This window comes from Amblyomma americanum, chromosome 9, assembly GCF_052857255.1.
Source record: "Amblyomma americanum isolate KBUSLIRL-KWMA chromosome 9, ASM5285725v1, whole genome shotgun sequence".
Taxonomy (NCBI): domain Eukaryota; kingdom Metazoa; phylum Arthropoda; class Arachnida; order Ixodida; family Ixodidae; genus Amblyomma; species Amblyomma americanum.
In genome coordinates, this window is record NC_135505.1 from 103,409,494 (window position 1) to 103,481,582 (window position 72,089).

At 46.1% G+C, this 72,089-nt stretch overlaps 2 protein-coding genes and 1 pseudogene across 2 annotated transcripts; all 3 read left to right on the forward strand.

Annotated features, from left to right (window-relative positions):
- The first annotated feature begins 20,028 nt into the window (after positions 1–20,028).
- LOC144103557 (uncharacterized) lies at positions 20,029–27,140 on the forward strand. Its single transcript, XM_077636245.1, has 3 exons — positions 20,029–20,373; positions 26,683–27,016; positions 27,103–27,140. The coding sequence occupies exons 1-3, from the start codon at positions 20,029–20,031 to the stop codon at positions 27,138–27,140; spliced, it is 717 nt and encodes a 238-aa protein (XP_077492371.1).
- Positions 27,119–33,828, forward strand: LOC144105248 (uncharacterized). The gene is made up of 2 exons (XM_077638390.1): positions 27,119–27,959; positions 33,162–33,828. The coding sequence occupies exons 1-2, from the start codon at positions 27,154–27,156 to the stop codon at positions 33,535–33,537; spliced, it is 1,182 nt and encodes a 393-aa protein (XP_077494516.1). The 5' UTR covers positions 27,119–27,153; the 3' UTR covers positions 33,538–33,828.
- A 4,702-nt stretch (positions 33,829–38,530) lies between these two features.
- On the forward strand, positions 38,531–41,359 carry LOC144103813 (uncharacterized; annotated as a pseudogene).
- The last annotated feature ends 30,730 nt before the right edge of the window (positions 41,360–72,089 follow it).

Consider the following 72,089-nt stretch of genomic DNA (forward strand, 5'->3'; position numbering starts at 1 on the left):
GTGCGGGGACTATTGTTTCTTTGTGAGTCCGCTGTTATTGTTTTGTGCGGTACGGTGGGCATGCAAAGTACTGTTGCATACGCTTGGGCTGGCATAATCGTTTCATTAATCGTAACCTGAACAAGGTTTGATTTCAGTGCTCTGTTTCTGGTTTCCAACTTTACAAGTTTATGACCTAATTCTTTACTTCGGACATGTCAGGAAACAGTACAGCAGCACAAGTTCTTCGTGTTACTGAAAGCCATTTTTGCTCGTGGTAAATTGTATTGCAATTTGACTATTTCTTCTAATAGCACTCACGATATGTTTGAGGAAATGGTCCTTTCGGTCTATTGTATAAAGCATCTCACACCACTGCAATGTTTCCTCAGCTGGATATGGCAAACTCTCTGGCATACATTTTCAGTTGTGTTTGGTACTTTACAAGGAAAATTTTTCTAAGATGTAAACGCATCACTGTTGTGTACATCACTATTTTATTGTCGCCAATGTGCCGGCATACTCGTTTTATTGTTTGTACCTTTAGCCACCTACTTTTCGTCCCTTGACCTCTGCAGTGGGTGTTGGCAAATAGAGGTTCAAGAAGGCGACCGATAGAAGACTGCCTTTATTACTGCCGGTGGTTTGTACGAGTTTAAGGTGCACCCTTTTTGCTTCTGCTCGGCCCCTCCCATATTCCAACCAATGATGGACACCGTGCTTTATGGCCTGAAGTGGAAGTCGTGCCTCATATATCTCCACGACCTCGTGATCTTCTGTGACACGTTCGATAAGCACAAACAACGTTTAAGAGCTGTTTTTTAGGCCATACGTTCCACTGATCTCTCCCTCTCAAGACAGAAATATCGTTTACGTTTCATGAGATGAAGTTTCTTGGTCACATTGTCAACGCTCGGAATGTTTACCCAGACCCCGTAAATACGGAAGCCGTAGCTGCCTTCCCTAAACCAAAAAACAAACGGAGCCTGCGTCGTTTCTTGGGCCGCTGTGCCTACTATCGCTCGTTTGTTCACAATTTCTCCAAGATAACTGGGCCTCTGACCTGCCTGACGAAAGACGCTGAACCCTTCTTCTGGGGCCAGGACCAGAAAATAGCCTTCAAGGAACTCAAGTCCCGTCTCCAATTTAGGCCTGTACTTGGCCACTTCGACGAAGAGGCCGACACACTGAGAGGCACACTGATGCCAGTAACATTGGTCTCCTTGCGGTGCTTGTTCAACGGCAGGATGGTCTAGAACGCGTGATTGCGTACGCCAGTCGCACTTTATTCCGTTGCGAAGTCAATTATTCCTCCACGGAAAAGGAATGACGGGCTGGGGTGTGGGCAGCAACAAAATTTCGTGCGTTGTTGTAAGGCCACCCGTTTCGGGTCGTCAGCGATCATCATTCACTGCGTTGGCTGGTGAACCTGGAAGATCCCTCTCGGCGGCTTTCACAGTGGGGCCTTTGGTTAGAAGAATTTGATGTCACCATCGTCTGCAAGTCCAGCCAGAAACACATCAATGCTGACTGTCTTTCCTGCGCTCCTATTCCCTGCCCCATGGACGAGTCCGACGACGATTACGCATTTCTCGGAGCTGTCACCACGACCACCCTTGCCCACGAACAGATGGACGACTCCGAACTTTTGCCCCTCATCGAGTACGTCGATGGAGACGCTCCATCTTCACCTCGACTCTTCAAGCGCGGTATGTCATCGTTTTCCTTGCGCGATGGTGTCCTCTACAAAAAGAGCTACGGCCCAGCGGACAGAATCTATCTGCTTGCTCTGCCTACAACGCTTGGTGACCAAGTTCTCCTTGCTTGCCACGACGACCTTCCTTCGGGCCACCTCGTGTTTTACCGCACGTTGGCGCGCATACGCCACAAGTACTACTGGTCCAGGCTTGCCGCGGTTGTCCACCGCTATGTGCGAACCTGTCGTGAGTGTCAGCGCCGGAAGACGGCGCCGACTAAACCAGCCGGGCTCCTGCAGCCTATCGATCCCACGCACTTTCCATTTCAACTGCTCAGCGTGCACTTACTCGGTCCATTTCCAGCGTCGTCCAAGGGTAACCGGTATATGCTGTTGCCACCGACTACCTTAGCCGCAACTGTGAAACTGTGAGACCAAGGCTGTTCCCCGTGGTATCTCCGCTGAAGTTGCTCATTTTTTCATTCGCAACACTGTGCCTCGTTATGGAGCCCCAACGGTCGCATTAACTGACTGGAGAACCGCGTTTACATCGGCACTTACGAGCGAGGTATTTCGACTCAGTGGCACCAGCCATTGAAAGACTACAGCTTACCAACCGCAAACAACCGGACTGCCTTAGTGGCTTAACAAGACTATTGTTGACATGATTTCTATGTATGTCGACGATGACCATGCGAACTGGGACCGGATACTGTCTTACATCACGTTCGCGTGAAACACTGCGCTCCACGAAACGACGCGCTTACTTCCATTCCATTTTGTGCAGTCGCGAAGCGTTGCCCATGCTGAACGCCATACTTCTTCCAGATCCTACTCCCACTTCTCTCGTGGACGCTGACCAATGTGTTCGTGACGCCGAAGCCGCTCGCCAAGTTGCTCCACAGCGAAACCGGTGCCAGCAACAACGCGACGCCGAGCGTCACAAACTCCGCCGCAGGGAGGGGTTATTCGCACACCTGGTGACCAATTCCGGGCGTGGAGCCCGATCTATTTACGAGGGCGATTTGAGAAGCTTCTTCGCCGTTTCTTGGGTCCATATCAGGTGTTACGCCACCTCAGCGCGGTGATCTACGAGGTGCTTCCTCAACGAACTGTCCGGCTGCCTTGACAACCGCCGTCCGAAGTAGTCCACGTGGTCTGAATGAATCCGTGTTACTCCCCTTAGCCCCTTTCCACGAAGCCGCTCTCGCCGTTAACGTTCCGCCTTACGTATGTTTTTCCGCTAGCGTGATGCATCGAGTCGATGCGTCTTGTAATGCAGGGGGGCAATGCCACACTGCTGACTTACTGCTGACACTCTGCCGGCGCCACCTGGTGGCTAAACCTGTCTCCCAGCGGGTGACCGAACGTCTTCATTGGCTCGAATGAGCGCGGCTGTTCGGCAAGCGTCGCCCCTGTAAACGGCTTTGCTTCCCGCTTCCTGCTACGTTTGTCGGTGACAATATTGAATAGTGGCTCAAAAGTTATTACTCCGGAAAAAATAAACGCAGTGTGTGCTGTTAAAAATATATTGGCTTTATGGTTCTGATTTTCTTGACGAAAAATGTATTTCAGTGATCACTACAGTACTCACGTTGTTCATATTTTCGTCTTGAAGTTGTGGAACAGGTGTTAAGACTTCACAATGAAAGAGACACAATGTTAGGAGGCCTATGTATTCACATCCGCAAACCCTTATAAACCTTACTGTTCACTCTCTAAAGGATTTGAATAGACAACCGTTGAAATAAATTCCTTTACCGCTCACGGGTAAAAAACAAAAGAATGTATTCTTAATTAGCACGGTTTTTAATTGTTGTAGCCTCAATTTATTTGTTGTAGCCTCAATTTATTTCAGTGATCACTACAGTACTCACGTGTTCATATTTTCGTCTTGAAGTTGTGGAACAGGTGTTAAGACTTCACAATGAAAGAGACACAATGTTAGGAGGCCTATGTATTCACATCCGCAAACCCTGATAAACCTTACTGTTCAGTCTCTAAAGGATTTGAATAGACAACCGTTGAAATAAATTCCTTTACCGCACACGGGTAAAAAACAAAAGAATGTATTCTTATGAGCACGGTTTTTAATTGTTGTAGCCTCAATTACGATGGCACATACCCAGAGTGGGAAAATAAGTATTGGTTTTTAATGTTGTTCCCCACTCATCATCTTCAGTCATTCCTTTTTTCAGTAGCGGCCTCCATGGCAGGATTCCTTTCTTAGTTCTTCAAAGACCTGGCAGTTCTTTCCACGAAAACATATTTTTTAGAAGAAAGGAAAGAGGAGGAGACAGCAAATAAAACGTCAGTTCAAAGAAGAACATTTCCCAAAGGGGGAAAACAAAACGTCATAAAACGAGCACATCTTGACATTGGGGTCTTTTATTTCATTACAGGTAAAAAACGTTTCCTCTATTATTTACGAAAATATATATCTTGCTAGAAAGGGATAAAAAAAGCATTAGTGTAAAGATCAAATATCGATGACAGGCAATTGCTACAGGCGCGTGAAAGATGAGACACTAAAGAGCAAATCGCAATACAGGGCCTGAAATTAAGGCTCATTCTTGAGTGAACGTCTTTTCTTATCCATTTCCCAATCCTTTTAAATAACTTTACGTAGGCGAGCACCAAACTACCGAGGGATAACTGCAAAATCTGTGGCACTAGGAAAACGTATACAAGAAAGAATACCACGGTATCTGGCTTGGTCACTTCACAGCGGGTCGTAACGAATTGTATTCAGCATCCCATGGAATTCCTCCCCCTATTGACAAGACCAATGTGCTATTGCCACTCCGCCAGCAGCCGGAAACAATTAGTGATTGCTGTTAAGCCCTCTCCCCCATATGTTTTGTGAACATATAGATGTGCGTGAACTTAACGATGCTGAAGGAAGCCAAACTTGGAAGAAGTAAAATAGTGCATGAATCCTATTTCATGACATGCTTTCTCTGCAGTCCGCTTTGTGTGCCCCCGAAACCATGCTTGGTACCTCTGGTTCGCAATAATGAGATATCACCTTTATCGCAGGAGCACCTGACGTGGACCCGACTATTTCCGGTTAGCAATCTCAATTTGAAATCACGCTCACGTGGTTGTATGGTACAATAGAGCAAGAGCTGCGTACGTGCCCATCGGCAGGTGCGGTGGATGCCCATCTTTAATGCATTTGAGAGTATAGTACTTCTGAAAAGCAACTTTAATCTATTCCACCCACACCTTTTATCCGGTTGTTCTTGATGCAACACGTGTAATAGGGACAGGTAAAGACTGCGAGAAATATGAGAAAAAAGAAGACCTCTAGCTTTGATTCTATAACACGGGAGTTCGCACATATTTCTGAGCATATCTTGCACAAATGGGCATGAAAGGTTCTCGAAGCTGTGTTACAGACGGAGCGTTATGAAAGCTCAATGGCGCGACCCAACTAAAGAGCGAGACGGAAATATACGTAATTTTATTCGGCTCTTTAATTTGTTTGGTTTTTCTAAAGTAAATGCCAGAAGAGCTCTTTTTTTGAGTTCCTACATTTTTATAAAAGTGATGCTGCTGAGATAGACACTACAAAAATTTTTAGGCACGTGAATCTAAGGCGTCCCTTTTGCATGCACGTAGAATATTTTGTCCAAAGGAAGTGGTCCATCGAGATGTCGCACTTTTCACTTTTTTTAATTTTTGATTTTTTAGACGACATTGAGACAGTAGCTTGAAAAAAATGCAGGTAAAGCAGAAAAACGAACCATCGTTGTAATCCAATTTGTAGGTAATGATGAGCAGGAATACGCAATGAAACAAAAACGAGCTGCAATATTAAACTCAAATAAGAGCGTTCATAAAGAGAGCCAACCTCATGGCTCCCTTGGTGCTCCAGCGGGTGAATGAAGAGCGCTCGGAAAAAGGAAGGTTTTAAACCCTTTTTCCCAGTGAAACGAATGCGCTGTAAACCACCCTCCAGTACACGCACTATGTGATTTGACTTGGACGGACAACGACACTGATCTTCAACACACCCCATCAGCATCCAAGTGTTGCTTTTAAAACTCGTTGGAACTAATAACGGAAGGAGTAGAGGCACTACATGTGCTATGGTCATGCATTATAGGTAGATAGTCTGGCTGCATCTATTGAAAAAAGCCTCTCTGCCACAAGAAATTGACATTCTCTGGTTTATTATTGTAATTCCAGTTGAGTTATGGCCGTTTAAAGGCAGTTTTATATTTTACCAAAAATTACCCCCAACTGCAAAATGTACGATGTGTGATACGGAAGAATATTTTGCTGCAATGCAGCAATCAGATGGCTTTTACGAAATCTGAAGTTAGACAAGTTCTTTTGGGCCATATAGACTTAGTGTAAATTTTAAACGAAAAATAAAACTAAGCGGTAAGGAGTTGATGAAAAACACTTCCGGGAACAAGAAATTATGATTTTTATCGTGGACAGTATACGTTTTTACATGCAGATCTCCTCAGCCTATTATGAACCAGCAATATAGAAATTAGGAATAATAAGGATACTCCTAGAACTCCGAAACATGGTAAACTGAATATTGTTGAATGCGCATTACAAATGGTTTGGCTCATGGGAGTTAAACGTCCCAAAGCGACTCAGGCTATGAGAGATGCCGTAGTGAAGGGCTCCGGAGATGTTGACCACCTGGGGTTCATTGAGGTGCACTGACATCGCACAGTACACGGGCCTCTAGAATTTTTCCGTCACAGAAATTCCGCCGCCGCGGCCGGGATCGAACTCGCGTCTTTCAGGCCAGCAGCCCACCGCCATAACCACTCAGCCGCCGCGGTGGCTGCGCATTACAAATGTACATGAGCCAAATGTATATGTGCGAAAACCAGTAAGATATTGTCAAGACGTTGTTTTATTTCTCGAATCATAGATTTTAAAATGCGTAAAGTTGTCAACGCATGGACTACAAAGGCTGTTACTCTCTTAATCTTAGCCTTTTATGATGAGCTCTTTCAATCTATGGATCGACTGTATAAGCTAGTTAGCGAATAATAATAGAGCCAAAGAAATTTTATTCTCCTTTGCAATCACTGAAGTAATCACTACACAGCGATATTCAAGTCGTATCCAATTACCTCCGATTCCATGCTTCAGAGATCTGATACATTGCATTCTATAGCGCGTTGCGTTCAAATGAATATTTATTTATTAAGGCACATACAAGCGTGATTTGCGGCCGATATAGGAGGGGAAAAACGTAAAACAGAACGAATTGTAAGGAAGCACTACAGGACCATCACATTATGCACAACTGAAATATAGAGAAAGAAAACATGTCAGTATAAAAGGTACATATATAGGCCGTCTTAAGTATTCCACTATTATTATTTGGTTCTGAAGTGATTTTCAGTCTTCCATAGTAGACGAATTAAGCTCTAAATTAAAGCATTATTGTTGCGAAAACTTCCTGCATGGAGAGTGTAATGTACAGTCTTTGTCAAAAGTATGCAGCCCAAAGGGTCTCCTTCTGAGCCAAGCAGCGCGGTTCCGCGTATATGCTCAGGGACCCCAATCTCACGAAATCGGGAGGAACTTGAGTTCTCAACACTCCCAAACGTAGGACTGTCAAATGTGCTCAAGAGCCCGGCTACGCGGCTTGGAAGCAAACCGCTTGGATTGTACATTTTTGACAAAAACTGTACATGCCTTCAATCGCTTTATGTACAGAAGTTCTTCTATATTGCCATTTTTCAAATTGTTGTATGAGTGCAGTGTGTGGTCCAATTATCTGTGTAGTGCGTATTTCAGAATGCTATCTGCCTTAAACAACTTGATGACGAGTCGAGTCCTTTTACTTATATATGGGAAATAGGTTTTGTTTGGTTTAAGGGTGTTTAGCGTGCCAAAGCGACTCAGCCTATGGGGGACACTGTAGTGAAGGGCTCCGGAAATTTCGACCACCTGTGGATCTTTAACGTCCACTTACATCGCACAGTACACGGGCCTTTACAATTTCGCCTCCAAGGAAATTTAGCCTCCACGGCGGGGATCGAACCTGCGTCTTTAGGGTAAGCAGCCGGGCGCCATAACCATTAAGACACTGCGGCGTGATATTTGGAAAATAAAAAATGAATGCCTGTATATATATATTTTTCCAAACAATTGCTAACCTTCATTACAAGGTGGTTTCATGTAATTGGCAAACATTTTTGCTTTGACCAAATAAAACTATTATAAGCTAGATGTTTGATGTTCTGCTCTCTGTAGTTTATATTTCTCCTCTTAAAGAACAGCCTCCTCAATGCCGAGGAGTGTCTCTCTTTAATTCACCCTCCCTAAGAAATGCCATTGCTAAGAATACCTCCCAGTAACGCATGGTTAATTCTACTTTTCTGCATGCATGTAGGTCTTCGTCAGACACATACTGAAATAAGCTATAATTCTCTTTATATGAGCCTTAAGTACAAGTTTATCAATCTCTAGGTTCAAGATCATCATATCGCACCATTCTTCAACTCTTATTATAGTGCTTTGAAGGTATTTCTAGTATCTACCATAGTTCTATTCCTAATACTATATAGTTAGGAAAAAGATATTAAAATTATTCCTGGGACTTTTCAGGCAACTATTTTTATGCTTATAATAAACAGCGATTGAACACAGACACGTCCCTTGGGAACAACAGATCTTACAGTGAGTATGTCAGAAGCCCCGTCGCTAATCTCTACAGATTTTTCTATCACGTAACTGTGCTCCAAGCCACTGGACAATATAATATAAAAGGCTTATTTGTTATAATTTCTTTAGGAGTTTGTCAAGCAGTACACTACGGAGTCTTTACAGAAATTCAAAAAGATCACATCCATCTGTCAACGGTCTTCAGTATTATGTAGGTGTAATTTTTTTCCGCTTCTTTATAGAAGAAGAAAGCATTACTAATAAAACAGTTCCAGGGCATCGTACCACGCCAAGTTCCTAGTTCCGATTGGCCAGATTCTGCACTTCAGGACTGATTTTGTTGCCACCCGAGGCAACGATTCGAAAGAGATTTCATTCCACCAGTAGACCACCATTCATAGGCAGCTATCTGTTGCCCCAAGGATCGATATGCACCGGCTATGCCCTTCATAATTATGTTCGCCGACGACCTTACCTCTCATGTTCTCGGTGATTTCTAACCTCTCAGGAAACCCCAAAAGCTCAGCGGATCATCTGCAGCCATACATAGCGCGCTCAATGTGCTTGAGAAAAAATTCCAGCTTTATCCTCACTTCTACCAGGTTTGTTCCTGTGGGTACCGTATATTTCTGAAATGTCTCTATGGCATCTTTTCTTTTTTTGTTCTAGGAACCACTTACTAAACATGAGCTTCCCTTTCCTCTAGCAGACTCATACAGTATCCCAGCAGCCGTATAATGTTCGCTAACATGTGACGCGTTGAGCGAGATAATTATAAGCTTTAGAAGGGCAAAACCCTGCCAGAGTGGCCGCCATTTATTTTCAAAGCACGTATAGCTTCAGGTGTCTTGAAAGTGTAAGAAAGAAACAAAGAGGAGAGAAATCACGGGACAAATAACGAGGGGAGAGTAGAGGTGATAATTACAATACACTGGAGCTGTACAGAACGTTACACAAAAAAATGCCATGAACAGACAGCGCCAATTAGCTTGAAAGTGAAAGAACACATTACGCTACTAACTTTAGGCAGAACGTGACATCGGCGTTCTACATGTTCTTTCTGCTGGAACTGTAATACGAAGATTCCTAATGTGGATGGAAGGAAATTCGCAGAAAGAGGTATACCAGCACGAGCCGTATCAAGATCTAGGTAAGAGCCATATCGAGGTCTTGCCCGCAGCAAGAGGAAATAAAAAGTATCTCAATACTCAAGTATTTGCAGTGTTCCGTATAGTGCATGTTCCAGTCACCACTCTGGCGTTCTCCGTCTTCAAGTGGACGATATCATGACGTTATGCATAGATGGCGGCAATATGAAGCCTATTCTTCAGGCACGTTCATCCTCTATAGTTTATTTTCGGATTTTCCGAAAACTAGGAGCCTAAGAATTATGTTCGAGCCGCATTTCGACTGCCTGAATCTGGCACATTTTATTCCTTTGCTTACTGACAGTCGGAAAGGCTAATAAGGCGTTCGAACGAATCTTAACTGACATCCGGGTATGAGTACGACTTGTGACACCTGCTTTCACGACTGCCTTCCATAAGATATTGTGGTGCTTCTCTCATTTTTATCCAGACCTCCATCGCCTGGCATGTATTTCGGTCATAAAAAAAATGCACGGGTTTGCATGCATGCCTTTGTGCACGCGTTCGCGAATTGCATATTTTCCTTCTGAGTGCCTCGTATCGGCTTTGGATGTGATATTGGTAGAGTTTTTGTTTCACTTCCTCCTTCTGTGGAGCGTCCATCTTAAAGTGAAAAGATGAACGAAGACTATGAAATTAATAAAATGAATGGTAGTTAACTCATGGTGACATAAAATATAATGTGTGTGCGGCACCCATGTGAATTTGCATTACATTTTGCTTCTCAGTGTTACGCAATGGTGGCGACAATTTCCAGTCTAAAAATTGTGCAACCGAAAAGTAAGAACGCACTAGAGAGTCCCGGAACGAATTAAAGGAAAAAAAAACAATAGGCCGCAAAAGGCGAACGACCGGAAAACGAAAAAAGGCATGCTCTTTCGGATATTGGAAACAGAAAACGCTCCTCTTCGCACGATAATGTTGGTCAGTTCTATTTGAAGAAGTACTGCGTGCGCACATTCACAGTAGATAACTTAGCGGCATTCATAGTACTGACTGAGAAAGCAAGACGGTGATTGCGTGTGAAAGATTCAAACATTTTTGCACACGCTTCGACAACTAAACAAAACTCACTGAGACGCCATACATTTCGTGTAGCCACCTTGTCGCTCGCTTGTTTTACACACACTGTCTGCAATACCTCTTATACCCCGCATTAGGCTCGAAGGAAAAGCACTGACAAGAAACGTATTCTTTCTGTACTTTCAAACAAAAAGGTCGGGATAACGCCGCTGCTTGAAAACATTTTCGAGTCTTAGCTTAGGGCAAGTTATATTGGGCTTTATGAGCTTCCCTAGATAGCGATCCCAAGACTGCGCCACATTTTGGAAAATAAACGACAGCCAAAGCGCAGCAATCGTAGTTCTACTCTAGGTGCGGGACTGGTGTGTTTTGCAGACACGACCGTTTTCTTCTGCCCTTCCTCCCACGTCACTGCGTTTGCATGCATTTGTTCGCACTCCTCGCCCGCGTGGAATGCTTTTCGTTTCCTTTTACCTTATTCCCCTTCGCTCGGTGTACACCAATCGCGTGCGTTCGATTACGCCCCGCGGCTGTTTTGTGCATAGCGCGAAATTCGTGGTCCTTAGCACTTTTAAAGCTTACAGCTGCACTCCGAGTAATGAGCTTTTCTCCTTGCTCATTTTTGATGCTCAACGTTTGCCGTTGTAGAGATACGGTTGAACGTTGAAAATCGAGTAATAAATTACGTAGAGTTTCCCGCCCACGGAAGTTTTTGTTTTCCACGATGTACAAGTATCAATTATGTAAGCGTGGAATTAGTAGGGGTGTCTAGTTTTAACCAAAAAAAAAACAGAACGTGGGAAACCCTAACAAGAAGTGATGAAGGACTAACCACAACTCTAGCGCCTCCTTGGAGCCACGCGAGCACGTATCGGCGATGACACGACGCGCTTTTTTCCTTCTTTGTCACTATTTCGCTTGCATATCAATTACATTCAGCAGCTGCAGAGCTCAGTAGAATGTAAATATCGTCCCTCTGTAGTTTCAGCTTAACATGTGCATGTCCAAGCCTGTACATGTCTTTTTTAGCATGAAGCAAACATGCATCCTTTTAGAGATGTGTCCATAGACACCTAAATCAAATCTTAAGCTCTGGGGAGTTCCAGTTGCTCTAACGCCGAATGGTGCTGAAAGGCGGTCTTAGTCCAGGTTTAAGGAAGTACGTGAAAACTACGTACAGAGAAAATGGCGTCGATTTATAGCAAAAGTAGCAAGACTGTAGAAGGGCACGCCGAAGTTGGTTTAGTTTAGCCTTTGAAAGAAGACAGCGTCTTGTTCATTATGTTCCTCCTGGTTGTTCTGACTTCAAGCTTTTAAGGAAATCGGGACCGAAAGTAGGTGTGCAAGCAACACAGCCCATTGATGCGCAAATTAGCAACCGAATGTTATTACGGCGAAAACTCGTAAGACAAGCATTAATGCTTGAACAAGAAAACAAATGCCCCAACAGAAAGGCGCTACTAGATTCCGCTTAATCACATCCTCAATCTGGTTTTCGCACCTAAGTGTTAAAAAAGGTGTTCTTTGGAGTAAGCTTTCGATCAATTGTTTTCACATCAATTCTGTGCGCCATTTTTGCCCGTAAGTTTTTTCAATATCTCTTTAAAACAGAGACAGTTCAAGAAACTGTAAGAAACAAGCTTGCCAAGATTCTAATGTCATATATTTACTCCATTGTGTAGGTTACATGAGTACAATGAATTCGGTCGAAGTAGTGCTCCATATATGTTAGGTACCGAAATCTTCCTTTCTTGCATGTTTTTAATACACTGCGCAGTTATTTTCTCTTTTGTGGAAAAGAAATTTCCAAACCTCATTGGTTTAGATTTAGATCTGTTGATACTTAGCTTGCTGAGGTTGCAGCGTCGTCAGCTTTGCCCTCTGAGGCATGCGAGGAAGCGACAAAAAAGAAGTGTAAGCTGTTGTGGAAAGGCTGCTCATTGATCGGCACTAGGGACCTGCGAATACGACTTTTTTCGTGCGCCAAATCTGCGCAGAGCCGAAGCTACGGTCCATTCATCGCCGGCTGTGCACTCAAGCCGCCTTTCTTTTTTTTCAGAGGAGGAGGAGAAAGAACATTTATTAATAGCATAAATACGGGGTGGGTCAGTAGGAGAACCCATTGGTCGCCATTATAATCCGGGCCCTCTCAAGCATGCAGCCGATTTCAGTCACACTCTGCGATGCGATAATATGCATTGCTAGAGAGAAGTAAACGCTTTAGCCATACTAAACTGTAGTTTGTAACGCTCAGTGCCTCAGAGGTCATGAATATTCAGCACACGGCCTATAGTGAAGCTTTTGGACCAGACAGAATTCACGTACGGAAGCGCTGAGTTCTGCTCTATGGAGGATCTCATCTAGCCGAGGACGAATTCTGGGGAAGACGAAAAGAAGTTGAAATTTATATGCCATAGCATCGATTTTAAAGGCACGTCTCTGTCCGTCACTCCAACCAGCGTTGCATGTGGTGGAACTCCTGTGTATAATTTTCTCCTTTTTGTTTCGCCCAGAGAAACCTTCTATCGACATTTTGAAGTGAAAACCTGTTGTCTTCAGAACGGTGCGCTTTTTGCAGCTGTTGTCGGCAAGCCTAGGCCAGCATCATCCTAAGAAGAAGCTGCGCATAAGTCAGGACTTGACGCCGAACATAAGTGCTGGTTTCCCACTTGCACGCGTTCTCGGGACCCTCTCGGCTATACATGCGCAATTGGGGCTGTGGCAACTCCTCTAATACTTAGTCGTCCCCCTGTTGGGAATAAGTGACAAAGTTGAAAGCCGGCTTGCCTCCGTCCATCGTGCATGGGCCCTCATGCATTGCAGGAGATATCTAAGCTCAATTTCTCACATCCAATCTCATCCGCTGCGGGGCAGAAATCTACGAAAAGATGTGAACTCTGTGCTGAAAAACAGCGGCAATCAGAAACCGGGCTACCCAATCGAAGTCGCTGTATGTCCCACATCGACCATTCCGAAGCTGATAAATGGCCATACACGTATGGCGCCCACATCGGTGTCTTATGGGCTTCTTAACGACCAATGCAACATAAACGTGCGCATGGGCAAAAGAAAACCTAGTCAAGCCCAGTTATACCTGCCTGCACTAGACTTAGGTAGGTATCACATTTGCAGTGGCGGAGCTGCAAAATGGCCAAGCGCACATTCTGACAGCATCTGTACCTTGTAAGCTAAATGATGGCAGGGGAAGCATAAATAAAAAGTCTGTGAAGGGAAAAAACTTCTCAAGCCCATTTGGTGCTGCAGGTTCAATGACATATACTGATATCACGAGCAAGGCGTTTCAGAATTTGCACTTTGTGTACTAGCATGCACTCGAATTTTTTGCTAACGAAAGAGCGAACTCGTTGCACTGTAAAGTAAAAAAATTCTACTTTTAATATTTCTCTCGTGAATTGCTGTAGATCATACCCCAGCTCTTTTTCCCAACCGGCGAAAGCAGCGTCACCGCATCCTGCTTACGGCACAACTCAGTGTTTGTAACTATTATTCGCGTAAAAGTAGACCCACGCTATCCTTAACGCTGCGGCTGTCATACTGCAGGTTACAGCGAAAGGGGTCTGTACGTGTGAAACTTCCTCGCAGGTCGACCTCTTATTCTCATTAAAGCATGTTTCTGACCTTTCGACTCGGTATGTTCCTAGTTAGAGTTTCGCTTTCCGGACAGTAGACTACTCAGTCGCCGAACTCCTTCAGCAGTAATTTCACTGCTGCCATCAAGTAAACGCAGTAGAGTTTTAGTAAAGCGTTATCACATGGCGATGCGGCCTCCACCGTCTCTATCAGGCGTGCACTGATCACGTCTCTGGGATTCTGCGCATTTGTTGTACGATCCTATTTCTAGCCAGCTATAAGGTAGCAATATAACGTCATGCTAAAATCCCGTAATAACTACAGGGGGACACAGAAAATAATACACCTTTCAAACAAACCTCACACAGAGAGGATATTAAGCATTTATCACGCATTTGCCCGGCCGTGTCTAAATGAAGAGATTCCGGCTTTTACTCTAGGCTGGCCTAAACTTTCAGCGCACTGACGTGAGAAATAAAGCAATCACATTGTTGCAGCTGGCACATCGTCTCCGCGGCCTTTCGCAGTTACAGTGAAAATAGAAAAATCAGAAAAGCAGTTTAGCGCTTAAGGATGGAAAACGCGACACAGAGAGCGAGCTAGGAGCGCAGGACGCCGCAGCGTATTAAAGCAATTCACGTGCCTCCTTCGCCTCTATAAAGCACGCGTTAAGTCGGTGACCTTTTAAACCAATACGCTTTGGCATTTATGCTTTCAGACCCTAGGTACTATTTCACAATGGCTAAGAGAGGCAGTCTTTGAACACTTGCTTGTTTCGTGACATTTTTTTTTCTGTTTGCGGTTGGAAAACTAGGACCCTTGGCATAATGTACAATTTTTCGTTCTCAAATTTCTGGTTTCGGTTTTGAAATCTCCAGAAAAGTACTTTCTGGGGAAGTTCCTTTTCAGGGAATCAAAAAATTCTAGAAGGAGAGACGGACAAAAATAGAAACCTTTTACTGGGAGGAAACATTCTCATTGCAGAGCTTCACACGTGAGATTTAAGCACCGGTTTTTCACCAGTACACACGGGGGTGGTATATTCCTAACAAGTCAGTGAAGTGAAAAATGGTTTTCTCTTTGTTATTTCTTTCAAACCGATTCGAAGAAAAGGAGAACGACTGAAAGTGACTATTCGCTCTTTTCTTAAAAGTTAAACCGGGCGATTACTAATAAAAACCTGGACACCACAGTAAACAAGCTTTCGGATACAACAGTTACTCTCTTGTGCATTTTTTATTTCTTATTTTTCTTCGAATATCATTGAACTCTTTTTTTATTCCCCACTAGTGCATCTTGTTCGGCTAAAGTTCAGGCTTACAGCACTCCTTCCTAAGCGGTTATAAATGTATTTCTTGGTCAAATAAATTGTGTTCTGTATTTTTACCGACTTAAATCGTTATTTTTAGCTTCCAAAGAGCGAGATTTCCTACTTGGAAAAGTTTGCAACGTACTTTATCTGCTTGTGTCTACACATCCTATTTCTGGGAAAGGTTTTCTCTGGCGGCTCTCTTGCGGGTTTATCACTTTATTGTTCTTGTTTATGCGAAGTTAATTTTCATACTGTTTTACTCACGACGTTTATTTATTTTATTTCAGAGGTACTGCCAGCCTTCGCAGAAGGCCTTTGGCGGGAGTGAGCATACATGGTGAAGAAAGTACAAAAAAGCGCTACAAGATATAATAATGATAACAGTGGTGTCATCCGCCTGCTTGAGCAGATTAACACCGAGAAGAAAAGAAAAAAGAAAAAGAAAAAATAAGAAAGAAAAATGCTTTGTACAAGCTCGCGCTGTTCAGGCATATAGAAACAACACTGGCACATAACACAAGAACACTGGCATCAATAGCACGCTTTAGTAAATAAACACTAACGGTAGACATACGCTGATCCATCAGCAATGACAATAATCACAACCACAAAGCAATATCAATAGCGGGAACCAAAAACGCTTAGGTTGAGTTAACTTATGCACTTCAATTTTGATAAGAAAGATTCGACAGTAGGGCATTCCACAGCGTCACAAGGCAAAGCTTTCCACTGACGGACGGTTCTCGGAAAAAAGGAATTTTTAAAGGTATCAATCTGTTCGGCACATATATTCTTTTAATTTTTTGGAATGGTTTGATCGTGTACATCGCCGTATAACATGTTCGATATAAATGCTACTATCTATACCTAGCTTACTATTGTAGAGTAGATGTATGTATTTCATTCGTTCAAAATACCGTCGCAATTGTAATGGTTCTAAATTAGCTTTTTCCCCAAGTGCAGTTGCAGAGGTACGCCAACTATATGAGTTATAGATGAATCGAGCTGACTTTTTTGGATGCTTTCGAGTTTGGCAATATTTAATTGAGTGCACGGATCCCAGACTACAGAAGCGTATTCAAGAACGGGTCTGATAAAAGTTTTGAAGGCAAGGAGTTTTATCTCTTGTGTAGAATTGCGCAGGGTTCTTCTCATGTAACCTAGTTTCTGCATAGCCTTTTTTGTAATGTATGAAACATGTTCATTCCATCTGAGATCTGAGGTGAGGATTACACCTAAGTATTTACAGCTTTTAACGGAAGATAAAGGGTGTCCATTGACGGAATAGAGAAATAGGAGGGGCTTTCTTTTGCGTGTTACTGTCATTGTTACCGTTTTCCTCCTGTTTATTTTCATTTGCCACGTTGAGCACCAGTTTTCTATTTGAGCTAGCGAAACATTTAGTTGAGATTGGTCTTTCGAGTTTTTAATCTCTTCATAAATAATACAATCATCAGCAAAAAGTTTTATTTTCACGGCTACTACACTAACAATATCATTAATAAAAACTAGGAAGAAAAAGGGCCCAAGAACAGATCCCTGCGGAACACCCGACTGGACACACATATAGCTCGAGCACACTCCATCAATTCCCACACATTGGCCTCTACAGAAGAGATAAACTGCTATCCATGCAAGCAATGAGTCGTTCTTGAGTATGGTTCACAGTTTTAATAGCAGCTTTGGGTGGGACACACAGTCGAAAGCTTTTTCAAAATCTAAAAAAATAATATCGATCTGGCTTTGTTTATCGAGTGCTGCTGCAAAATCATGCACTGCCTCTATAAGTTGCGTGACCGTAGATACGCCCCTGCGGAAGCCGTGCGGTCGGGAATCGACTAAGTTGTGCTCCTCCAGGAAAGAAGATATGTGTTTGAAAATAATATGTTCCATTATTTTAGCGCTTGTGCTCAATAGAGAAATTGGTCTATAGGATGCTAGAAGTGATTTGTTTTCCGCTTTCGGTATGGGCGTAATTTTCGCATACTTCCAGTCAAGTGGAAGCGCTGCTTGAGATAGGGATATTATAAAAATAACAGATAAGTATTTGGAGCACCACTCTGCGTACCTGTACAGGAAGGCGTTTGGGATCCCGTCAGTTCCGTGTGCCTTTTTTGTATCGATGTTCAGTAAAAGCGATAAGACGCCTTGTTCTGATATGGATACATCACTGATAGCGGGTTTGAAATCCAACAATATTAAATATTCCAGAAGTGTTTCACAGAAAGAAAAACTAGATGCTCTTCACAGCATAAACCTTTTCTTCGAATTTTCGCCGGAATTCATTAAGAATCTATACGTCCCCCCCCCCTCAATTAAGAACGTATAATCGACGAGAGCATATAAAACTCGTAGCGTTTTAAAGGACATGCTCGTATTTTCCGACCGCCGCGTGACTGAGGTCGCTAAGCTTTCATAACAATATCAGCAGCAACTCGGTACCAATATCTTTAAGAAAATGGTTTGCCTCTATTCGTTGAAAATAACATAGAAGTCACTTGCGCTTTTTTTATTTGTATCCCAAATTTGTATGCATACTTATGTAACTGTATTTTGCGGGACGATTGCATCATTCTAGTACCTCTATATTTTATAATTACATTGTATTGTTGGCAAGCTTCTGACAACAATTTCAGAACTTTCTTATGACTGACTCTTAGTATAATCAATGATGCATTTGGATTTGCTCGCACCTCCTGTTTATTTTATGTTACACTTTCATTTCTGAACTTATATGCTAATCACTTTCGCTTTGAATGCTGTGCAGCTTCCTCTCAGTTTTTTTTTCCTGAACCTGCTATTGTGAACAATTCTTACGCAAATTGTTGTTAAATTTCTTTTCCACCAAACTGCCTAAGGGACAGGAGGCACCTTAAGATAATTCAATGTTTTCTGTTTCTCCATTTTAAGTCTTAAAAACGAGCCAATCAATCAGATGAAAGAAAAAATCCTCCTCTCGGTTGGCTGGATGAATAAAAAACGCACGGAATGAATTATTGAAAACAAATTGAAGAGCGTTTGAGGTATATCAATTATTTACTAATAAATGTAACAAAATTGTCCGTTTACTTCTTCGAAGAGTGTTTCCAAAACACCGTACTCTGAAGTCGTGCTACAAGCTGCTGCTGCTGCTGCGACCAGTCAACGGGGGTAGAAAACTCAGTGAGGTGATGGTTTCCCTTCATGGGGCAGTCTTCTTACTTCTTATATGGCCTCAAAAATTAAAGGTGAAAAACAGTCTCGAGCCAAGGCTAGCTAAACGTTGCTGGATGCTCCATGTGTGACGCCATAACTGTTATTTTGTTGCCCACTCAGATGTCGTACTAGTTCATTCACTGCCACCAGCAGTACCAGAAAATAATTCTCTCGCCTCTTCTGATGTTGGTCACAGTGTGCAATCAGCTTACCAGCTCCAGGGTTCGACCCCGACCTCGGCGGCTGCGTTTTTATGAAGGCAAAACGCTAAGGCGCCCGCTTGCTGTGCGATGTCAGTGCATGGTAAAGATCCGCAGGTGGTCGAAATTATTGCGGAGCCCTCCACTACAGCACCTCTTTCGTCCTTTCTTCTTTCACTCTCTCCTTTATCCCTTCTGTTACGGCGCGGTTCAAGTGTCTGACGATATATGAGACAGATACTTCGCCATTTAATTTCCCCAAAAACTTATTATAATATTATTATTATTATTAACATTTTTATTATTATTACTACTGTTACCAGATTGCACGGAATCGCACTGTCTTTTCTTTTGGTCCTTTTTGATTGTCTGTGGAAATAAGCCCCACAAATTGCTGCATCAATGCACCACAAAACTGACCGATCGTTTCTGGTTGGCCGCAGAGGCGAGAGTTCCCCGACCGTGGCCCAAAAGTCCCCTTGGCGCGAAGCCAAGCCTTGACGGGTTGAGTTGAAAGGTTGAGTTAAAAAAGGTTTTTGCTGCTGATTGACTATACATCCTCTGCATTTGCTTCAATACACTAGAATCTACACAGCCAAAGTAAGATTGCCGATACAGGAGTAGATAGACTAGAGTCTATTCATACTTTTGTCTTTGCCGCGGCGCTCCAAATTCTATGGAGACAAACTTCTAGAGGCCCGTGTAATGTGCGATGTTAGAACACCTTAACAACACCAGGTGGTCAAATTACCCAAGCCCTTCACTCTGGCGTCCCTCGTAGCCCTAGGTCGCTTTGGGACGTTACACTCTCATACACCATAAACTAGTACTTGTGTCGTCGGCCTTTAAGCAAAGCCAAGCACGTCTTGTGTTAGACTCCACCGCACACTCGTTGTAGTTTTCCTCACTGCACTCTTGCGCTGTGCATTGCAGAGCTTCGTCTTCATCAACTTCCATCTGCTCCGTCTGGCAGCACTGGCCGCTCATCGTAGTGTTCTGCAGCGCACAAATCCGTGCACTCGCACTAATTCTAATCTAGTGAACATAAAGTTCATGAAATATACCGCATGTTTAACTCCGTGCTAACCGCGGGAGGGCAGCACTCGAGCGAGCCCTACCCGCGCCGTAGGCATCTGTTGCAAAGAGAGGGCGCTGGCCTCGCATAAGGTGCACGTACTCCTCTAGGCCTGCTTTCTGAAGAAGAGGAGGACAGACAAGAAGGAGCCTCGCGTCATGGCAGAAGACATCCATTCGACCCTTGGCAGCGGCCGCCAGGTTTCTCGAACTTCTCTCTTGCGAAGCAAGGAGGTACAGTCGGCAGGCGGCTTCATTGGCTGCGCCTGCGGGGTGTCCTTGGTCGCGGCCACCGCAGCTCTGGTCTGGCTGACCGGTAACTGGGCTGCCAAGCGGGACAACGCGAGCCACGCAGAGACACCGTTCTGCTGCCCAAACGAGGCAGCCAGGCTCTTTGCCGTCATCGACAGTAGCCAGGAACCCTGCACAGATTTCTTCGCGTACGTCTGCAAGAACGCCATCGAGCACGATTTCGTCCGTCACGACGTGGCCAGCGACATGGTGGTGAGCATTCTTTTCGCGAACAACGTGCAGGCTTTACACTCAGTAAACCTCCAAGGGTTCGTCTGGCGGGTGCACCAGCGAAAAATTACAACACAGTGAGTGATGAAATGGATGGCGCAAACGCTGGAATGGCAAATGCTTCCTCTTTCCATTGTCATTTTCTACGCTGCTGTACACTTTTGCAGGGACGTGCCCTCAGGCACACCTCAAAATTTTCCCATTCCGTCGTCGACGCCAATGGCATTAAGGGTTTCGCATACATGAGTGCAGCTTCTGCCCTTCCTCGCACATTCATACATGGCACCTCTGAAGATTTATCTCTCAAAAATATCTCTGAAAACTCTGGAAACTGCCAAAAGCGAAGGTACTAAAAAGTATTCGCGTGTTATTGTTGGGATTTATTTTTAATTGGCTTCGAATGCTCTATGGAGACACTACTTTAGCTGTAAATGATAATCAAAAATCTCCACCACTCCACTGATCACAGGGGGCAGTTTTAAAGGTCAACTGTCAGGCGTGATTGATATGAGAGCGAGCGCTTAGTCCGCGAAATGAATAAGATAGGCAGGATCACCGACTCCGCTGATAAGAGGGGCTCAGTTTTGCCACATCGTATAGGGCTTGATGGGACATCTGAGTTGTGGCGCCCGGATTTTGCATTGCCACTGGTGCAGCACTCCCTGGTGCAGCGCGCCACTGCTCCCGCGGTTACGGGGCATGTGATGCAGACGCTTCCTCCCTCTTATTCTCCAAGTACGCGCATGTGCCGGGGCATGTGTCGCGGTTGTCTGCTTCTTGGCGCTGCCGAGTGAATTCCCGCGTTTATCGTATGTTTCATCCTGCTTCATACAGCTCACCTGCAGCGTCGTGCATGCTTCTACAGGCGAGCTCCCCGTGCAGACGTATTTCGCGTGTGTTAATTGTCTTTCCTCTTGCTTTTCATGGAAGTTTACGAAGTGAGTATTGGTACTCCATCAAGAAATCGGTATTGTATATAATTTATAACATTCGGATTCTGCGGATCGACTAACATAGAGCAGTGGAGGGCACTGTATTATTCGCGGTAACCTGAGGTTCTTTAATGTGCACTTACATCGCACAACACCCGCATAAATTGTGTATTTTGAAAATTTCCTCTACTCAGCTGTGTAGATGCACCATTGGTGGTAGAAAGGCGTTTTACTGCTGAGCGAACAATTTTCCTTTTTCTTGGAATAGTTTACTCGCAACGACAAAATTTTCCTGCTGGCCTACTCTCTGCGTACGCAGCTAAATCATTCAAATACGCAGTGCAAAGCATGCGCTTTTCACGTCTACCGTGCCGTCTCAGTACCGGCCTCCTCGTGGGTTTGTTGATGGTCTGCGTACACCTGTCATTTTCACGGGTATACACAGGCGACACCCGAAAACAACGCGGGCGGCGCGTATACGAAGCAATATCATGCGAGGTAAGAAGGCTTCATCCGTCATTTAGCATACACTTTACAGAGTGGGCTGCTAGGTGGCACGTAACATCAGCGCCGAATGAAACGCCATCAAGAAAACCAAAATGCAAACACAAAAAAATTGACAGATGATTAGGAGGTCGGTAATGCAAAATTTGAGTGCGGCTGTTCACAGGGCACCTGCAACCACTGGCAGGTGGCTTGTTACCCTGCTAGCCACCCTCCGGGTTCTTGCCACAGCAGCAACCTTTTGCCGGTCTTCTACCCTGATTAGCCCTTCGCTTATCTGCTACCTGCCAACACACCACCTGCCACATGGCGAAACATTCCTCCTTACTGACGGCGACATGGAACGCAGGAACGAGCACCTAAGAGCGGCACTCTAAAAAAATATACTAGTTCCTAGGGCAGAAATAAAAACAAGGTTTAGCACTCTTCTTATAGACAGCCGTCGCGCTTTGAGAAGGAAATTACCCTCCGCCAGCACTGAGCTCTCCCGGCTAAGGTCAACTTTTTTTCCTTCTTGTGTTCATCTGTTTTGTTCGCGTTTCTTTTCTTCTTGGTGGTACAACTGCTGATTCATGAAAGGAAAAGTTTTCCTTGAATAAAGGAACGTGTTATCGTACGCTAGAGAATAAAGAATATTTTGCTTAGCGTTTCGCTGTTAGTAAATGAGGCGCAAAGGCTGCGTTCAATATGCTCTTGGCCCGCTGGTCACCACAGCACGGCCGCCTGGATAAGAGAATAACATTGTTTTTAGAAAAATCGGGGTCACGAAATGGGTGGTCTTCCCCTCGGCATGGTGGACTCCTCCTAGGCCGGTTGCTAGCTGGCGGACCGGCGGTGATCTTCGGCCCTTCTCGTGACCTGTAGTTGAAGATGATGGGGCACACACGCAGCCGCATGCAGTGCGATGTCAGTGCACACTAAAGATCCCCAGGAGGTAGCACTTATTCTGGAGCACTGCACTAAGGCATGTCGCTCTTTTTCCCCTGCACACTCCCATTTTTCATCCTTCCCTTACGAAGCGGTTGAAGTGTGCACCGAGAAGTCAAACAGTTACCGTGCCTTTAATTTCCTAATAAGCTATCACGCTCGATCTAGGCGGCCGGAGACACAGCATTTCAATTCGTGGCAATCTCGGCAGGTGGCGTGTCGATATCGCTACTTCTGCAAGAAGTACAAGGTGGGGACAAAACAAACACAAAGCCGCATCGGTGAGCTTTTGGGAGCGGAGTTAAGAAGTACAGCTCAGTGCTAAGCAGCGGGCCCACGTTGGGTGTTCGAGTAGCAAAATCACGATTGCTGAATGCTTTGCTGCGCGCCAGAGTCAGTGCTCCTGTCTCTCTTTTTCCGTCGTCCGTACACATGGTGGGAAACAATAAGCGTCAAGCCGCGAAGGGAGGGTCAAGAATTGTCTACATCTGCATTTTACGGAGACAACAAGCACTGTGCCCTTAACTAATATCTGCCGAGAATACATTGCGCGTATATCCTACTAAAGAGCCTAGCTCAATGCTTCAAGTTGAATTCTTAAAAATAGAGTATGCTTGCTTTCCATGGGTAGTCTTCAAATCTGTAAGTATTTTCAATTGGGTAGTGAACTGTTAATTGAAAATGTTATAAAAACAAGTCCACAAGATTTTGTGCAGCTCAAATGAACACATGCCTTATAATTACCCACTGAAGACGGCCGTGGGTTAAAAAAGAAATCGAACTTTTGCTGTAACATCCTTATTGCTTATTATATAACACTTTAAGCTCTGTCCCCAACAAAGTAGTCCCCTCCACTGGCAAAACCTCGTTAGCATCGTCTGTTCCGTTTTTGGAAAGCCTTCTAGAACGCACTTTCCCGGATAATGAGCAAGTCTCTTGTCGCATTGTATAGAATCTCCTTTATGGTTTTAGAAAAGACGTCTTTTCACCTTCGTCGCAGCATTTGGAAACAGGAAACAGTTGCTGGGTTAGCTCCGGAGAACATGTTGGATGCGGCACAGCGGGAGTGTGATATATTGCTAGATAGCGGCAGACAGGGACACGTGGACCAGTGCATTGTCATAAAAAAACATCCAATTCTGGTTTTTCAGCAATTCATGCCTCTTCCTGCACACGGCATCCCTCAAGCGCGCTTGGATTCCCTAGTAGACTTGCTTGTTTATCATTTGACCACGTAGTACAAATTCCTAATTGACAATGCCTTTGCAGTCAGAAAACACAGCCAAAATCACCGTGGTGTTTTAACGACTCATGCGGGTATTTTTCTAGAAGAGGAGACCCTTTGCCCACCCACTGCGAAGGTAGCACCTTCATTTCGATACCATGGCCATAAAATCACATTTCATCGGCTGCAGTGATGTTCCTTAAAGAACTTTTCATTGTCATTTTGCAGTGGAAAAGAGCTTCTTTTCTGATTTCAACGCGGGTCTGTTTCTGGTTGTCAATCAGAAAGCGTGGCACAAATTTGACACTGGCACGATGTAGCACAATTGTTTGTCGCTCAAAATTGCATGATCTTTTGCTGGTGCCCACTTCATCAGCAACTTGTATAACAGTTAAACGACAATTTTCACGAATTTAAGCACGAACTCTATCGGCATGGTCATCATTTACTGATATAGAAGGTCGTCCAGGCTTGGGATCATCACCGACTGATATTCTCAGGTGTTTAAGACGCTTAAACAACTCACAGCACTGCGTACGACAGATACGGACCCCTGGGTTGGCTTTTGTAGCTATTGAAATGTCTTTTGTGAAAGTGCTGCTGGGTTTGTAGCAAAATTGCAAGCTCACGCGTAGTTCTTCAAGCTGTTTCATTCTATGATAAGAGGCGGGACTGCACAAAAGGGACAGGACAGGAGAAAGAGGAACGAAGAACGACAGCGCAGTCGTTCCCACGTCACCTGTCCTGTCTCAATCGCGCAGTTGTACCTTTTATGTGGAATGAATAAACAGTCCGCAAGAACGTTCTACTACTTTTATTGTCACTTTGGCCCTTATCAGACGAGCAGGTTGGGCGCGCGTTAAGCTCAGCGGCTTTATCTCGTCAAGTAAGGTCAGAGCGGAACGCGGTAAATGGCAGCTTTTGTTGTAAACTTGCCGATATGTGCTCAGGGTAGCCGTAGTGCCCTCCCCCTGCCGGTTCGCGCGCTATTTCAAAAGTTCGGTTTCTTTTTTCACTCACTATTTATAAATTTCTATAATTTCAGGAGCCTGGGAGGCACCGGGAGCATTTATATTCGTAGTCTATATCATACTTTCCAATAGCGTGCAGCTTCTTAGCGGCATCATTCTTTAGAGCGCTCAGTGCATTCAGTAGCTTGGCGACACTTATGGAAGTAGCTTGTTTTAACTACGATTATAAAATTTTCTGTCTAAAGCTAAAACACAACAGTAAAAGCGGTCTCTATGCATAGATACTTAAGATTGCTTCCAGCTGAATGAACCGCGCGATTGCAAAGCTTAATCAGGAACCTTCGTTTGGCTTATTAATGCGAAAGCATCACTAGGCTATGCCGACGAGGTTCTTTCTTCAAAACGTGCCCGCAGCAGTTGTGAGGCACTTAGACGAGGTAGCGCCAAAAAATTATTGTAATCGGAAGAGGATGATGTGAGGTTGTTGTCGAAAATTAATTATGTGAATATCTTGATTAGTGAATTAATTAGAGCCAAAAATGCCTAAAAGTGGGCGCGGTCAGGACAACTTGAGGCGCCAAATTTAAAAAACCGGAAGTGGGGCTGCAGCCAACGCGTGGCGCCCAATTTCAAAACGAAGCGTGGCGCGAAGTTTGAAAACTCAACGTGGGGAATTGATGGTGCTTGATTAAGTAAGAATTTATTGTGGTGATTGGGAAATTGGATGAATTTACATCAGTGCTTAATCGAGTAAATGATAGGAGAAGAGACAAGTGAAGCAAAGACAGGCAAAAGAGAGGAAAAAGGGGAAAAGGGAAATGAGGAGGCGGCAATGCTTTCGCATTCCTGGAATGCGGTTACCGCAGTAATAATAATAATAATAATAATTGTTTTGGAGGAAAAGAAATAGCGCAGTATCTGTCTCATATATCGTTGGACACCTGAACCACGCCGTAAGGGAAGGGATAATCAAACGTTTTTTTCTCACGTGCCGTAAACTATGAATTTGGCAGTTTAAGTTGGTGTGGGGCACGTGAATTTTCGCTAGTGGTCAGGGCACAAACTTGTGCACACTGGTGGTATGGTTAGGCCGCCAAAAGAGAGAACTCTGCACTCCTTTCAGTGCGCTTATTCCAAAGCCCAAATAAGCATGCCCACTAGCTTCACATGACCTCAACACACCAGTCAATACAGGTGCCCACTCTGCAATCTGCATGCGCAAAATTGCCTTATACGCAGCAATAAGAGCAAGGGCATTCATCTTACTCTGAACACCGAAGGCCAGGCCCTTTGCTAGCCGGGGCTGCTCCAGTTCGTTACCTCTTTTATCAAGATTTGCATGTGGGTGTTGAGAACAAAACTTCTACTATTCACAAAAAGATCCTGCAACAATAGCTTCGGAATTAAACAGGCAAATGTCGACACGCGAATTGCTTCACTACACGGGACATGAGGTGACGCGTGACATTTCCTTGGGAGCAGTATTTTTTGAGCCCACCCCATTTTGGGAACTTCCTTCCACAAAACATACGCTCCTATTATGGCTATTCTAGTCGTGATGTTGATTTCTGCGCATCTTTTATTTAAGACAATAAAATATGAAACAGCGCTACTCTCTGCAACACGCATCGACGTTGGGGAGTACTGTTCGCGCAATACACCTTTTTAAGCTACTTACAATATCAACAATTTGAAACTCCGCATTGCCCCTGCGGGATTTCTTTTTTTCTAGTGGGATGTCACCACCAGCATTATCAAGGGCACCCAGAACTACAGCAGTAAAGCTGCGGAGGCACTCCACGCCCTTTACACAACGTGCATCGAGGAGATATGGCAGTACGAGAGGCGCAGCAGAGATGCCGTGGCTAGCATGCTGGAAATCGCCAACGTCACAGAGCGAATGAGTGGCGCCGACCTGCTGCGCTTGGTGCTTGGGGCCAAACAGCGATATCACATCACGGCTATTTTTGACATAACGGCAACAGGTATTCAGCTCACGTTCATCAGAAGAATCAAGCAGACCATTCGCTATAAAGCGTTTTGCGACGCTTCCTGCTATGCCATCAGTCTCTCCACCCTTAATGAGCATTTCCAAACGAACTACACCGCTGAGGACATCGCCAAGTGGGGGAAGAAATTCCCTCTCGTGAAGTGGAGGCGCTCGTCCATCTCTTTGACCGAGATTTGTGAAGCTTTCGGACTTATGGAAACGTCGCAGATCAAAGAAATATTCCTCGAAAACTTCATAGACCTTGATCATTTCAAAAGATTTGCGACGGTGCCCAAAGCTAACCTTCTCAACGACATTAAACTCTTGACTGACGCAAGGAGCCAGCCTTTGTCCGTGTTCTACGTGGTCCTTCTGCTCGCTCTGGACGCCATGCGCTACATTCAAAAGGACGTTCCTCTGAATTCACCCACAATGCGTAGCGAAGACGTCTGCTACAAACACCTGTACGACAGCGCCCAGCTATGGCGCGTCACATACGTAGCGGCACTCGCGACTCCCGCTAAAGACCGCCAGCTGCGCAACATCTTCGAGGGCACGCGACAGGCGCTCGCTGACTACGCCCCCCTTCGGCGGCTGGTGGCGGCCGGGAACGACACGGAACGCTTCCTGGCTATGGTGGGCAACTTCTCTCTCCTGCTTCCTGGCGAACTGATATTCCGGGAGCCTGCTGTACCCCACATGTCCAGGCGCGGCTTCGTGCGGAACTTAATCTTGGCGTTGAACTTTGAGTTCGACTCTAGCAACGAAAAGGCGCGCCACGGCGTGCCCTGGTTTCGAGACGACGCCAAGACCAGAGTCAAGGACCGCATGTTTTTTGTGAACGACACCACCCTCTACGTGTCTTCGCTGGGTTACGTCTGGCTGAGTTCCGGCACCACTGATCCCCTGCTCGCCGACGCAGCGGTGATCGCGAGCCGCATGGCAGCCTTGCTGTGGATTAACCTCGTTGACTGGGATGGCTGGTCGCCAGAAACGATGAAGGCGCTCGAATCCTACAGGTAATGTATATTGCTCCGACTTGAATTGAAGATGAAAACATGAGCTGGGCTAGAAATGTCTTTCACTGAGTTTGTGCATTCTGTTTAGCTTATTCGTACATGCGGTGTGAAGCTTAGGTGATTCGTTGCACATTGGATGGTTGAACAACATTGCAGAGCGTTCCATTTCCGAGGTGATAAATTAGGAACGCAGGCAATTTCACAAACCGCTCTTAGAAAGCCTGTTGTCGTTTGCAAAATTTGTCGAACTGAAGAAAAATGTTCACCTTTGCTTTTTAACAACTTATATTTTTAAGGTATCGCTAACCTTAGCCTGTTTTACTCACTCGCCGGCCAGAATATTTCAGCATTGATATCAGTTCGGGCAATAATATATGCAAGCTATTCCTTTGTTTGTATGTGGTCTCGCATCTATATATTTGTCTAGGTAGAGCGTTGTAGATTGTGTATTTTCGTGTAGTAGTCGATGAATAACGTTCATCTCTTGAGTACCTCCGAAAACTGTAGTAAGCACAACATGGCATGAAGTTACGCACGTGGCGTGTGCATAGAGCAAACTGGAAAATTGACGGGGACACTTAAGCGCTACCTTACGTTTGTTTTCGATAGCGTTAATGAGTTAAGCCACATATATACGAAATTGGTCATACTTAACTTTATATCCGTATGTCCCTGGGGGTCCTCATACCGCTCCTATCGCATTGGCGCTGCGATGAAAGGATGTGCCACTTCCCTGCGATGCCAGGTTCGGCCGCCGGTGGGCCTTGTCCTACCGAAGGTGCTCTACCCGTACCACCTGTCGCGACCAACCATTAAGTTAACTGTAGCCTTCCAGGTTGGATAGTTTGTTCACAATCCGGTGGGTAGGTTGTGACGTCTCACAAAATCACATGACCTACATGGCCCACTCAGATTGCCTCTCCAACGGTGCCTGTCTGGGCTATCCTACGCCACCCTATTGATCGCCCGCAACGCTAACAATGGCGCCGGATTTTGTGCGCAACGGGTATTTTAACGCTGTCGTGCTTCTACATGAGCACACTGGCATTTCATGTTAAAAGAGCTCACATTTCGCTCTCTGCGGCTTTAATCTATACAGCAACAATAAAGCCGCCCTGGCAGTGTGAATCATCGCGCACCAAAATCTAATTAGGGTATACGTGGCCTCTTCTGTTAAAACCGTGAAATATATTTGTAATGGTAACGGTCACCTACATTTCCTCCCCAGCGGGTCTCCACCCCGTGTCATGGCTCAGATTTATAGACGTGTAGAACTTGCGTAGTGCTCACGTAATGATTCGATATTTGCTTGCGGTTCCTCAAAGTGACCGCGCTTTCACGGCGTCAGGACTGCTAAAAATCTGGAGACGGCCGCCTAATCTCCTGCACGTCTTTAAGGCATTACTTGCGCACAGGAAGCGTCAGAGGAAGCATTTGTTTTATGACGATTTGATTTAGCGTACCCTGAGCCATTCGGCAGTGTATCTCGACGACACAGCTAGGGCGTTGCCCGACCTATAGCACGTCCTACGATAGACTCGAACTAAGTAAAATCAGGTAGCCGGGATTCAACAGAACTAAATGGAATCCAACCGTTCGAGCCACACTTGACGCGACGCAAATGCTTTCGTACGACTTGGCATCAAAGCCACCACGCAGCTAAAGATCAGAAAATGGAGAGAGTCAGAGCCACAGTACACCCAACACACCAGCCATCACGCGGCCGATTAGACAGTTGTTATATTGTGCTACGGTGAGGCTGTGATGTTGGAGATAAAAAATGCAGGTGGCTTCGTCGCACACGCGCGCCAGCGCACCACCTGTATTTCTGCTAGCACAATGCCCAAAAAAGAAGCTCTAAACTGCCTACACGCGCAGCGCCGCGAGTGTCGTCATCCCCGCAAAGGAGACCCTGTCGTGTGCTCTGTCAAGCGGGAGGCCGGTCGGCACCGAGGCCCAAAATAGGCATCGGCATGAGATGAACAGTGCCCGTATCCGCGAATGCCAAAGGAGGCAGCGAAATAGACTAACATAAAACGGACACCAGAAGAGGTGCGCGACATCGACCTCCAGCGTGTTTCGGACGCTGCTAAGCCAAGACGCGCTGGAGCAGGTGTAGGGTTGATTTAGTCTTTCACATGCACAGCGTTGAGCTAGACAGAGAAAATTATTTTGCCCTTAAGCTACCACATAGCAGTACAAGTGCGCACTGAGAAGCGATATATAAAAATAGGGGTTTAAAAATATCTGCAGTCTTTTGTACGTAGTTACGACAACTTTGCGCGTCTCTTTTAATGGTAGGTGTTCAGTGCTGTCTAAGAAAAAAAAGATTGAAGCAGCACAGTACTGTGCTCAATCAAACACCTTGCGAAATGCATTATTAAATCAAAAATGCGTGAAAGGTTCCTCGCGAACCGCCTGTAGTAGGAAGCAAATCGCAGAAACCTGTGACCTGCAATTTTTCTCGCCGACCGCAGCGGGCGCGTTTCGATGGAAGCGAAACACTAAGGCGCCCGTGTGCAGTGGTATGTCAGTGCACGTTAAAGATGCCCATGTGGTCGAAATCATTCCGGAGCTCTCCACTTCTGCACCTCTTTTAAGTCATCAAGTTTAGAGATATCACGGGGTCTTCTACGACCCCGTATCACAGCGATGTCTGTGGCAGGAACTACTTATCACGTTTCGATATTTCGTGAGGTCTCCTATCACCCTGATATTAAAGCGCCATCTGTACCTGCAACTAGAAAACAGCGCATCTCTCAGTGAGACTTGTAGCGCCATTTACAATAGCAGTGTAGAAACAACCACCTGCCGCTTGCCAATGACGACGTGACTTTGTATTATGGTGGATAGAGGTGGAACTATGTGAGTATGATGTCAGGGAACGAAACGGCGCTTTTTCGGTTTCTCGAATCCGAGATGGCGGCTATTAAAATTGGTTGTGCCCTCTCATCTCTTGCCCACCCGTCCTCTCACCAAAAATATCCTAAAAAGAGTAGGAAAACTGTCACGTTACTGGACCGCTATGCATGTTTACATTCGTTCCACTCTACATACTCCGAAAACAATGAGCACCCATACGGGGACAGTTGTATACCGAATTTGGTCGGGGAAATAAATCCCTATGGGTTGTGGTATAGCAATAAAACCACAATTACATAAAGGTAAACATTGTATACATGCAATTGAAGCGCATACCTGCAATTGAAGTGTTACCATATAGCACTGCAAGCCGAATTCATGGCCCACCTTGACCCCCCAAACGAAGCAAATTCCGTTTGGGACGTATCTTGATGGGGTGCAACACAACAATGGGTAGACATGGCTCGTAATTTGTCTGATAGATGCGTCTAGGCGGCAATCGCTCCGCTATGCGGCGTTCGTGCACGCGTAGCCGAGCATGGTGGCAGTTCACCCAGTTTCAGAGGCTATTACAGTCCGTTTCTCGCGTTAAAGATCCCCAGGAGGTGGAAATTATTCCGGAGCTCTCCACTGCGGCACCTCTTCCTTAATTCTTTCACTCCCTCCTTCATCCCTTACCTTACGGCGCGGTTCAGGTGTCCAACGATATATGAGACAGATACTGCGCCATTTCCTTTCCCCATAAACCAATTATTATTATTAGAAGACCGGCGCGTTCTTCTTCGCTTTCTTCATCTAGTAAACAAAACACCAACTCTCGTTAGTTCAACCTCTTCCAGATGGTTGCGGCCTTTCTTCGTTTCTTCGTTTACTCCCTCTTTATTGCTTGCCTTACGGCGCGGTTCAAGTGTCCGCCGATATGTGAGACAGATTCTGCGCCATTTGCCTTCCCCCCAAAAAATTTCATTTTTCTCAGGCCCGACCACAGCGGCTGCGTTTTTATGAAGGAAAACTCTAAGGCGCCCGTGTGCTGAGCGATGTCAGTGAACTTTAAAGATCCCCAGGTGGTCGAAATTATTCCGGAGCCCTCCACTACGGCACCTCCTTCTTCCTTTCTTCCTTCCCTCCCTCCCTTATCCCTTCCCTTACGGCGCGGTTCAGGTGTCCAACGATATATGAGACAGATACTGCGCCATTTCCTTTCCCCAAAAACCAATTATTATTATTATCACTCGGCCCACGCAGTAAGGGAAGGGGTAAATGAGTGACTAATAGAAGAACGGAAGAGTAAGGTGCATAGTGGAGGGCTCCGGAATAATTTTGATCACCTTGCGATCTTTAACGTGCACTAACATCGCAGAGCACACGGGTGCTTTTTGGCGTTTCGCTTGCATCGAAACCCGGCCGCCGCGGTGAGGTTCGAACCCGGGTACTCCGGCTCAGTACACGCGCGCCTTAACCAATGAGCCACCGCGGTGGTTGAACTACGAGCCTACGCCTGTCTTTGGAAACAGAGGACGCGCTTTGTCCTTGCTGAAATTGTATGGTACAAATGATGGCTTCTTCTACGCCGACCGGCCGAAGATCTAGATCCCAGGTTTTATTAAATGATTTAAAAGTTTGAGTAGTACGTCGAGCCTTTCTGTGGTTAGTCTCAATCTGTCGCGCAACCAACGTCATTTCAATAGCACTTTTGACAATTTAAGGCTATCATAATGGCGCCCTCCACTCGTTTGAAAAGTTATGGTCTAAAGGAAAGTAGAAATGCGTAAATTTGAACTCCAAAATGGTATTTGGCACGATGAAAGCAGCCCTTACGTTATCCCCTGACTTAATCTTTGTGTAGCTGCTCGTGAAATTCATCCACCAGAAGTAGCTGCTGGTTGAGGGTCAGTTTAATTTCATCAATATGTGAGAGTGGCTGACATCTTTGTCAAGTTGATAAATTGATTTCAACCGACTGTAAACAGAAATTGAGATTGATTGCTTTGCTCATGACAACTGATGCCTTCTAGCGGCTCTTCGAGAGGATATGTGGAAGGAAACGTGTATTAAAAACAAACATATAGTATGCCAGCAATGCTGCTGCTATCTTTACACCAAAGGCGGAGTTCGCAATTCTATAGGCTCAATGGAAAATCATCCAGATAAGAGTGCAATATAAACGGAAGAATTATTTGTGATTTGGGGTATGAACGCCTGATTTAATGACAGTTGAAACAATCTTCAGTAACGCATTATCAGAAGCTTAATAAACACATAACGGCATAGTATACTAGAATTAGAAAATAGGCCCAAAATTTCTTTTCTAATATCAGTCTGACAAATCTTTCATTGCAGAGAATGCATGCTGGCTGCATCACCCGCCCGATACCTTGAGTTCATGCATGAATTAGTAGCCCTCAAGGAAGGGCTGCAAATCGCCGCCGTTGTCGCGGCAGCAGGCACAGCCACCGATGAGGCCATCCGACCTGCGCCTGCAAGAGCGTCGTGGTACACAGTTCAAAATGCCTGGAGCCTCTTCCGCATTTCGAGAGCGCAATTCTTCTACGCGCGCTTTGCCTACTACCGTTGCAGCACCTCTTATGCAAAGCCTCTACTGAATGAACTTGTCAGCGGCAACAGTGACTTTGCCACCGCATTCGAGTGCCCGTACAGCAAGGAACTGAGTGAACAAGGTGATGACTGTATGAACATTAATGCTTTGAACAGTTAGCATAGAGTGATGTAGATAGAACGTTTCGAAGTGATTATGCATGTGTTTGTAGTTTCAGATCTTTTTGAGAGATTGCCTTCTAGTCTTTATTTTTCTGTTCGGAGTATTTGCGGTTTTTTATATGTACATCCTTCGGATTTCAGGTATCTAGAATGAGACGAGTGTTTGTTACTTTGAGTTTACATCAACTCCTAATCCTTGTTTACTCTTCGCCATGCACTAGTAATTGGAGATTTCTATTTCTATAAATTTTTATTTAAAGAACGATATATATCTTATCACAAGCTTTTGAGGCACATTAAACTGCTCACAAACCTTGCCTGTTGATGTCGTCATTCACTTGATTGAGAAGCCGCTTCAAAGTTTCAAAAACGCCATGAAAACAAACCTAAATGCAGCATAGGAAAAATCATAAAACATGTAACCTTTCCCTCTATTTCGTAAATGGTATAACGTCCACGCTTTATAAAGATAACCTGTCAGGAACCTAGAGGTATGTAAGTTAAACTTTGCGCTTCTGGAATCATCGCAAGCTCCGCTGGACATTGTGTGGCTCTAAAAACGCAGCTTCGAGTTCAAATGCACTTCCAGGCTGAAAAATAAATTCGATAGACCTTTCTGATCAACATCATTATCATGACTGCAGAAATCCATAGCTCACACTCAGACTAACATTTGGCACGCAAACGTTTTGTGCGTGCCTGTAATCGATAAAAAAACCTGCATAGAAAAATTAAGAAAGATACTTAAGAGTACTTGCGTACTTTGAATGTAACGCAAAGAGTTTTTAATTTCATTTTTATTTTTAAACTTGTCACTTTTCCAACTATACTGTAAATGGTATAAAGACTACGCTTTATAATCAGTTATGAAGCTACAGGTATGTAAGTTGAACTTTCTGCGTCTGGAACATCGCAACCTCCGCTGAACTTATACTCCTAGCACACGGAAAAGTGATTATTATTCCCATCGAATTAAATTAGCATTTAATTCCATTAATCGGCTGCTACACGGGAACATTTAATTTCATTAGGTTGGAATGACATTCGCCATCGAATGAGTTTGGAAAACTCATTCGCATTCGATCTCGAACCGAATGTGTACTCTGGACACCAGATACGTAGCAGAAACAAGTGACGAAAAAATAGATGCGCACTTCCAAAGTTAGAAATTGTATTTATTTAGTACTGCTAAAGAAATATTAGTTTTGGTGCGAACCTCTTGACAATAGAAGCTGTCGTGCATACCTGTTACTATCGGTCCCAGCAGCAGCCAACGGCAGTGGCCGACCGTGAAGCAGGGCCTTTCACACGATCGTCGATTATTTTGGTTCGCATGATTGTTGCTAGTTGGAGTTCCATGTTCGTTTAGTTCGCCAGTACTTAAAGATGTAACTGAGAAATTAATCTTTTGGAAGTCATTTCCGCGCTCCGCGCACCTCCGCGAACCGCCGCGTCAGACATTTTGTTTGTCTACGTTTATCGGATTCGTGGTTGACTTTGCACTTGGCTCGGCTTTTTATAGCTAAAGTGATGAAGCATTGCCGGAAGTAATATTTTAAGCATATATTACTATAAAGAAATGCTCTCGCCCGCTTTTGAAACACCACAATTTCAAACTTCTTTTATGCGCGCTGATGTCTTTCAATTGTACTATTTTTTTTCACTGGTCGTCACTGCCATCATTTTCGAATGACATTATTTTTACCGTCTAGCACAGGAGACCTAATGACATTCGATGAATCGAATGACATTCGGCTGGAATGATATTAAATTTGCAGTGTGGCAGAGGTATTATTGTGGCTCCAAGAATGCTGGTTAAAGTTTAAATGCGCATTCACAGTGAAAAATAAATGCGCTAATTATTTGTGATCATCATCATCATCTGGACTGCGCAAGCCCATAGTTCACTCTCGGCCAATTTGTCACGCAAACATTTTGTCCCTTCCTATAATATCTATAAAACCAGCACAGAAAAATTGCGGAGGGCACTAAAAAGACTGCTTGAGTGCTTTGAATGCGATAGCAACGACTTTTTTATTTTTATTTCCATTTTTATTTTCATTCAGTTGGAAAAGTTTCTCTAGATTTGCAATGACGCAGCCACTTATTACCGAACAGTCGCAAGGCAACGCATAAACTAGTGCACCTTTGTTCTCCATGCGCAGCACTGCGGTTTTGTCGCCTATTGGTTTTGTGCTCGCCTCAAAAGCTGAAATTCCTGTAGTCAAGTTTCCTTTGGTACCCCAGAGATGCCATCTAGAATTTCTAGGACCACTGCTGCTGGTCAGTGCTGACATCAGGTTTTGTTGCTGATTACCCAAGCAATGCTCTCATATTAAAACGAAATTTCAGACCGGGAGATGCCTATGGGAGGTATACGAGGCATTAGCCTCAACTCGTCACATGTGCCTCTTGCATCAGGATGTCTTCAGTTTATGAATGGCAATGAAACCTCTTGTCGAAGCTGGTTTACAGTTTCAAGGAAATGGTATGTTTAGCATAAAAAGCATGTAAGCGAAGCTTACTTTTAGGAACCATTATAAGCGTCTGAACAAAGCTCAACCACACACTTGCAGTACTCTGTGGTGCGTGCTGTAGTTAAACAATATTTTCTCAGAAACGTCGTAGGTAAAGAAAAATTAATCCTGCTCCCAGGTTCGAACCCGGCACCACCGCTTCACCGGAGCAGTTACTCTGCCAACTGAGCTAATCGGGACGGCAAGCTTATGGCAGTGCGAGAGCGAATTGATTGAAACAGTGTTTGGTCTAATGCTTTGGGGAATCCTCGAAGGTTGAGTAGATTTTCAATAAGAGAGTAATTACTGACATTCAACCAAGCGCAGCTATAGTGCTACAAAGTAAAGCTTCGTAGTTAATGAAAATTCTATCCAGTTCTGGGTTTCGAATCCGAGATCACCATTTCACTGGCGCAGTCGTTTAGCTTAACTGAGCTAACCGGGGCGGCTAGCATATTCTATGGTGACGACGAATCGATGGGTTGATCCGTTCGTCCATTTTGTTTTCGGGCACCTGGAAGCATAAGAAGGAAACTTAGCCCATCACAGGTTTCTCTGCGGTGCTCAGCATCCGGAATATCCACCAGGTGACAGTGCCGATCGTAAAGACTTTGTTTTCTCATTGTCATATGCCGACTACTTGGCAAACTTGAGAAAGTGAGAGAGAGAAAAACTTTGTTGAAGTCTCTTAACATATTGGCGGTTCGGTCTTCGTCTTCATCGCTGTCGACGCTTGACCTCTTTCAGCAAAGTTGGGCCCCTATTCCAGGGCTCCACTGAGCCTAGCTGCTTCGCTTGCGTGCTGCACTAGTGCCCTTTGGGCAGTGAGCTCGCAGCTGGTGAGCCGGCTCACCCATAGCTCTGCACTGGGGGTTTTGTGTTGGTGGAATGCGTAGTTGCTTTCACACTCCCAGGTAATATGGTATAGCGTGGGGGTTGCCCCGCACCACGGGCATGTATCCCTGAATTGTGTAGCATACATTTTGTGTAGGATGTGTAAGAAATGGTAAGAAAGTTCCCATTTTCAGCCTCCGCCAACTAGCTGCTTCTTGCTGTGTTAGAGACTTATGCGGAGGAGAGTATCTAATCATCCTTCCTCTTTGAAAACTCAATATCTCCGAATATCCAATCTCAACGGTATAGTGATGATCCAGGGTATGTGGCTGCTCAGCTTGGTACGTGATCTCGCGAGTTAACCTATCCGCCTTTTCGTTACCCTCTATTCCCGTGTGCGCTGAAATCCAGATTGTCCTGTGTGTCGTGTTGTATTTAAGAGGCCCTACTTTACGCAGGATATTTAGGACGGCTGCAGATTCTACTTTTTTTAGTATCTGAATGCTTCTTTTGAGTCGGTAAAGATGTATAGTGACTTGAGAAAATCATCGCGAACACATCCCACTCTAAGCCAAGCACAAAGCTACGCAGAGGCACGCACTTACCGACGCGTACAAGAACTCTACCCACTACAACATCACTACAGCAGTTATAACAGATGTTGCATTCCATGCAGTGTCCAGTCTCTTGTTGTTGCGACTGTAGGAAGGAAGATACGGACAGGGCACTAGCCTGCCCAGTGGCTCATTCTGGGCCACATTCTCATTAACGTGCAGACAGTAGGAGAGTTGAAAGAGTTGAGAGAGGAAAGATTGAAAAAAGAAAGACGCGGTCTCGCAACAAGGCGTCATTTGTAGCGATGAGGACGGTTTAGCATAATTATTCAAGAAACACACAGCGAAGAGACACCGAGACTATCGGGCTACCGGTCGCACAACAGCCCGCCGAACAAAAGGAACACGTCCAAGGGCAAGGGCAGAGGGGTCTGCACCTTCGTCAGGAAAGGGATCACCTTCATGGAACACGAAATGATCTGCAGAAGCGCAATCGAACAGTGCACGTTGGAAGTAATCACGGGCAAGAAGAGGAAGGAGAGCACTTTCCTGGTGAATGTCGAGCAATCCGTCCCACGGAAAACAGAGGTTCAAGGCACTATTCCACAAGGCGACTTTAGTTGCAGGGAGCAATACGCTCCTAGTGTGCGGAGACTTTAACGCTCCGAGCCAAGACTGGGGCTACGACAGAACGACGGTCAAGGGGGGAGAGCTGATGCAAGACGCCACCGATGTAGGACTTATCACGGATCCGGCCTTTCTCACCAGGATCGGCACATCGGTAACGAGAGGCACCACTCCGGACCTTACCTTCGTCAAAACCGACGGTGGATCGAGAGAAGCGAAATGGAGAAACACGGGCCAAGAGCTGGGCAGCGATCACTACATAGTGGAGGTCGTCGTAGCACTCGAAGGTCAAGGCAACACCGGCATAAGGAAGCATCGCATTACGAACTGGGACGCCTTTCGAAAGGCACTACCCGCGGTGCAACTGGACATTACGGACATCGAGCAATGGGCGGCCAACTTCGTTGAGACTACGGAAGGAGCCACCAAAGAGCTGAAGACGGGCGAACGGATAGACAAGATGGACAGCGGGCTGGCCAACCCGATAGAATCCAAGCAGTTCATAAAGGCGAGGTGGCAGAAGCGACGAACCAACCAAAGTCTAAGGAAGAAGATTGTCGAGCTCAACAGGCAGATCGAGGTTCACTGCAGGGTGTTATGCACCCAACAGTGGAACGAGGTCTGCAACGAAGCTGACGGACAGATGCACAAGGGCAAGACGTGGAAAATACTGCAGCACCTCGATGAAACCAATACCAAGGGCCACCAACACAACCTGGCCAGGATCCTACACAATGCAATCTGCGAACACGGGAAGGACGAGGTGAAGCGAAGCTTGAACGCCAAGTACCTACCGAGCAGCCCCACGGAAAGACACCCGGATTACCAAGGCAACGAGAACGAGACGTTAGATCGAGACATCCAGACATGGGAAGTCAGAGTTGCCCTGCAGGGTCTCAATGGCAGGTCCGCCGCGGGTCCCGATCGAGTGACCAACAGAGCGCTAGAGAACCTCGACGAAGCGGCCATCGAAACGCTCACGAACTTCTACAAGTGCTGGCAAGAAGGAAGGCTGCCCAAGCAATGGAAAGCAGCCAAGACAATCCTCATCCCCAAGCCTGGCAGGCCGCCCAACATAGAGAACCTCAGGCCGATCTCGCTCACTTCGTGCGTGGGAAAGGTCCTCGAGCACGTTCCCATGAACAGTTGGCAGTGTTACCTGGAATAATCGGAGCTTTACCCTTATTCTATCATTGGGTTTCAGAACAAGCTCGGGATGCAATACGCCATGATTTTACTGAAGAACGAGATCATCAACGATACGACGGGCACCAAGAACAACAGAGCCATACTCGGGCTGGACTTGCAAAGTGCCTTCGATAAACTAAGGCACTCGGCTATCCTGGACCAAGTATGCAAACCAAACATGGGCAGAAGAACATACCATTACATCAAAGACTTCCTGACGGAACGGACCAACGAAATCTGCGCGGCAGACCTGCAGCTCGAAGAGAAGCAGCTGGGCAGCGTCGGAAATCTGCAGCGTTCGGTGCTCTCACCGCTACTCTTCAACCTCGTGATGATCGGGGTGGCCAACCGGCTAGAAAGAGTAGTGGGCGTCCGGCACGCCATCTAGCCGACAACGTTACGCTATGGGTACCGGGAGGAAGCGACGAACCCATTGAGACAACGCTGCAAGAAGCGGTCAACGCCATCGAGGAGCAGCTGGACGGGTCTGGACTCGTTTGCTCTCCGGCCAAGTCAGAACTGCTGGTGATACCACCGAAAGGAGCGGGCAGGAAAAGAAAGAATATGGAAGTCAAGTACGAGCGTCCCAAGATCACGGTCAAGACGGCGGGAGGCCATGTAATACCGGAGGTCGAGAAGATTCGAGTGCTCGGGCTGCTCATCCAGCGAAACCGAGTCAATGGTGAAACGGTCAACAAGCTAGCGGGAAAAGCGACCGCGGCAATGAGACTCATCAGGAGGGTGCCCAGCAGAAAAGCGCTGATGAAGGAGGAGAGCCTGACTAGGCTCGTTCAATGCTTCGCAGTTAGCCACATAACGTACGTGGCCGCCTTCCACAACTGGAGGCCGAGCGAACGTAAGAAGGTAGACTACACCATACGCAAGGCGTATAATGCGGCACTCGGCCTCCTCGAGAGCACGACCACCAAAAAATTCATGGCGCTGGGAGTCCACAACACGCTGGACAAATTAGCCGAAGCACAGAGAACGGCGGAACTCGAGCGTCTCTCTGAAACGAGAACCGGAATACGTACTACGGGACCTTGGCCTCGAGCCGAGGGAAGGCACGCTGGAGAGAGACCTACCTATACCGGATAGCATCAACAGAAAGCTCAGGGTCTGCCCAATCCCGCGGAACGTGAACCCCGAGCACAACAAGGAGTGGAGGCTGGCGAGGGCCAGGGCTCTCGTGGACCTCCACGCGAGAGAAGAAGGCGCCGTCTACGTGGACGCGGCGGAGTATCGAGGGAGCAGCGACGCATACGCGGCGGTGTTTGTCGGGGAATCGACGGGTGCAACGAAGACCGCGGCGACCGTCCGGACTTGAGAAGCGCACCAGGCAGATGAAGTGGCCATCGCCTTTGCCGTCTCCTATCCCGGATGCACTACAGTGTTGTGTGACTCTATAACGGCAGTGAAGAACTACGCCAAGGGTAGGGTATGTAGTGAGGCCACGCGCATACTGCGCAACGCCGAAGAGATCGGACGCAGAAGTGCTGTGTTGATCAAGTGGTTTTTGGCCCACATGGGCAGTGACGTGCCGGAACGCGGGAATGTGAACCACAACGAGACGGCCAACTCGATCACGCGAGGACTAATCAACCGCCCCGCTTCAAGCACGGATGACTCGGAGTGTTGGTCGCAGTGCAGTGCCAAGGACAAGATGACCACCTGCAACTAAATAGTGAAATGGTACAGACTGAACAGACAGACTATGCCGCCACCTCACCCGGGGCTTACCCGGAGGGTGGCAGTGTTATATAGACAGTTACACACGGTGTTCCTGCTCACCCCGGTGCTAGCTAAGCACGTATGTCAGAGTGTGTACGCGAGTGACGTGTGTACACTGTGCGCGAAGGAGAGAGCCACCGCGGCTCACATCCTTTGGTACTGTAGTGTAAATCCGCGAGAAGCCAGCGAAAAGACGACAATGCCGCCGCAGCTAGAGGCTGCAACTAGGAGCTATGATCAAGAGACAAAACTCAAGGCCGTTCAGCAGGTCTCGGCAGCTCTAGAAAGGCAGCGACCGAGCGAAACCGAGGAGAAGGGGAGCAGCACACCCAGGAAGAGGGCGGCGGCCCTCTCGGACCCGCGGAAGTAGCGAGAGACCAAGACCTCGAGGAGAATAACGCACGAGACTGACGTAGTTGCCGCGTTGCGGTAAAAGCTTGTCCTCCCTGCATGGAGGGAGCCTAACCGATTCTGCAGGCATTTTCAATAAAGTTGTTCTCTCTCTCTCTCTTTAGCAACAGATACACCCGGTGACGAGGAGCCTTCGACGCATTGGCGAGAGTTCCTAGATCCAAGCATCGTAGGGCCACTATGCCACTTCTCACTACATGCCTGCAGTGAACAGCCTGTGGAAATGTTAATATGTACCACAAAATCCGGGCATGCTAGTTCAGGCCCTATCGAGAACCAACGCTCACCATTTCCAAAGAACCCGCCGCGGTGGCTCAGTGCATAGGGCGCTCGACTACTGATCCGGAGTTCCCGGGTTCGAACCTGACCGCGGCGGCTTCGTTTTTATGGAGGAAAAACGCTAAGGAGCCCGCGTGCTGTGCGATGTCAATGCACGTTAAAGATCCCCAGGTGGTCGAAATTATTTCGGAGCCCTCCACTACGGCACCTCATTATTCCTTTCTTCTTTCACTCCCTCCTTTATCCCTTCCCTTACGGCGCGGTTCAGGTGTCCAACGATGTATGAGACATACTGAGCCATTTTCTTTCCCCAAAAAACGAAACCAAAAGAAACCATTTCCAAAGAATGATGGGAGGTCGTTATGCCTAGCGATAACCTTAAACGCCGGCAAGGACAAGTAGCGAGGACTAACGCTGCGGCCACGACCAAAAGACTGCCGCGCTCGCCGCGGTGGCTGAGTGGTTAAAGCGTTCGTCTAGAAGCGGAGTACATGGGTTCGAATCCCACAGCGGTGGCCGCTTCTCAATGAAGGTGAAGCGGAACAGGCGCCAGTGTGCAGTGCAATGTCAGTGCACGTTAAAGGCCTCCAGGTGGATTAAATTATCCAGAAGCCGCCACAACGGCAGCTCTTTCTTCCTTTATTTTTTCACAAACCTCCTTTATTACTTTCCTTAGCCCTCTAGCCCTGTTCACCCTCTTTCCCTTCACCTAACCGAGAGACGTGGGAGACAGCCCTGCTCACCTGTTCTACGTTAGAGAGCGAAAGAGCCCTTGCCGCTAGGGCCCGAGCTGCAGCGGAAGCCACAGCGGTCCCGGACTAGGAACATCTCCTAGAATTTTTAAGGGGCTGGCCCGGAAAGCTAGTGCCCACTCTCTCCTGCGAATTATTACCCTCATAATAAGCCTGGCTACACTCACTGCAGGGCAAAAGCCTCTCCCGTGTCTCTCTAATTAATCCTTTCCTGTGCCAGCAGCGCCCACCCTATGCCTGCGAACTTCTTAATCTGATTCGCCCACCTTGCCAATTCTGCCGTCTCCTGCTACGCTTGCCTTAACTTGGAATCCACTCGGTTACCCTTAAGGACGAGCGTCTATCTTGCCTTCGCATTACATGCCGTGCCGAAGCCCATTTCTTCCTCTTGATTTTGACTAGGATGTCATTAACCCGCACGTTTGTTCCCTCACCCACTCTGCCAGCTTCCGGTCTCTTAGCTTTACACCTATCATTTTTCTTTTCATGGCTCGCTGAGGTGCGCTTAACTTAAGCTGAATCCTTTTTGCTAACCTCGACATTTCTGCTCCGAGTACCTGAGTACCTTTAAGATACAGCTTGCTTCTTGCCCACCTTCGCATTGAAGTCGCCCGTCAGTACAGTGTACTAACATTTTACTTTGTTCTTGCCGCCATAGAAACTATCAAGGGTCTAGTCATCATGGCTGCATGTAGACGCGTAGGCCTGCACTACCTTCAGCTACTTTGCCAGCTATATCTTGATTAATGAGGAATCCCACACCTAGTTCTCGTCCATCCGCTGATCCGCGATAGCACAGTATGCGCCCGTCCTTAAGCACTGTATACCCCTCACCTGCCCTCCTAACTTTACGGAGACCTATGGCATCCCATCTAATGCCCGCTAGCTCCTCGAACAGCACTGCTTGGCTAGCCTCTTTAGATAAGGTTCAAGCGTTGAACGTTGCAGGCTCATATTCCAATGGCGACCAGCCTGGAGCCAGAGATTCTAAGCACCCTCAGCTAAGTCAAAGGACTGACCGCCGCCTTGCTCAGTTGCTCCCCTGCTACCGGGGACTCAGGTCCGAGAGTTAATTGGTTTCTTCATAGAAGGTTTTGGCCAAGTACTACATCTGGGTGGCCAAAACCTGTTCTTGTGAGGGAGTGCCCTGTAGGTTCTTGTCACCGAGCTCAGACCGCACCCCAGGCCTTGTTATTCAATTCCATCGACACGCGGTGGTATCCTGCAAATAACCATGAGTAAACGTTTTCCCACACCACCACCTTTAGGGCGCGGTTCAGGCGTCCATTAATAATTCTGACACAGTTACTGTGGCATTTATTTCTCAAAACCATTCTTCATTTTTTTCGCTCTAGGAGGTGCACTCGAAAACCTCATTTATCTTTCGCTTTATAAAATAATTTCAATAACTCAATCGCTCAATGTGAGGATTGTTTTGCCGAAGCCACACCCAGGAGGCAAAGAACATTGTATAACAGTGGCGTGTTATACAATGTTTAGACCACCTGAAATTTTGCGAGAAGCGATGGCATCATTAACCAGGAGCGCCTTTTCATTCTGCATCCATGGAAACGCGGACGCCACGGCTAAGATTGAATCCAGGGGCCTGATTACGTAATTGTGAATTAGGAAAATTGTCAAAAACTTGTCACAGTGGTGTCAATAAAGCTAGCTCCTATTGGTCGGTCGTGGCCGGCGGCCATATTGCTTTTTGCGTCATGGGTGGCTGCAGATGACGTCACTGATGTGTCAGAAGTCATGACGTTGCACACCATATTGTGCAGCTGATATTTGAGAGATTTTTGTCACAGTTTTGAGGCCGTCAATTTGACCGTTGCCTTTGTGACAGAAAATGGCGGCGGTGTACTCTGCGATACGACTGAGGCGAAGGAGGGCGTACGAAGACGTGTTTGACTTGCCGGACGAGCTGTTTCGACGCCTTTTTCGAGTGGAGAAAGAGACTGTGGATAGCTGTGTGACGAACTTGCCGATGAACTCGGAGATTTGCGTGCGAGTGCGCTTGAGGTGCGGCGGCACGTGCTGTGTGCACTGCGGTTCTTTGCCACAGGCGGCTTTCAAGCTGCCGTTGGTACGAGGCGCACGTCGGCATCGCTCAACCGACGGTGAGCAAATGCGTGCGGCAGGTATTGCAGGCAATCTGATAACTTAGCGTGCAGAAGGAGTGGGTTCCCGCGGTCACCTCTCTGACACACAACTACATATAAATAAGACACGCTTATGCTGGCAAAGCACTTTATTTTTCCCGGGAAATGACACTTCGTGGTCATCTTTTCTTCCCCAAGGGGAAAGAAACAAACAACCACTCGTCACATATTGCAACACTTCCCCTTTTGGCATTTTTATCATCGATCGAAAGAGGCGAAAAACACCTTCTTCAACAAGTTGTCTTCGTGGATTTCGTACCAAGCGCTTCTTGCATGTTTGCTCGGTAGGCATGTAGCCTTCACTGCATTCGTTCAAATTTTTCTGCGCACTAAGGTCAACCGCACAGTAGCTTCACTTCAGACGCCGCGTAACAAACAATAAACACGGCGTAGAATTGGCCGCTTTCGTGAAAAGCGGCTTGACGTTTTACCGCCGTCAGCGTTTCCCTTTATTATTAGCACAACTTCGAACACTTTTTGTGTTGCTTAATATTTTCAGACTTTAAACGCAATGTTATGGCAAAATAAAATATTAGTTATTTTCATCGTTGTTTATTTATTATTTATTTTTAAAGGAAATTTAGCCGTCGATCCCTCTAACGCTCTTGAGGCGACGCCCTGCTGTAATTGGCTGATTCCTCGTTGCGTCACGTGATGACGTCTCATCGTGTCGTCATTTCTTCGTCATTGTCAAAAACGTGTGACAGAAGTTGTCACAGTTGCGTAATCTGGCCCCAGGTCACCTAGCACTGCAGCCAAGCGCGGTTACTGAGCAACTCCAGAGGGACATGGGATGAAATGCGAGCATCGGCGTCCTAGAATAAGATGTAAAATAAAAGCGCACATGTTTTGTGCGACGTTAGCGCATGTGGGAGAACGTCAACGCGCACTTGCTCGAATCAAATCGTCGACGTCAAAAACTTTATTGACGAACTGAGGAGTTCGGAGCACAAACGCTGTTGGGCATCCGCACGGCCCCACTGTACTCAAGCGTTCCTGGAGACCATAATGCCTGCAGCCAGGTAGGCAGCGTTGGTCTGCACGACCGGGACCTCGGAGAACAGCACGATCTCCTAGATATAAACCATCACACTCTATTTGGGGAGTTTATGCAGGGCCCGCAAAAGCAGGTCAGCCTTCTCCTTGCGTAGCGTGCTGTCTGTCTTTTAAGACATGGACGAACTCGGTTTTGAACGCATCCTACGTTCGAATGCAAGATTCACTGCTTATAAACAAGGTCCTCGTGTAGTCATTGAGGGTGGTATAAACAAGACGCATCTTCCAGTCAGCGCCCCAGCCATCGTAGATGGCTATCCGGTCGTACTGGTCCAGCCAGTCTTTGGCGTGCTCGTGGGGCTGGCCGTGGAATTGGGGTAGCTCTGGCTGGTGGTTGAGCAGGACCGGCGGAACTGCAGCTGGAGGATTCATTGTGGTAGCCTTTCGTGTTGGATTAGATGCAGGGAGCAGTACAAATTCGAGAGGTATGCATTGCAATCCGCGACTGCCCTGGTAGACTGGCGAGTGTACCTTAGGTATATGTCCAGCGCATTTACTGAGGCTTGAAGGGGTTGTACGGTACATTATCGACTTAGCCAGCACCACCACCAGATGTCATGTTGCCGTTAAGCAGCCCAGAGTCCCGTTGGCTTTAAACGGCCGAGAGTAAGCAGCGGTGTAGCCCCGGACGCGCGCTTCTACAATACTTCTTCCTCTTCTTGATAGGTCTGTCCGTCTGCACGAAGGCAGGCGTCAATATGACAACCTCTAACAGAGAGCTCCTTCAGCTCTTCCCGAAAGTGCGATGCAGCTGTACGCAGGGCTTTACATTGTCACTTTCGTTGCTCCTGCAACGTATTGTTTTCTTCATCACTGAAGAAAACGGCCAGAGACTGTCCGTTACTTTTTCAAAGGCTGAATTCAACATTCACTGCGGTGGAGTTAAATCGCTTCAATGGTAAGATTTATTTGAGCAGCTGGAGTTTTTTGGTGGTGGTTAACAAAAGCAGTGCACGATCAAGTGTGCTCTGTAGTAGCAGCGAGAAAACAAAGATTCCAACTGACCAGACTTCTCAGAAATTAAGTACTTTTTGAAAACATCCGATTATTGCTGTTTCACTGTTCTCTCAATAGGTATGCTATCCCGTTTTACATCGCCCACAAGCAATTCCTGTTACATGCTCTAAGATGCTTATGGTACATCTTTAGTTGGCTGGCCTTACATTCTTAGCGTCATGTCTACTGGTGCATGTCAATGTATCCGGTAACCTTGACATGTGTACATTTGACAATAATTTTATTCTAATCACAGCACTCTACGCTGGGAATTGAGCGAATTACCAAAGAATCAGTGAATCTGAACATCAAATCTTTTATGCGAAAGCATTTCTTGGCTCATTACTAGAAAAGCCGGTGGTGTGTGTTAGTGTATGTACTCACAGATAGCACAGAAAATGCCAGAGAAAAAGAGAAACTTTATTACAAGGAAGGCACTCTCGGTATACCCATGGGTTGTGGTAGTGATGATGGTGAAAACATTTATTACGTATGTAGAGGACACGAAGTATGTTTGGATCAGCCTGTAAGGGACCTGCCCTTACAACCCCTGGGTTGCCGCACGAAGCCACTGCTCTCAATTGTTTGTGTTCCTAAGGTACATAATACTGGCAGCCCGGCCTGTAGCGCTGGTCTGCACAACCGGATCCTCTGAGCGAAGCATGGTCTCCCAGTCCTCGCAGGTCTTCAGGTTCTCTAGGCACCGCGGGAGAGGGTCCGCCGGGCAGAAGTAGATAATGTGGAGGAAACAGGCGAAGTGTTCTGGGCACAGAGTGCATGCAGGAGTTGGGAATGAGAGATGATAATGGGCGTGGGTAAAGGTTGGGAGAAAGTGTTTGTGTAGTGTGCACGAAAGTGTTGCGTGTTGTTTCTAAGGACAGGTGAGGCGAGAGGTAGAGCTAGTGCAAGGAGTAGCTCTATGCCTGTGTCAGCTCGCTGAATGTGTTCATGCGCTACTTCGTCAATCTCCGATCTGAGAGGCCCTGAGCCAGGTGTAAAGATCCTCGGGCTCGAAGGTCGGCGGCCCACTTTCCGGGATTCCCGGAGTGCTCAGGCACCCAATTTAGCTCTACATGGTGGGTGGCGGCGGGCGGGTGCTTCGGGCGATTCCAGTATGCCAGAAGCACGGAGATGGACTCAGCCTCGCACAAATTTTCGAACTGCAGTTTTATAGCCTGTTGTATCGGGCTTCCGAGCGGGCGACGGCAATTTGATTGGGGACTTCCTCATCCGCCTCTGGGCAGGTGTCTGGATGAGAGGTAGTATGAGGAGGGTGGCTGAAGAGTCCACAACGCCTGCGGTCAGTTCATCACTCGTGCAGGCAGCATCCACCTATACAGCGTCTGTCTCGGAGCTATACACTCCATTGAGTGCCTTCACACGGGCTCTGCGGCACTCATCATGGTGGGACGGGCGCATATTTGGTGGTAGTGGCTGGATGAGCAGCTCATGGGGAAGAGGTCAAGGGATAGGGAGGAGGGTTGTGTTCTTGGCCGGTATTTTGATTTCCAGGGAGTCCAGGATATACCAGCCTGTGAAGGTTTGTGAGAGTCTGATGTGTTGAGTCTGTCGGTAGGCCTCCACGAGTTTCGCGATCATGTTGTGGAGGTACAGGCCTAGCAATAAGTCTGTCGATGTTTTGAGGTGAAGATAAAGCGCGACCTTGAATTTCACGCTGATCAAGGCATCCAAAGCTTTTTTTTATGTCGAGCTTGCATTGTTGGATCTCTGGATTAGTTTAGAGCACACGGCTGAGAACGAATGCATGGATGAGGCACACAAATCGTGCCCCTTTGGCGGCACGAAACTCTGCGGATGAGGTGCCCTATCGCGCTCGCAACATATTTGAGTGTCTGGAGGATGGTAGTGATTTTGCCATCGTTCTGTATGTCCAGGCAAAATAAGCGGAGGGTGTCAACCTCGAATGCCGAGTCCCCATTCACTTCAAAGACAATCGGAGAGCGGCGGTTCTTAGGTCGGGTGAGGAGCAGCTCGAGCTTCTCTGGGGAGCAAGAGTGTCTATTGTTTCGTGCATAATTTTGAGGGAGGCTGGCTGCTTCCAGTAAGATGTTCTCTATGCTGCCGTCACTGTCGTGTGGTGGTGCACATCTTGGTATCGGCGCCGTAAACACTGCGCTCCAGGTGAGGAATAGATGCCAGTTTTGGGGCGAGGGGGTACGGGTGACGTTAAACAGGGAGAGGACGAACAGTTGAGGGGTGCCGGTACACTGAAGCGTGTAGGAGGAGGACGACAGGGGGCCGAACGTTTTTCAGGCATGAGCTCCGTGAGGAATGCTTAAATGTAAGTGTACGTTTTCTCAACACAATAAATGGTGATAGGGCAGTCATGATCGCGTGATGCTCAATACGATCAAAAGCTTTATATAGAGATCCACAGCTATTAGTGCATTGGTGTGGCACGGAAGAAGCGGGTCGAAACGTCCGTGAGTTGCAGCATGGCGTCTTGTGCTTATAGATGTAGATGAAATCTTACCATGCTGTGTGGATATAGTTTGTTGTCCGCCATGTGCCTCGTGAGTCTCGTTAAGACAATATGCTCGAAGATCTTGCCGAGGCAGGAAGTTAGCGAAATCGGGCGAAGATTTTGGAGTCAAAGTTGTTTTTTTTTAGTTTCGGTTTGAATATCACCTTCGCGTGGCACCAGGAATGCGGGAGGATGCCTTCCTTCAAGCACATGTTGATGTATTGAGCACTTAGCTTGATCGAGTTGTCATCCAGAATACGGACCTTGACGTTTGTGATTTGTTCTGCACTTGATGCGGAGTTGATTCGGAGGACCAGGAGGCCCGCTTTCACTACCCTTTCCGTGATATCTGTGCAGGGTGGGGGACTGGCTAGTCCTATGAAGAGGGGCAGAAGTGTGTGGCACCTGGAGTGATGTATGTGGTTTGAAGTCTGTCCAGGAGCGCCTCGGGATTGTCAATTTGTTGGCGTGTGAGGAATGTCGCGTGGTGTTGTGTCACTGATTTGGTGTGTGTGGGCTCAATGACTTGTCGGAGGAGCTGGCATGCGAGTTTGCTGCACAAGCAGCCGGTGATGCCGTCACATATCTCCCCTCGTTCGATTGGCAGAGTTCCTCAGATTGCTGTCGGATATTTGTCTGCAGCTTGGTAGGCCACTTTTTAAGTGTCCTTTAGTGTTTATTGCCTTTCCAGCGTTTCAGGAGGCTGTGATAAGCCTCCTTGAGGTGGGCGAGGCGTTTGTCCAGGAAAGGGATTTCGGTAGTAGTTTCAATGTGTTGCGTGTTTTGCTGAACCTCGTGCTGGAGTGGTTGTAGCCAGGCGTCGCTGTTGAGTGATGCACCCAGGATGAACTGATTGAAAGAGGAGATATTCTGAGAAAGAATGAGAAGACAGGGGAAAAAGTGCGTAATTTGAGCCAAAGGCTTGCCTGTAGATTGCCCATACACATGTTCGGTGCGGGGCATAGCTCACAGGAGGCCTTGCAGGCCTTTGTCAGCTCGCTGAAAGTCTGACCGAACCCTTTCGTGAATCCCGGGCGTGGGAAGGCGTCAGAATCCGGTTTAAAGATATCTCGGGCTAACATATTTTTGGCCTCGTTTCCAGGATTCTGAGGGGGGTAGGGGGAGGTACTCCTGGCAAGTCCAGTATTCAAAAAGAGGGGACGACAATTTGGCCTCCTACGAAATTTTGGATTGCAGTTTTTGAATCGAAGTTATAGGTTCGAACCGACCCGAACGGTCGCGTTGCTACGGAGGGAAAACGAGTCAAAAAATTTAAAAATTATTCGGGCCCTCAACCCGCTGCGCTGGCTCAGCCTTTATGGCACTATTCTACTGAGCTCGAATATCCGAGTTCGATTACGACCATGGCGGCCACGTTTTGATGGAGGACAATAATAATTTTATTGGTGGGGAAAGGAAATGGCACAGTATCGGTCTCATATATCGTTGGACACCTGAACCGCGCCGTAAGGAAAGAGATAAAGGACGGAGTGAAAGAAGAAAGGAAGAAAGAGGTGCCGTAGTGGAGGGTTCCGGAAAAATTTCGACCACATGGTGATCTTGAACGTGCACTGACAAAGCACAGCACACGGGCGCCTTAGAGTTTTGTCGTTCCGGGACGTGGCACGACTTCTAGCCACATCTTCTTTGAGACAATTCTCAAGTCATGCGGCGCGTTCTTCTGGCGCTTCTTGAGCGCGTTGTCTCTTCCTCGCTTTTCGTTGTTGCGTCTTATTCGCATTCTCTATAACGACTACAATACACCGAGGCGAAGCGCATATAGAGATGCACCCCCCCCCCACCCGCGAGGCGACACCACAACTCCCTCTACCCCAGAGGATCACATCTGGTGGAGCGAGTGGCGACGACAACGGCGTCGACGGTGGCGCCATCGGTTGGAGCGCGGCTGCTGCGGTGCTATGCTACGAAGGATCAACGTCGTTCGTCAGCCACCGCACTCGGCTGCCTGCATATGGCATACGGCGCGACGAGCCGAATGGTTCGCTCTCTGGCGTAGTAAAGCTTTCGCTTTAAATGTGTAGCTTTTAAGCAAAATACCTGATTATGCTGAGGGGCTAAATAACAGGGACATAGAGAATAGAGAGCTGAGAGTGTGTTTGTAGGGTATATATTACTTTGTGGCCAAAATGATATGTTTGAATTATCATCCACTCTAGAGATAATACACTCCATGCACTCCAACACGCGGCAAACACAGCTCGACAATAGTAGTTCCACGATGCCGAACTAAAGCTTACCAGTTTTCTTTCTTTCCAAAAACAATATCAGAATGTAACGGGCTTCCGCGTGACGTGGTCAGCTTGACAAACCAAGATTTCTTCTTATCTGCTGTCGTGTCGCTGTTATAGACGCAGTGTGTTTGTTCATGCTCTTACTTTTGCATTTTTGTATTGTTAAGAAGCGCAGAGTGTTTGTTATTGCTTCTGTGCTCGCTTTTTATTTTGTGTGTGCTTAATTTATTGCATCGAATTATATCAACGATGTATGTTTGTTCCACTCCTGCCTTGGCTACCAAATGGCGGCTGACTGTATTGAATAAAATAAAAATAAAAAATAAAATATCTTAGCCGCTACTGTGAGAGCAAGGCTGTTGTCTGTGGTACCTCCGCTCAAGTTGCTCATTTTTTCATTCACAACATTGTGCCTCGTCAAGGAGCCCCAGCAGTCGTATTAACTGGCAGAGAACCGAGTTTACATCGGCACTTACGAGCGTGGTACTTCGATTCAGTGGCACCAGCCATCGCAAAACTACAGCTTACCATCCGCAAACCAACGGACTGACTGAGTGGCTTAACAAGTTAATGTCGATATGATTTCTATGTATGTCGATGAAGACCCTGCGAACTGGGACCGGACACTGCCTTACATCACGTTCGCGTGCGACACTGCGCTCCACGAAACGACACGCTTAACTCCATTCCATTTGGTGCGCAGTCACGAAGCCCTGACCATGCTGGACGCCATTCTTCTTCCAGATCCTACTCCCACTTCTGTCGTAGACGCTGACCAATTTGTTCGTGACGCCGAAGCCGCTCGCCAAGTTGCTCGACAGCGAATCCGGTGCCAGCAACAACGCAAGGCCGAGCGTCACAACCTCCGCCGCAGGGAGGGGTGATTTACACACCCGGTGACCAATTCTGGGCGTGGAGCCCGATCCATTTGCGAGGCCGATTTGAGAAGCTTATTCGCCGTTTCTTTGGTCCATACCAGGTGTGACGCCACCTCAGCGCGGTGATCTACGAGGTGCTTCCTCAAGGAACTGTCCGGTTGTCTTGACAACCACCGTCCGAAGTAGTACACGTGGTCTGAATGAAGCCGTATTACTCCCCTTAGCCCCTTTCCACGAAGCCGCTCGCGCCGTTAACGTTCCGCCTTACGTATGTTTTTCCTCGCGCGTGAGGCATCGAGTCGATGCGCCTTGTAAGGAAGGGGGGCAATGCCACACTGCTGGCTTACTGCTGACACTCTGCCGGCGCCACCTGGTGGCTGAAGCTGTCTCCCAGCGGGTGACCGAACGTCTTCTTTGGCTCGAATGAGCGTGGCTGTTCGGCAAGCGTCGCCCCTGTAAACGGCTTTGCTTCCCGCTTCCTGCTACGTTTGTCGGTGACAATATTGAATAGTGGCTCAAAATTTATTAGTCCGGAGAAAAGAATTGCAGTGTGTGCTGATGAAAGTATATCGGCTTTATGGTTTTGATTTTCTTGCCAAAAAATGTAATTATTTCAGTGATCACTACAGTACTCATGTTGTTCATATTTTCATGTTGAAGTTGTGGAACAGGCGTTCAGACTTCACAGTGAAAGAGACACAATGTTAGGCGGCCTATGTGTTCAGATCCGCAAACCATGATAAACCTGACCATTCAGTCTCTAAATGATTTGAAAAGACAATGATTCAAAATAAATTGTTTTGCCGCACACGGTTAAAAAAACAAAAGCATGTATTCTGATGAGCACGGTTATTAATTGTTGCTGTCAATTTGGTACATACCCATGGTGGGAAAATAAGTATTGGTTTTTAATGTTGTTCCGACCCTAATCATCTTCAGTCATCCTTTTTTTTTTCTGTACTGGTCTCCATGGCAGGATTCCTTTCTTAGTTCTTAATAGAACTGGAAGTTCCTTCCACGAAAGCATATATTTTAGAAGAAAGGAAAGTGGAGGAGACAGCAAAAAAAGCGTCAGTTCAAAGAAGAACATTTCACAAAGGGGGAAAACAAAATGTCATAAAACGAGCACATCTTCACCTTGAAGTCTTTTATTTCATTACAGGTACAAAACGTTTTCTCTATAATTTAGCAATATATTTATCCTGCTAGAAAGAGTTAAAAAAGCGTTGGTGTAAAGATCAAATATCGATGAGAGGCAATTGCTACACGCGTGTGAAAGATGAGAAACTAAATAGCAAATCGGAATACAGGGCCTGAAATTAAGGCTCATTCTTGGGTGAACGTCTTTTCTTATCCGTTTCCCACTCCTTTTAAATACCTGTACGTAGGCGAGCATGAAACTACCGAGAGATAACTTCAAAATCTGTGGCACTAGGAAAACGTATACAAGAAAGAATACCATGGTATCTGGCTGGGTCACTTCACAGCGGGTCGTAACGAATTGTATTCAGCATCCCATGGAATTCCTCCCCCTATTGACAAGACCAATGTGCCATTGCCTCTCCGCCAGCAGCTGGAAACAATTAGTGATTGTTGTTATGCCCTCGCACCCATAAGTTTTGTGAACATATAGATGTGCGTGAACTTAATGATGCAGAACGAAGCCAAACTTGGAAGAAGTAAAATAGAGCATGAAACCCATTTGATGACATGCTTTATCTTCTGTTCGCTTTGTGTGCCCCCGAAACCACGCTTGGTACCTCTGGTTCGCAATAATGAGATATCACCTTTATCGCAGGAGCACCTGACGTGGACCCGACTATTTCCGGTTAGCAATCTCAATTTGAAATCACGCTCACGTGGTTGTAAGGTACAATAGAGCAAGAACTGCGTACGTGCCCATCGGCACGTGCGGTGGATGCCCATCTTTAATGCATTCGACAATATTTAACTTCTGAAAAGCAACTTTCATCTATTCCACCCACACCTTTTATCCGGTTATTCTTTATGCAACACGTGTAATAGGGACAGGTAAAGACTGCGAGAAAAATGACAAAAAAGAAGACCACTAACTTTGATTCTATAACACGGGAGTTCGCATATATTTCTGAGCATTTCTTGCACAAATGCGCATGAAAGGTTCTCAAAGCTGTGTGACAGACGGAGGGTTATGAAAGCTCAATGGCGCGACCCAACTAAAGAGCTAGACGGAAATATACCTATATTTATTCGGCTCTTTAATTTGTTATGTTTTTCTAAAGTAAATGCCAGAAGAGTTTTTTTTTCAGTTCCTACATTTTTATAAAAGTGATGTTGCTGAGATGGACACTTCAAAATTTTTTAGACACGTGAATCTAAGGCGTCCCTTTTTCATGCACGAAGAATATTTTGTCCAAAGGAAGTGGTCCATCGCGATGTCGCCCTTTTCAATTTTTTCAATTTTCAATTCTTTAAACGACAATGAGACAGTGGCTTGAAAAAAAGGAGGTATAAAACGAACCATCTTTGTAAGTAAATTTCTAGGTAATGCTGAGCAGGAATACGCAATGGTAAAAAACGAGCTGCAAGATTAAACTCAAATAAGAGCGTTCATAAAGAGAACCAACCTCATGGCCCCCTTGGCACCCTGCTGGTGTTTGAAGACCGCTTGGACAAAGGAAGGTTTTAAACCCTTTTGCCCAGTGAAACGAATGTGCTGTAATCCGTCCTTCACTACGTGGGCGATCTGATTTGACTTGGGCAGACAATGACACTGCGCTTCAAGACACACAATCAGCCACCAAGTGTTGCTTTTAAAACTCATTGCAACTAATAGCGGAGGAGTAGAGGCACTACATGTGCTATGGTCATGCACTTTATGAAGATAGTCTGGCTGCATCTGTTGAAAAAAGCGTCTCTTCCACAAGAAAAGTGCCATTCTCTGGTGTATTATTTTAATTCCTGTTCAGTTATGGCTGTTTAAAGTAGTTTTATATTTTAACAAACTTTCCCCCAACTGCAAGATCTGCCATGTGTTATACGAAAGAATGTTTTGCTGCAATGCAGCAATCGGATGGCTTTCATGAAAACTGAGGTTAGACAAGTCCTTTTGGGCCATATGAACTTAGTTGAATTTTTGAACGAAAAATAAAACTGTATGCGGTAAGGAGTTGATGAAACACACTTCCGGGAACAAGTAATTATAATTTTAATCGTGGACAGTATTCGTTTGTACATGCAGATCTCCTCAGCCTATTAAAAACCAGCAATATAGAAATTAGGAATAATAAGGATACTCCTAGAAACTCCGAACGCCGGTAAACTGAAGATTGCGGAATGCGCATTGCAAATGTAAATGAGCCAAATGCATATGTGCGAAAACAAGGAAGGTATTTTCAAGACGTTGTTTTGTTTCTCGACGCATAGATTTGGAAATGCGTAAAGTTGTCAACGCATAGATGACAAAAACTGTATAATCTAAGGATCGACTGTATAAGCTGGTTAGCGAATAAGTAATGGAGCCAAATAAATTTTATTTTCCTTTGCAACCACTCAAGCAATCAATACACTGCGACATTCATACCGTATCCAATGACCACTGATTCCATGCTTCAGAGATGTTAAACATTGCTTTCTATAGCGTGTTGCGTTCTGATGATTATTTATTTATTAAGGCACATACAAGCCTGATTTCTGGCCGATATAGGAGAGGAGAAACGTAACACAGAACTCATAGTAAGGAAGCACTAGAGGACCATCACATTATGCACAACTGAAGTATAGAGAAAGAACACATGTCAGTGCAAAAGGTACATATATAGGCTGTCTTAAGTAACCACTATTATTATTTGGTTCTGAAGTGAATTTCAGACTTCCATAGTAGACGAATTAAGCTCTAATTTAGAGCATTAATATAATAAGAGGGAGATAGAGAATAGAGAGCAGAGAGTGTGTTTGTAGGGCATGTATTACTATCTGGCCAAGGAAAGGTTGCTTCTCTCTATCTCTCTGTAGGATTTAATGCCTTCTGTATCGGTTTCCTAAAACACTTTGCAGCTCTTACCTTACATTCGCCTCTACCTCACTGTATGTACCCCAGAAATTTTTCCCTGTTTAAAGTATTTTTTGACCAAGAAAAATAAATTTTCTGACGGGCTGCATTGTGTCTTTATGCAGCTTGCCATTTTTGTGAAGGAGCTTGCATTAACAAACTGAAGGTTGAAAAATAAGGCATTTTTTCTGCATTAATAAACGGGGCACCCGGTACATAGCAATGCGTCTACAGAGGTAAGGTTTTCCGGATTCAAGGCAGATGTTGGTTCTATTCGCAATACGTTGGTCTCATATCTGTTCGCTGTACTAAAACATCGAAACCTATTCTCGCTTTTTACTCTGCGTGCCGTGGCCATAGCGTCACTTAAAAGTAAAGAGTGGGCACTCGGGCCCTCTCGCGGCCGATTTCGGCGTTGTGCCGAGTACGCCAGATCACGCTGCACGCGCACAAAAAAATGGATTAGCTCTGCTAATCCAGGATATACAAAGCGAAATTTTTGGCGTTCACTGGGGCGTTGGTGTTTACAATGTTCTAGACTGCGATGGCTTTGAAGAAAGGAAAAGCGCATAACTGGCTCCCTGGATATGCGGGCGCCTCATTGGTGCTTTGATACATGTGGCGGTGGTGAGAAAGAAATTTGGCCTGAATGCATTAGCGCTGACAGAGTTGAGGCTGACATGCGGCACTGAAGCAATAGCTAGGACGCAGCGTTCATTTGGTGATCGATAACGCGATCAACCATTAACTGCTTGTCAACTCCCATGGTGACAGGGAGTGCGCGCTGCCTATCCAGTGTACGGAACGCAATCAAAGCAGGTTTTTGCAGTTGGACACAAACGCTACATACATGGAAGCGAGATTGAGGTCTCCACTGAGCCACGGAGCCGGTTGTGCGCCTTTCATATCGTGAAAATGGTCGGCCTTTGCAATGTTCTCAACGCCAATGAACTCTACGAACGACGTCGGCTCACTTGTATTGGTCGGTTTTTGAGGAAAGGAAATGGCAGACTAACCGTCTCGCATAACTCGGTAGACACCCGGACCACGCCGTAAAGGAAAGGATAAGGGTGGGAGGGAAAGAAGAGAAAACTGAAATTTGAAAGTTGAATTTTAAGGAAAGGGGCGGCGCTGCGCAGCAGGGGAATACTTGTGGCTGGGTGCTCCTAGAGCCGCATGAGCAGAAGTGACTAGATAGCGAAAGAGAGAAATATCCTCGGCGAGGCGCGCTTTGTGACGTCATGTGCTTCCTCGTAGCACCGCCACGGCGAAATCGCAAGTTTGCGGCCAGTAAAGCTTTCTGTTTAAAAGGAAAAGCGCACGGTCTTTGCTCGGAGTGGCTAACGCTGCGGCTACGGCCTCGATTACGTCAACAGCAGCGTCTCGGATAGCTAGGAAGCCACAGCAGTGACTGACTGATTGAGCGAGTGAAAAGTCAACGGCTTCGGCGGTCCCTTTTTGCGGCCGGCTCCGCATGCTGATTTTCGCCTCGTAAGTGTTGTAAGCGAGTCTTTTCTGCCCAGGAGTACTGCTGAGGTGCGGGGACTTTTGTTTCTTTGTGAGTCCGCTGTTATTGTTTTGTGCAGTACGGTGGGCATGCAAAGTACTGTCGTAAACGCTTGTGCTGGCATACTCGTTTCATTAATCGCAACCTGAACAACGTTTGATTCAAGTGCTTTGTTTCTGGTTTGCAACTTGACAAGTTTAAGACCTAATTCTTTATTTCGGATATGTCAGGAAACAGTACAGTAGCACAAGATCTTCGTGTTACTGAAAGCCACTTTTGCTCGCGGTAAATGGTATTGCAATTCGACTGTTTCTCCCAATAGAACCCACAAAATGTTTGAGGAGATGGTCCTTTCGGTCCACTGTATAAAGCATCTCACACCACTGCAATGTTTCCTCAGCTGGATATGGCAAACTCTTTGGCATACATTTTCAGTTGTGTTTGGTGCCTTGCAAGGAAAATTTTTCTGAGATGTAAACGCATCACTCTTGTGTATATCACTATTTTATTGTCGCTATTATACCGGCATACTCGTTTTAATATTTATACCTTGAGCCACCTACTTTTCGTCCCTTGACCTCCGCAGTGTTTGTTGGCAAATAGAGGTTCACGAAGGCGACCGAGAGAAGACGGCCTTTATTACTGCCGGTGGTTTGTGCGCGTTTAAGGTGCACCATTTTTGCTTCTGCTCGACCCCTGCCATATTCCAGCAAGGGATGGACACCGTGCTGTCTGGCCTGAAGTGGCAGTCGTGCATCGCATATCTCGACGATGCCGTGATCTGCTCTGACACGTTCGATGAGCACCAGCAACGTTTGAGTGCTGTTTTTTAGGCCATACGTTCCACTGGTCTCTCCCTCTCAAGACAGAAATAACATTTACGTTCTATGAGTTGAAGTTTCTTGGTCACATTGTCAACGCTCGGGGTGTTAACCCAGACCCCGTAAATACGGAAGCCGTAGCTGCCTTCCCCAAACCAAAAAACAAACGGAGCCTGCGTCGTTTCTTGGGCCGCTGCGCCTACTATCACCGGTTTGTTCACAATTTCTCCAAGATAACTGGGCCTCTGACCTGCCTGACGAAAGACGCTGAACCCTTCTTCTGGGGCCAGGACCAGGAAAGAGCCTTCAATGAACTCAAGTCCCATCTCCAATGTACGCCTGTACTTTGCCACTTCGACGAAGAGGCCGACACGGAGATGCACACTGATGCCAGTAACATTGGTCTCCTTGCGGTGCTTGTTCAACGGCAGGATGGTCTAGAACGCGTGATTGCGTACGCCAGTCGCACTTTATTCCGTTCCGAAGTCAATTATTCCACCACGGAAAAGTAATGACGGGCTGTGGTGTGGGCAGTTACAAAATATCGTGCGTTGTTGTATGGCCACCCGTTTCGGGTCGTCAGCGATCATTCACTGCGTTGGCTGGCGAACCTGGAAGATCCCTCTCGGCGGCTTTCACAGTGGGGCCTTTGGTTAGGAGAATTTGATGCAACCATCGTGTGCAAGTCCAGCCAGAAACACATCAATGCTGACTGTCTTTCCTGCGCTCCTATTCCCTGCCCTACGGACGAGTCCGACGACGATTACGCATTTCTCGGAGCTCTAACCACGTCCACCCTTGCCCACGAACAGATGAACGACTCCTAACTTTTGCCCCTCATCGAGTACGTCAATGCAACCGCTCCATCTTCACCTTGACTCTTCAAGCGCGGTCTGTCATCGCTTTCCTTGCACGATGGTGTCCTCTAGAAAAAGAGCTACGGCACAGCGGACATTATCTATCTCCTTGCTGTGCCTACAACGCTTGGTGACCAAGTTATGCTTGCTTGCCACGACGACCTTCCTTCGGGCCACCTCGTGTTTTACCGCACGTTGGCGCGCATACGTCACAAGTACTATTATCCCAGGCTTGCCGCGGTTGTCCACCGCTATGTGCGAACCTGCCGTGAGTGTCAGCGCCGGAAGACGCCGCCGATTAATCCAGCCGGGCTCCTGCAGCCTATCGATCCCACGCACCTTCCATTTCAACAGGTCGGCGTGCACTTACTCGGTCCATTTCTAGCGTCTTCCCAGGGTAACCGGTATATGCTGTTGCCACCGACTACCTTAGCCGCTACTTTGGACCAAGGCTGTTACCCGTGGTATCTCCACTTAAGTTGCTCATTTTTTCATTCACAACATTGTAACTCGTCATGGAGCCCCAAAAGTCGTATTAACTGACAGGAGAACCGCGTTTACATCGGCACTACGAGCGAGGTATTTCGACTCAGTGGCACCACTGAGTGGCTTAACAAGACTATTGTCGATATGATTTCTATGTATGTCGACGATTACCATGCAAACTGGGACCGGATGCTGCCTTACATCACGTTCGCGTGCAACACTGCGCTCCACGAAACGACGCGATTAACTCCATTCCATTTGGTGCAGTCTCGAAGCCTTGACCATGCTGGACGCCATACTTCTTCCAGATCCTACACCCACTTTTGTCGTGGACGCTGACCAATTTGTTCGTGACGCCGAAGCCGCTCGCCAAGTTGCTCGACAGCGAATCCGGTGCCAACAACGCCGTGACGCCGAGCGTCGCAACCTCCGCCGCAGGGTGGGGTGATTTACCCACCCGGTGACCAATTCCGGGCGTGGAGCCCGATCCGTTTGCTAGGCCGATTTGAGAGGGTTCTTCGCCGTTTCTTTGGTCCATATCAGGTGTGACGCCACCTCAGCGCGGTGATCTACGAGGTGCTTCCTCAAGGAACTGTCCGGTTGTCTTGAGAACCGCCGTCCGAAGTAGTCCACGTGGTATGAATGAAGCCGTATTACTATCCTTAGCATTGAAGCCGTATTACTCCTCTTAGCCCCTTTCCACGAAGCCGCTCGCGCCGTTAACGTTCCGCCTTACGTATGTTTTTCCCCTCGCGTGAATCATCGAGTAGATGCGTCTTGTAAGGGAGGGGGGCAATGCCACACTGCTGATTTACTGCTGACACTCTGCCGGCGCCACCTGGTGGCTGAACCTTTCTCCCAGCGGGTGACCGAACGTCTTCTATGGCTCGAATGAGTGCGACTGTTCGGCAAGCGTCGCCCCTGTAAACGGCTTTGCTTCCCGCTTCCTGCTACGTTTGTCGCTGACAATATTGAATAGTGGCTCACAAGTTATTACTCCGGAAAAAAGAAATGCAGTGTCTGCTGATAAAAGTATATTGGCTTTATGGCTTTCATTATCTTGCAAAAAATGTATTTCAGTGATCACTGCAGTACTCCCCTTGTTCATATTTTCGTCTTGAAGTTGTGAAACAGGTGTTAAGTCTTCACAGTGAAAGAGACACAATGTTAGGCGGTCTATGTATTCAGATCCGCAAACCCTGGTATACCTGACTATTCAGTCTCTAAAGGATTTGAAACGACAACCATTGTAATAAATTCTTTTTCCGCACACGTTTAAAAAGCAAAAGCATGTATTCTTATTAGCACGGTTTTTAATTGTTGTTGCCTCAATTACGATGGCACATACCCAATGTGGGAAAATAAGTATTGGTTTTTAAAGTTTTTCCCAACCTCATCATCTTCAGCCATTCTTTTTTTCAGTACCGGCCTCCATGTCAGGATTCCTTTCTTAGTTCTTCAAAGAACTGGCAGTTCGTTCCGCGAAAGCATATATTTTAGAAGAAAGGAAAGAGGGGGAGGCAACTAATAAAACGTCAGTTCAAAGAAGAACATTTCCCAAAGGGGGAAAACAAAAGGTCATAAAACGAGCACATCTTGACCTTGGGGTCTTTTATTTGATTACAGGTAAAAAACGTTTCCTCTGTAATTTACCAAAACATATATCTTGCTAGAAAGAGTTAAAAAAAGCGTTGGATTAAAGTGAAATATTGATGAGAGGCAATTGCTACACGCGCGTGAAAGATGAGAAACTAAATAGCAAATCGCAATACACCGCCTGAAATTAAGGCTCATACTTGGGTGAACGTCTTTTCTTAACCGTTTCCCACTCCTTTTAAATACCTTTACGAAGGCGAGCACCAAACTACAGAGGGATAACTGCAAAATATGTGGTACTAGGAAAACGTATACAAGAATGAATACCATGGTATCTGGCTGGGTCACTTCACAGTGAGTCGTAACGAATTGTATTCAGCATCCCCTGGAATTCCTCCCCCTATTGACAAGACCAATGTGCCATTGCCTCTCCGCCAGCAGCCGGAAACAATTAGTGATTCTTGTTAAGCAATCTCCCCCATAAGTTCTGTGAACATATAGATGTGCGTGTACTTAATGATGCAGAACGAAGCCAAACTTGGAAGAAGTAAAATAGAGCATGAAACCCATTTGATGACATGCTTTATCTTCTGTTCGCTTTGTGTGCCCCCGAAACCACGCTTGGTGCCTCTGGTTCGCAATAATGAGATATCACCTTTATCGCAGGAGCACCTGACGTGGACCTGACTATATTCGGTTAGCAATCTCAATTTGAGATCACGCTCACGTGGTTGTATGGCAAAATAGTTCAAGAACTGCGTACGCGCTGACCGGCACCTGCGCAGGATGCCCATCTTTAATGCATTCGTAATGTACGTCTGAAAAGCAACTTTATTCTATTCCACCGACACCTTTTATCCCGTCGTCCTTTAAGGAAAGCGTGTAATAGGGACAGCTAAGGACTGCGAAAAACATGACAAAAGAGAAGACCCCAAGCTTTGATTCTATAACACTGGAGTTCGCTTACATTTCTGAGCATTTCTTGCACAAATGGGCATGAAAGGTTCTCGAAGCTGTGTGACAGACGGAGCGTGATGTAAGTTCAATGGCACGACCCAACCAAAGAGAGGGATGAAAATATACGTAATTTTATTCGGCTCTTTATTTTGTTTGGTTTTTATAAAGTTAATGCCAGAAGAGCTTTTCTTTTCAGTTCCCGCATTCTAATAAAAGTGATGCTTCCGGGATAGACACTTCAAATTTTTTTAGGCGCGTGAATCTAAGGCATCCCCTTTTCATGCACGAAGAATATTTTGTCGAAAGGAAGTGGTCCATCGCGATGTCGCACTTTTCAATTTTTTCAATCTTTAATTTTTTAGACGACAATGAGACAGTAGCTTGAAAAAAAAGCAGGTAAGGCAGTAAAACGAACAATCTTTGTAAGCCAGTTTCTAGGTAATGGTGAGCAGGAATACGCAATGAAAGAAAGCGAGCTGCAAGATTAAACTCAAATAAGAGCGTTCATAAAGAGAACCAACCTCATGGCCCCCTTGATGCCCCTGCTGGTGTTTGAAGACCGCTTGGACAAAGGAAGGTTTCAAACTCTTTTGCCCTGTGAAACGAATGTGCTGTAGGCCACCCTTCAGTACACGCACTATATGATTTGACTTGGGCGGACAATGACACTGCTCTTCAGCACACCCCATCAGCATCCAAGTGCAGCTTTTAAAACTCATTGAAACTAAGAACGGAAGACGTAGAGGCACCGCATGTGCTATGGTCATGTATTTTATGAAGATAGGCTGGCTGCATCTACTGAAAAAAGCCTCTCTGCCAGAAGAAATTGCCATTCTCTGGTTTAATATTGTAATTCCTGTTCAGTTATGGCTGTTTAAAAGCAGTTCTATAGTTTAACAAAAAGTACCCCCAAATGCAAGTTGTACCATATCTGACACGAAAGAATATTTTGCTGCAATGCAGAAATCAGATGGCTTTCATGAATACTGAGGTTAGAAGAGTCATTTTGGGCCATATGGACTTAGTGCAATTTTTAAACGAAAAATAAAACTCTCTGCGGTAAGGAGTTGAAACACACTTCCGAGAACGAGTAATTACGATTTTAATCATGAAAAGTATACGTTTTTACATGCAAATCTCTTTAGCCAATTAAAAAAAAGCAATAGAAAAATTAGGAATGATAAGGATACTCCTATAAACTCCAAACGACAGTAAACTGAAGATTGAGGAATGCGCATTACAAATGTAAATGAGCCAAATGCATTTGTGTGAAAACAAGGAAGGAATTGTCAAGACGTTGTTTTGTTTCTGGACGCATAGATTTTAAAATGCGTAAAGTTGTGACCGCATGGATGAGAAGGACTGTTACTCTCTCAATTTTAGACTTTTATGATGAGCTCGTTCAATCTAAGGATCGACTCTATAAGCTGGTTAGCGAATAAGTAATGGAGCCAAAGAAATTTTATTTTCTTTTGCAACCACCCAAGTAATGAGTACACAGCGACATTCATACCGTATCCAATTGCCTCTGATTCCATGCTTCAGAGATCTGATACATTGATTTTTATAGCGTGTTGCGTTCAAATGATTATTTATTTATTTAATCACATACAACCCTGATTTTTGGTTGATATAGGAGGGGAAAAACGTAAAACAGAACGCATAGTAAGGAAGCGCTAGAGGACCATCACATTATGCACAACTGAAATATAGAGAAAGAACACATATCAGCGCAAAAGGTACATATATAGGCCGTCCTAAGTATACCACTATTATTATTTGGTTTGGAAGTAAATTTCAGTCGTCCATAGTAGACGAATTAATCTCTGAATTAGACCATTATTGTTGCAAAAACTTCTTGCATGGGTAGTGTAACGTACAGTCATTGTCAAAAGTATGCAGCCCAAAGGGACTGATTCTGAGCCATGCTACGCGGTTCCGCTTATATTCGCAGGGACCCCAATCTCACGAAAGCGGGAAGAACTTTAGTTCTCAACACTCCCAAGCGTAGGACTGTCAAATGTGCTCAAAAACCCGGCTACACGGCTTGAAAGCAAACCCCTCGGACTGTATATTTATGACAAAAACTGTACATGCCTTCAATCGCTTTATTTACAGAAGTTCTCCTATATTGCCCTTGTTCAAATTGTTGCGAGTGTGCAGTGTACTGTCCAATTTTCTGCGTAGTGCTTATTTCAGAACGCAATCTGCCTTCAAAACTTTGATGACCTGTCGAGTCGTTTTACTAATATTTGGAAAATAGGTTTGGTTTATGGGGGTTTATAACGTCCGAAAGCGACTCAGGCTATGAGAGACATCGTAGTGAAGGGCTCCGGAAATTTCGACCACCTGGGGTTCTTTAACATTCACTGATATCGCACAGTACACGGGCCTCTACAATTTCGCCTCCAACGAAATTTAGCCTCCACGGCCGGGATCGAACCCGCATCTTTAGGTTCAGCAGCCGAGCACCAAAACCATTGAGGCACTGCGGCGGGGTATTTAGAAAATAAAAAAAATACTGCCTGTATTGATATTTTTCAAAACATTCGCTGAGCTTCATTACAAGCTCGTTTTTGCTTTGACCAAATAAAAGTATTGCTACGGTTGTGCTTGTGCTTGGAACGCTCGTGCTTGGTGCGCTCGCGCTTGGAACGCGAAGAGGACCAAGTGCGTTTCTGCTGCTGGGCTTCGCGTGCCCGGTTGTTCGGCTGCGTGGCTGTAAGCTGTTTCCCTGTAAATATACTTCAACCGTTTCATCAAAAATTTTGCCGGCACCGCTCGCCCCCTGACCGACCTTCTAAAGAAAGACACCCCTTTTACCTGGGGCCCTGCCCAAGAGGAGGCCTTTTCTTCGCTAGTCGACTTACTCACCTCGCCGCCCTTCGTCGCCGGCCCCATATGCCCGCTCCCGGTCGGAAAACTGATGGCTGCAGCGTCTGGGGGTGATGCTGCTCTGACGACCCGACCAGAAAACCCTCCTTTAACTCTTCATGCTCATCGGAACATCCTTAACGTCGACGTGGACGGGGTCCCTGTTACCGCTCTGATCGACACTGGAGCGCACGTGTCAGTCATGAATGCTCGTCTTCGCCGTCGCCTAAGGAAAGTGCTCACTCCTGCCCCCTCAACTGTGGTCCGTGTTGCAGATGGCGGTATGTCTATTGTCGTCGGAATGTTACTGCTCGTGTTTCAATAGCCGGCCGCCATACTTCTGTGCTCTTCACTGTCCTCGAACACTGCCCTCATGACATCATTCTCGGCCTTGACTTTCTCACCGACCATTCCGCCCTTATAGATTGCGCCACCAGCATCGTTCAACTCGCTCTACCTGTTCCTTCAGAGCCACCGGATCCAATTGTTCACCGACTGTGCACCGCCGACTTTGTCCGCCTGGACCCCGATGCCGCCACTTATGTCCGTTTCTCCTCGGTCCCGCCAGTTCCCGATGGTGACTACATCATTACTCCGGTTCCTGATGTGCCCTTTACACGCAGTGTTGCCCTTGCGCATACAGTTGTCACCATGTCGGCAAATCAAGCGTCCCTTCCGGTTCTCAACTTTGCCTCTTACGTTCAGCCGCTCCCACAAGGTATGTCGCTCGCCACGCTGTGCCCTGCTGCCGAATGCGTCGTATCGGCGGTGAGAAGCGTCCCACCCTCGTCGAACTGCCGTGACTCTGACGTCCCACCACCTGATGAATATGCAAAAATGATTGCTGCTGACCTCTTACCAGGGCAAGCTCACGACCTTCGGTATCTTCTGTCGTCTTTTCGCGACATCTTTGACTTCGATGACCGCCCTTTGGCTCGAACATCTGTGGTCACGCATCGCATCAACACCGGTGACGCAGCTCCTATTCACAGACGACCCTACAGAGTGTCCAGTACAGAACGCACCATCATACAGCAAGAGGTGGACAAGATGCTCAGTAAAGACATCATCCACTTAGCACCGGGACGGTGCTTTTGCCGCCGGGAGTTATGCTACGGTTGTGCTTGTGCTTGGAACGCTCGTGCTTGGTGCGCTCGCGCTTGGAACGCGAAGAGGACGAAGTGCGTTTCTGCTGCTGGGCTTCGCGTGCCCGGTTGTTCGGCTGCGTGGCTGTAAGCTGTTTCCCTGTAAATATACTTTTCCCTTTTGGTGTGCACATCTTCACGTTACAGTATTATAAGATAGAAGTTTGATATTCAGCTCTGTGTAGTTTATATTTCTCCTTCTAAAGAACAGCCTCCTCAATGCCGAAAAGTATGTCTCTGTAATTCATCCTCCCTAAGAAATGCCACTTCTAAGAGTAACTCCCAGTAGCGCATGGTTAGCTCTACTTGTCTACATGCATGTAGATCTTCGTCAGACACATACAGAAATCAGCTACTATTCTCTTTATATGACCCTTAAGCAAAACTTATATCGCACCATTATTCAACTCTTATTATGGTGCTTTGCCGATATCTGTAGTAGCTACCATAGTTCTATTCCTTAAACTATATAGTTAGGAAAAAATTATATTAAAATTATTCCCGGGATTTTTCAGTCGACTATAGTTAGGCTTTTAAAGAACAGTGATTGACCACAGACACGTCTCTTGGGAACAACAGATCTAACAGTGAGTATGTCAGAAGCTCCGTCGGTAATCTATACAGATATTTTCTATCGCGTAACTTTGCTCCAAGCCACTGGACAATATAATATAAAAGGCCCATTTGTTATAATTTCTGTAGGAGTTTCTCTTGCAGTACACTAAGGAGTATTTACAAAAATTCAAAAAAATCACATCCACCTGTCAACGGTCTTCAGTATTATGTAGGTGTAATTTTTTTCACTTCTTTATGGACGAAGTAAGCATTACTAATAAAAAAGGTCCAGGGAATAGTACAAGGCCAAGTTCCTAGTTCCGGTTGGCCAGCTTCTGCACTTCAGGAGTGAATTTGTTGCCACCCGAGGCAAAGATTCGAAACAGATTTGCGGCCACGTAATAGATCTCTAGTGCAATCTCCGTTTTCATTCCACCAGTAAACCACCATCTATAGGCAGCTATCTGTTGCCCCAAGAATCGATCTGCACCGGCTTAACCCTTCATAATTAAGTATGCCGACGGCCTTAATTCTCATATTCTCGGTGACCTCTAACATCTTAGGAAACCGCAAAAGCTCACCGGATCATCGGCAACCAAACTTAGCGCGCTCAAAATGCTTGAGAAAAAATGCCAGCTTTATCCTCACTTCTACCATCTTTTCTCCTGCGGGTACCGTATATTTCTGAAATGTCTGTATGCCATCTTCTCTTTTTTCTTCTTGGAACCACTTACTAGCCATGAGCTTCCCTTTCCTCTAGCAGACTCATACAGTGTCCCAGCAGCCGTATAATGTTCGCTATCATGCGACGCGTTGAGCGAGATAATTATAAGCTTTCGAAGGGCAAAAGCCTGCCAGAGTGACCGCCGTTTATTTTGAAAGCTCGTATAGCTTCAGGTGCCTTGAAACTGTAAGAAAGAAACAAAGAGGCGATAAATTACGGGACAAATAACGTGAAGTCAGAACATAGAGGCGACTCTTACAGTACACAGAAGCTATACAGAACGTTAGATAAAAAAATGCCATGAAGAGACAGCGCGCATTAGCTTGAAAGTGAAATTACGCGACTAACATTAGGCAGAGCGTGACATCGGCGTTCTACATGTTCTTTCTGCTGGAACTGTAATACGAAGTTCCTAATGCGGATGGAAGGAAATTCGCAGAACGAGCTATACGAGCACGAGCCGTATCAAGATCTAGGTAAGAGCCATATCGAGGTCTTGCCAGCAGAAAGAGGAAATAAAAAGTATCTCAATACTCAAGAATTTGCAGTGTTTCGTATAGCGCATGTTCCAGTCACAGCTCTGGCGTTCTCCGTCTTCAAGTGGACGATGTCATGACGTCATGCATAGACGACGGCGCACGAAGGCTATTCTTCAGGCACGTTCACCCTCTATTGTTTATTTTCGGATTTTCCGAAAACTTGGAGGCTAAGAGCTATGTTCGAGCTGCATTTCGACTGCCTTAATCCGGCAAATTTTATTCCTTTGCTTACTGACAGTCGGAAAGGCTAATAAGGCGTTCGAATGAATCTTTCCTGACATCCGGTTAAGAGTACGACTTGTGACAACTGCTTTCACGACTGCCTTCCATAAGATATTGAGGTGCTTCTCTCATCTTTATCCATACCTCCATCGCCTTGCATGTATTTCCGACATGAAAACAATGCACGGCTTTGCATGCCTGCCTTTGTGCACGCGTTCGCGAATTGCATATTTTCCTTCCGAGTCCCTCGTATCGGCTTTGGATGTGATATTGGTAGAGTTTTTGTTTCACTTCCTCCTCCTGTGGAGCGTCCAACTTAAAGTGAAAAGATGAACGAAGACTATGAAATTAATAAAATGAATGGCAGTTAATTCATAGTGGCATAAAATATACTGTGTGTGCGGCACCCATGTGAATTTGCATTACATTTTACTTCTCAGTGTTACGCAATGGTGGCGACAATTGCCAGTCTAAAAAGTGTGCAACCGAAAAGTAAGAACGCTCTAGAGAGTCCCCGGAACGAATTAATGCGAAAGAAACAAAAAACAATAGGCCGCAAAAGGCGAACGCCCGGAAAACGAAAAAAGGCATGCTCTTTCGGATATTGGAAACTGAAAGCGCTCCTCTTCGCACGATAAAATTGGTCAATTCGCTTTGAATAAGTACTGCGTGCGCATATTCAAAGCACATAACAAAGTAGATAACTTAGCGGCATTCATAGTACTGCCTGAGAAAGCAAGACGGTGATTGCGTGTGAAAAATTCAAATATTTTTGCACACGCTTGGACAACTAAACAAATCTCACTGTGACGCCATACATTTCGTGTAGCCACCTTGCCGCTCGCTTGTTTTGCACACACTGTCTGCAATATCTCTTATACCCCCGTTTAGGCTCGAAAGAAAAGCATTCACAAGAAATGTATTCTTTCTGTGTTTTCAAACAAAATGTCGGCATAACACCACTGCTTGAAACCATTTTCGAGTTTCAGCTTAGGGAAAGTTATATTGTGCCTTCAGTACTCCAAAGATAGCGATACCAACACTGCGCCACACTTTGGAAAATAAACGGCAGTCTTGCTCGTGCCTTGTCCGGCTGTCTGCATGCAAACGACAGCCAAAGCGCAGCAATCGTAGTTCTACCCTAGGTGCAGGACTGGTGTGTTTTGCATACACGGCCGTTTTCTTCTGCCCTTCCTCCCACGTCACTGTGTTTGCATGCATTTGTTCGCACTCCTCACCCGCGTGGGATGCTTTTCGCTTTCTTTTTACTTTATGTACCTTCGCTCGGTGTACACCAATCGCGTGCGTGCTATTACGCCCCTCTGCTGTTTTGTGCATAGCGCGAAATTCGTGGTCCTTAGCACTTTTAAAGCTCACAGCTGCACTCCGAGTAATGAGCTTTTCTCCTTGATCATTTTTTATGCTCAACGTTTGCCGTTGTAGAGATACGGTTGAAAGTTGGAAATCAAGAATTAAAGTAATTAGATAGCTTCCCGCCCACGGAAGTTTTTGTCTTCCACGATGTACAAGTATAAATTAGGTAAGCGTGGAATTAGTAGGGGTGTGTAGTTTTAACAAAAAAAAGAGAAGGTTGGAACCCCTAACAAGAAGTGATGAAGGAATACCCACAACTCTAGCGCCTCCTTGGAGCCACCCGAGCACGTATCGGCAATGACACGACGCGGTTCTTTCCTTCTTTGTCACTATTTCGCTTGCATATCAACTATATTCAGCAACTGAAGAACTCAGTAGAATGTAAATATCGTTCCTCTGTAGTTTCAGCTTAACATGTGCATGTCCAAGCCTGTACATGTCTTTTTTAGCATGAAGCAAACATGCATCCTTTTAGAGATGTGTCCAAAAACGCGTAAATCAAATCTTAAGCTCTTGGGAGTGCCAATTGCTCTAACTCCGAATGATGCTGAAAGGCGGTCTTAGTCCAGGTTGAAAGATGTATGTTAAATATAGGTACAGAGAAAATGGCGTCGATTTATAGCAAAAGTAGCAAGACTGTAGAAGGGCGCGCCAAAGTTGGTTTAGTTTAGCCTTTTAAAGGAGACAGCGTCTTGTTCATTATGTTCCTCCTGGTTGTTCTGACTGCAAGCTTTTCAGAAAATCTGGACCAAAAGTAGGTGTGCAAACCACACAGCCCATTAATGCGCAAATTAGCTACCGAATGGTATTACGGCGAAAACTCGTAGGACAAGCCGTAATGCTTAAATAAGAAAACAAACGCCCCAGCAGAAAGGCTCTACTAGATTCCAAGTAATCACATCCTCAATTCGATTTTCACACCTTAATTTTAAAAAAGGTGTTCTTTGGAGTAAGCTTTCCGTCACTTGTTTTCACATCAATTTTGTGCGCCATTTTTGCCCATAACCTTTTTCTATGTCTCTTGAAAACAGAGACAGTACAAGAAACTGTGAGAAACAAGCTTTCCAAGATTGTCGTATATTTACTTCATTGTGCATGTTAACATGAGTACAATGAATTCGGTCGAAGTAGTGCTCCATAAATGTTAAGTACCTAAATCTTCCTTTTTTGCGTGTTTTAAAATGCACAGCGCAATTATTTTCTCTTTTGTGGCATTGAAATTTCTAAACCTCATTTGTTTCGACGTAAGTCTGTTGGTACATAGCTTGCTGAGGTGGCAGCGTCGTCAGCCTTGCGCTCTGAGGCATGCGAGGAAGCGACAAAAAAGAAGTCCAAGCTGTTGTGGAAAGGCTGCTCATTGATCGGCACTAGGGGCCTGCGAACGCGACTGTTTTCGTGCGCCAAATCTGCGCAGAGCCGAATCTACGGCCCATTCATCGCCGCATATGAACTGAAGACTCCTTTCTTTTTTTTCGGAGGGAGAGGAGGAGGAAGAACATTTATTAAGAGCATAAATACGAAGTGGGCTCAGTAGGAGAGCCCATTGGTCGTCATCATAATCCGGGCCCTCTCAAGCATGCAGCCGATTTCAGTCACACTCTGCGATGCGATAATATGCTTTGCTAGATAGAATTAAACGCTTTAGCCTTAAAAAACTATAGTTTGTAACGCTCAGTGCCCCAGAAGAGATGAATAGTCAGCACACGGCTTATAGTCAAGCTTTTGGGCCACACAGAATTGACGTACGGAAGCGACGAGAAATGCGCTATGGAGGATCTCGTCTAGCCGAGGACGAATTCTGGAGAAGATGAAAGAAGATCCAAATTTATTTGCCATAACATCGATTTTAAAGGCACGTCTCTGTCCGTCACTCCAACCAGCGTTGCATGCGGTGGGACTCCTGTGTATAGTTTTCTCCTTTTTGTTTCGCCCAGAGAAACCTTCTATCGACATTTGGAAGTGAAAACAGGTTGTCTTCAGCACGGTGTGCTTTTCGCTGCAGTTGTCAACAAGCCTAGGCCAGCATCATCCTAAGAAGAAGCTGCGCATAAGTCAGGACTTGACGCCGAACATAAGTGCTGGTTTCCCACTTGCACGCGTTGTCGGGCCCCTCTCGGCTCTACATGCGCAATTGGGGCT

What these genes read in the sequence shown, in the direction of transcription:
- LOC144103557 (XM_077636245.1), top strand. Translation starts at nt 20,029, where the DNA reads ATGGCAGAAGACATCCATTCGACCCTTGGCAGCGGCCGCCAGGTTTCT. An exon ending in ACGTGGCCAGCGACATGGTG is followed by an intron (nt 20,374 to 26,682) that starts GTGAGCATTCTT and finishes CTTTTTTTCTAG; the next exon opens with TGGGATGTCACCACCAGCAT. An exon ending in CGCTTCCTGCTATGCCATCA is followed by an intron (nt 27,017 to 27,102) that starts GTCTCTCCACCC and finishes CCTCTCGTGAAG; the next exon opens with TGGAGGCGCTCGTCCATCTC.
- LOC144105248 (XM_077638390.1), top strand. Translation starts at nt 27,154, where the DNA reads ATGGAAACGTCGCAGATCAAAGAAATATTCCTCGAAAACTTCATAGAC. An exon ending in AAGGCGCTCGAATCCTACAG is followed by an intron (nt 27,960 to 33,161) that starts GTAATGTATATT and finishes CTTTCATTGCAG; the next exon opens with AGAATGCATGCTGGCTGCAT.